At 35.4% G+C, this 72,089-nt stretch overlaps 4 long non-coding RNA genes across 9 annotated transcripts; 3 read left to right on the top strand and 1 right to left on the bottom strand.

Moving 5' to 3' along the window:
* Nucleotides 1-29,053: 29,053 nt before the first annotated feature.
* On the bottom strand, nucleotides 29,054-35,415 carry LOC135086257 (uncharacterized). Of its 4 annotated transcripts, XR_010260346.1 has the most exons (6): nucleotides 35,309-35,415; nucleotides 35,030-35,212; nucleotides 34,119-34,275; nucleotides 30,514-30,921; nucleotides 29,948-30,022; nucleotides 29,054-29,523 (listed from the first exon to the last, which is right to left on the bottom strand). It is a non-coding gene; the product is annotated as an uncharacterized LOC135086257 (long non-coding RNA). The 4 variants fall into 4 exon arrangements; XR_010260344.1 differs by having other exon boundaries at nucleotides 35,030-35,415; XR_010260345.1 differs by lacking the exon at nucleotides 35,030-35,212.
* Nucleotides 32,431-33,091, top strand: LOC135086332 (uncharacterized). The gene is made up of 3 exons (XR_010260410.1): nucleotides 32,431-32,546; nucleotides 32,631-32,941; nucleotides 33,043-33,091. It is a non-coding gene; the product is annotated as an uncharacterized LOC135086332 (long non-coding RNA).
* Nucleotides 35,416-35,887: 472 nt separating the features above from the next.
* LOC135086329 (uncharacterized) lies at nucleotides 35,888-37,491 on the top strand. 2 transcript variants are annotated; one of them, XR_010260407.1, is made up of 4 exons: nucleotides 35,888-36,196; nucleotides 36,517-36,753; nucleotides 36,882-37,093; nucleotides 37,182-37,491. It is a non-coding gene; the product is annotated as an uncharacterized LOC135086329 (long non-coding RNA). The 2 variants fall into 2 exon arrangements; XR_010260406.1 differs by having other exon boundaries at nucleotides 36,517-37,093.
* A 6,165-nt stretch (nucleotides 37,492-43,656) lies between these two features.
* On the top strand, nucleotides 43,657-48,779 carry LOC135086299 (uncharacterized). 2 transcript variants are annotated; one of them, XR_010260394.1, is made up of 4 exons: nucleotides 43,657-43,848; nucleotides 45,235-45,326; nucleotides 47,531-47,754; nucleotides 48,409-48,772. It is a non-coding gene; the product is annotated as an uncharacterized LOC135086299 (long non-coding RNA). The 2 variants fall into 2 exon arrangements; XR_010260393.1 differs by lacking the exons at nucleotides 43,657-43,848; nucleotides 45,235-45,326 and adding an exon at nucleotides 46,759-47,419 and having other exon boundaries at nucleotides 48,409-48,779.
* Nucleotides 48,780-72,089: the final 23,310 nt, after the last annotated feature.

Genomic DNA, 72,089 nt, shown 5'->3' with positions numbered 1-72,089 from the left:
CGTCAGATACCTCCTGTCGTAGTAAAAGCTAAAAGTAACTCTGACGTAATCAATTGTTCAGTCAAGTCCTCACCGATTTGGGAACAAATTAAAATTTTCAACTTGAGCACTTCCCAACGTAACAGAGACGACCCAGAGTATTCTGACTTTTTATTAAAACTGGGATCGAATCAATTGCCGGTTCAAACTGTAAAGGTAAATCGTTCAATTTTAAATTTAGTAGATTTAACTTCCCACCTTTCTTATGTTACAGATTTGAACGATTTAATAGATTTTGTTTTTTCACATGTTGTCATTATTGAACCGGACACGTGTGCTGGTCGAGCAATACTCACCACACACAATCAAAACGTTAGGGAAATTAATTCCATAGTATTAGATAGAGTAGAGTCGGAACCGTTACACTTTTATTCAATCGATAAAGTCCTTTCCGATAACGCGGACGATATATTTTTAGGCGCGGACGCGTTAAATAAACTGCAGCCAAAGGGTGTTCCAGAACATGATCTAACACTAAAAGTAGGATGCGTGTGCATGATAATCCGCAATCTTAGTTTTTCAGACCGACTGGTCAATGGCACAAAAGTTATCGTCGTGAAAACTACGCCGCGCATTATAACCGTTCGCAAGCCAGGCGAAACAAACGAATTTTTGATTCCGCGTATCTTGTTTAAAGCTCCAATCGAACCGGACAGCCCCATCGAAATGACGCGACGGCAATTCCCCTTAGCTCTGTGTTATGCCATGACTGTTCATAAGAGTCAGGGGCAGACTATAAATCGGGTAGGCGTAGACTTGCGGTCGGACGTGTTCAGTCATGGCCAATTGTACGTAGCGTTAGGTCGGGTCCAAGAAAAATCGGATATCAAAATTTTAGTTTCGCGCGATAAATTAGTCGACAATAAACTTTTGCTTAATAATGTAGTGTACCCGCAGCTTCTTTAGATTACTTTTTTTATATATTTTTTTTATTTTTACGCAGTTTCTCGGAAAGTGTAAATATAATTCACCTCATCAATCAATTGACAATTCTTTTGTGTAAATATATTTTAAAATCAATTAAAATCAAGCTGACACGCCTATACACGTGCATTATTTATTTATTTTTGCTTTTTTATACTCATTTCGCATGAATTCAAAATTTGGTGGTTTTTGTTTGGGCATGTTGGTTTTGTGTATATGAGTTATGCGTGTGTGGTGGTGTGAGTGGAGATAGTGAAGTATCGGGGGAATGGGCTATGTTAAATATCATCTCTACACTGTAGGGGTGGATCGGTATAGCGTCGTCACTTGGAGTATAAATCCATTTACATTGGTGTTTGATTTTAGAATAGGAGCTTTCTCGGTCAACCAAATTGAAGAAGAGATGTTATGATATCGCTGAAGGGCGAACTGAAGGATAGACGTGGACGACTGTTGGGGGGACACGCCAGCCTGTGGGCTGATGTTGCTGATGCTGTGGGAAACACCGGCGGACGTCTTGGGGAAGGTAACGACATCGAAGCGAAGAGTGTGGAGTTCGACAGCCGCATAGCTGCGGGCGTGAAGTTGAGGGGGAAGAGACCGGAGAGAAGATGCAGGGGTGACGAATCAAGGTAAGGTTAATAACCGCTTGATAATGTCCCACTTGTGCCAATTGAATGCCTCAGCGTCGACGGAATGTCAGGAAGTCTAGGTACAAGTACGAGTATGCCAATATAACAAACATATGCATGGTTCCGGAGGCAACGAGCAATGGGTGTGTTGATTTTTTGTTAGTTATATGCCGTTTTAAGCGTAACTGAACGGAATTGTTCTTACCAGCATATAATGGATATCGTATAATTGTCATTTTGTAAAAGTAAGCTTCAACCAAACCAACGCGTGCAAATCACCATCGCCGACGCGATCATAGGCGAATGACAGGTCGCACGACCAGTCATTGGCCTATGATCGCGCCGGCGATGGCAATCTGCACGCGTTGGTTTGGTTGAAGCTGAAATAATGTACAGGGGTAGCCTTTTTTTTCGCATTACTTGAATAAGCAATGCACGCTGCGTCGTAGGTTACACTGAAGAACATAGGTACTTTTATAGATATGTAAAGTGCTTTAAACGGTTATGTGGAGAGTAGGTTTTCGAGGGAGCACATATAATATTTGAACCCATGCAATGACCGTGACGTAATGAATATGTCCGTTTGTTTCTTGCTATCTAAACCGCGGTTTTCCGATTTTTTTTATATTGTATGTAAAAAAATACAGTTGGCTTTAGGGATAGTCAATGGGGCCACTCCCGCCGCAACTTGACCTATTTTTAATACTATGTTGCATAAATTAGTAATAAAACATAATGACAATAAAGTGATCCCCTCCATTGTCAAGATTATCTTCAGTCTGAATTGTTATTTTTATTAAATTAAAAAGAAAGATCTTGAATTTGTCATTCTCACTAAAATGTCTCTAAAATATGATCGAGTGAAGCGATGGCTGGCTCATCCGTCATGTCTGTAAACAGGCGCTGCCTTCGGGGACTGGTCAAACCAAGTTGTCCAGATTTTTACGCTTTTAATTTTGAATGGGGTGATGTTATAGCATTACTTTGCCACAGTTCCCATAGATAGTCAAAAATATTTTTGGTTACTTTAGTGTCAAAACAGTCACATTACTGGTAATAAAACATTACACGATTGGAAGGGATCCTCTTCAATCTTATTGTGTTTAAGTTTTTTCAGTCTGAATTATTACTATCATTAGAATATGAAAAAAGATATCTTGGATTTGTCATTCTCACTAAAATGTCTCTGGGGTGGTGGCGTGGTGAGGCGGGTCGTTACATTCTCTAAAATATGATCGAGTGAAGCGATGGCTGGCTCATCCGTCATGTCTGTGAACAGGCGCTGCCTTCGGGGACTGGTCAAACCAAGTTGTCCAGATTTTTACGCTTTTAATTTTGAATGGGGTGATGTTATAGTATTACTTTGCCACAGTTCCCATAGCATAGATAGTCAAAAATATTTTTGGTTACTTTAGTGTCAAAACAGTCACATTATTGGTAATAACACATTACACGATTGAAAGGGATCCTCTTCAATCTTATTGTGTTTGAGTTTTTTCAGTCTGAATTATTACTATCATTAGAATATGAAAAAAGATATCTTGGATTTGTCATTCTCACTAAAATGTCTCTGGGGTGGTGGCGTGGTGAGGCGGGTCGTTACATTCTCTAAAATATGATCGAGTGAAGCGATGGCTGGCTCATCCGTCATGTCTGTGAACAGGCGCTGCCTTCGGGGACTGGTCAAACCAAGTTGTCCAGATTTTTACGCTTTTAATTTTGGATGGGGTGATGTTATAGCATTACTTTGCCACAGTTCCCATAGATAGTCAAAAATATTTTTGGTTACTTTAGTGTCAAAACAGTCACATTATTGGTAATAACACATTACACGATTGAAAGGGATCCTCTTCAATCTTATTGTGTTTGAGTTTTTTCAGTCTGAATTATTACTATCATTAGAATATGAAAAAAGATATCTTGGATTTGTCATTCTCACTAAAATGTCTCTGGGGTGGTGGCGTGGTGAGGCGGGTCGTTACATTCTCTAAAATATGATCGAGTGAAGCGATGGCTGGCTCATCCGTCATGTCTGTGAACAGGCGCTGCCTTCGGGGACTGGTCAAACCAAGTTGTCCAGATTTTTACGCTTTTAATTTTGGATGGGGTGATGTTATAGCATTACTTTGCCACAGTTCCCATAGATAGTCAAAAATATTTTTGGTTACTTTAGTGTCAAAACAGTCACATTATTGGTAATAACACATTACACGATTGAAAGGGATCCTCTTCAATCTTATTGTGTTTGAGTTTTTTCAGTCTGAATTATTACTATCATTAGAATATGAAAAAAGATATCTTGGATTTGTCATTCTCACTAAAATGTCTCTGGGGTAGTGGCGTGGTGAGGCGGGTCGTTACATTCTCTAAAATATGATCGAGTGAAGCGATGGCTGGCTCATCCGTCATGTCTGTGAACAGGCGCTGCCTTCGGGGACTGGTCAAACCAAGTTGTCCAGATTTTTACGCTTTTAATTTTGAATGGGGTGATGTTATAGTATTACTTTGCCACAGTTCCCATAGCATAGATAGTCAAAAATATTTTTGGTTACTTTAGTGTCAAAACAGTCACATTATTGGTAATAACACATTACACGATTGAAAGGGATCCTCTTCAATCTTATTGTGTTTGAATTTTTTCAGTCTGAATTATTACTATCATTAGAATATGAAAAAAGATATCTTGTATTTGTCATTCTCACTAAAATGTCTCTGGGGTGGTGGCGTGGTGAGGCGGGTCGTTACATTCTCTAAAATATGATCGAGTGAAGCGATGGCTGGCTCATCCGTCATGTCTGTGAACAGGCGCTGCCTTCGGGGACTGGTCAAACCAAGTTGTCCAGATTTTTACGCTTTTAATTTTGAATGGGGTGATGTTATAGTATTACTTTGCCACAGTTCCCATAGCATAGATAGTCAAAAATATTTTTGGTTACTTTAGTGTCAAAACAGTCACATTATTGGTAATAAAACATTACACGATTGGAAAGGATCCTCTTCAATCTTATTGTGTTTAAGTTGTTTCAGTCTGAATTATTACTATCATTAGAATATGAAAAAAGATATCTTGGATTTGTCATTCTCACTAAAATGTCTCTGGGGTGGTGGCGTGGTGAGGCGGGTCGTTACATTCTCTAAAATATGATCGAGTGAAGCGATGGCTGGCTCATCCGTCATGTCTGTGAACAGGCGCTGCCTTCGGGGACTGGTCAAACCAAGTTGTCCAGATTTTTACGCTTTTAATTTTGAATGGGGTGATGTTATAGCATTACTTTGCCACAGTTCCCATAGCATAGATAGTCAAAAATATTTTTGGTTACTTTAGTGTCAAAACAGTCACATTATTGGTAATAAAACATTACACGATTGGAAAGGATCCTCTTCAATCTTATTGTGTTTAAGTTGTTTCAGTCTGAATTATTACTATCATTAGAATATGAAAAAAGATATCTTGGATTTGTCATTCTCACTAAAATGTCTCTGGGGTGGTGGCGTGGTGAGGCGGGTCGTTACATTCTCTAAAATATGATCGAGTGAAGCGATGGCTGGCTCATCCGTCATGTCTGTGAACAGGCGCTGCCTTCGGGGACTGGTCAAACCAAGTTGTCCAGATTTTTACGCTTTTAATTTTGAATGGGGTGATGTTATAGTATTACTTTGCCACAGTTCCCATAGCATAGATAGTCAAAAATATTTTTGGTTACTTTAGTGTCAAAACAGTCACATTATTGGTAATAACACATTACACGATTGAAAGGGATCCTCTTCAATCTTATTGTGTTTGAGTTTTTTCAGTCTGAATTATTACTATCATTAGAATATGAAAAAAGATATCTTGGATTTGTCATTCTCACTAAAATGTCTCTGGGGTGGTGGCGTGGTGAGGCGGGTCGTTACATTCTCTAAAATATGATCGAGTGAAGCGATGGCTGGCTCATCCGTCATGTCTGTGAACAGGCGCTGCCTTCGGGGACTGGTCAAACCAAGTTGTCCAGATTTTTACGCTTTTAATTTTGAATGGGGTGATGTTATAGTATTACTTTGCCACAGTTCCCATAGCATAGATAGTCAAAAATATTTTTGGTTACTTTAGTGTCAAAACAGTCACATTATTGGTAATAACACATTACACGATTGAAAGGGATCCTCTTCAATCTTATTGTGTTTGAATTTTTTCAGTCTGAATTATTACTATCATTAGAATATGAAAAAAGATATCTTGTATTTGTCATTCTCACTAAAATGTCTCTGGGGTGGTGGCGTGGTGAGGCGGGTCGTTACATTCTCTAAAATATGATCGAGTGAAGCGATGGCTGGCTCATCCGTCATGTCTGTGAACAGGCGCTGCCTTCGGGGACTGGTCAAACCAAGTTGTCCAGATTTTTACGCTTTTAATTTTGAATGGGGTGATGTTATAGTATTACTTTGCCACAGTTCCCATAGCATAGATAGTCAAAAATATTTTTGGTTACTTTAGTGTCAAAACAGTCACATTATTGGTAATAAAACATTACACGATTGGAAAGGATCCTCTTCAATCTTATTGTGTTTAAGTTGTTTCAGTCTGAATTATTACTATCATTAGAATATGAAAAAAGATATCTTGGATTTGTCATTCTCACTAAAATGTCTCTGGGGTGGTGGCGTGGTGAGGCGGGTCGTTACATTCTCTAAAATATGATCGAGTGAAGCGATGGCTGGCTCATCCGTCATGTCTGTGAACAGGCGCTGCCTTCGGGGACTGGTCAAACCAAGTTGTCCAGATTTTTACGCTTTTAATTTTGAATGGGGTGATGTTATAGCATTACTTTGCCACAGTTCCCATAGCATAGATAGTCAAAAATATTTTTGGTTACTTTAGTGTCAAAACAGTCACATTATTGGTAATAAAACATTACACGATTGGAAAGGATCCTCTTCAATCTTATTGTGTTTAAGTTGTTTCAGTCTGAATTATTACTATCATTAGAATATGAAAAAAGATATCTTGGATTTGTCATTCTCACTAAAATGTCTCTGGGGTGGTGGCGTGGTGAGGCGGGTCGTTACATTCTCTAAAATATGATCGAGTGAAGCGATGGCTGGCTCATCCGTCATGTCTGTGAACAGGCGCTGCCTTCGGGGACTGGTCAAACCAAGTTGTCCAGATTTTTACGCTTTTAATTTTGAATGGGGTGATGTTATAGTATTACTTTGCCACAGTTCCCATAGCATAGATAGTCAAAAATATTTTTGGTTACTTTAGTGTCAAAACAGTCACATTATTGGTAATAACACATTACACGATTGAAAGGGATCCTCTTCAATCTTATTGTGTTTGAGTTTTTTCAGTCTGAATTATTACTATCATTAGAATATGAAAAAAGATATCTTGGATTTGTCATTCTCACTAAAATGTCTCTGGGGTGGTGGCGTGGTGAGGCGGGTCGTTACATTCTCTAAAATATGATCGAGTGAAGCGATGGCTGGCTCATCCGTCATGTCTGTGAACAGGCGCTGCCTTCGGGGACTGGTCAAACCAAGTTGTCCAGATTTTTACGCTTTTAATTTTGGATGGGGTGATGTTATAGCATTACTTTGCCACAGTTCCCATAGATAGTCAAAAATATTTTTGGTTACTTTAGTGTCAAAACAGTCACATTATTGGTAATAACACATTACACGATTGAAAGGGATCCTCTTCAATCTTATTGTGTTTGAGTTTTTTCAGTCTGAATTATTACTATCATTAGAATATGAAAAAAGATATCTTGGATTTGTCATTCTCACTAAAATGTCTCTGGGGTGGTGGCGTGGTGAGGCGGGTCGTTACATTCTCTAAAATATGATCGAGTGAAGCGATGGCTGGCTCATCCGTCATGTCTGTGAACAGGCGCTGCCTTCGGGGACTGGTCAAACCAAGTTGTCCAGATTTTTACGCTTTTAATTTTGAATGGGGTGATGTTATAGTATTACTTTGCCACTGTTCCCATAGCATAGATAGTCAAAAATATTTTTGGTTACTTTAGTGTCAAAACGGTCACAGTATTGGTAATAAAACATTACACGATTGGAAGGGATCCTCTTCAATCTTATTGTGTTTAAGTTTTTTCAGTCTGAATTATTACTATCATTAGAATATGAAAAAAGATATCTTGGATTTGTCATTCTCACTAAAATGTCTCTGGGGTGGTGGCGTGGTGAGGCGGGTCGTTACATTCTCTAAAATATGATCGAGTGAAGCGATGGCTGGCTCATCCGTCATGTCTGTGAACAGGCGCTGCCTTCGGGGACTGGTCAAACCAAGTTGTCCAGATTTTTACGCTTTTAATTTTGGATGGGGTGATGTTATAGCATTACTTTGCCACAGTTCCCATAGATAGTCAAAAATATTTTTGGTTACTTTAGTGTCAAAACAGTCACATTATTGGTAATAACACATTACACGATTGAAAGGGATCCTCTTCAATCTTATTGTGTTTGAGTTTTTTCAGTCTGAATTATTACTATCATTAGAATATGAAAAAAGATATCTTGGATTTGTCATTCTCACTAAAATGTCTCTGGGGTAGTGGCGTGGTGAGGCGGGTCGTTACATTCTCTAAAATATGATCGAGTGAAGCGATGGCTGGCTCATCCGTCATGTCTGTGAACAGGCGCTGCCTTCGGGGACTGGTCAAACCAAGTTGTCCAGATTTTTACGCTTTTAATTTTGAATGGGGTGATGTTATAGTATTACTTTGCCACAGTTCCCATAGCATAGATAGTCAAAAATATTTTTGGTTACTTTAGTGTCAAAACAGTCACATTATTGGTAATAACACATTACACGATTGAAAGGGATCCTCTTCAATCTTATTGTGTTTGAATTTTTTCAGTCTGAATTATTACTATCATTAGAATATGAAAAAAGATATCTTGTATTTGTCATTCTCACTAAAATGTCTCTGGGGTGGTGGCGTGGTGAGGCGGGTCGTTACATTCTCTAAAATATGATCGAGTGAAGCGATGGCTGGCTCATCCGTCATGTCTGTGAACAGGCGCTGCCTTCGGGGACTGGTCAAACCAAGTTGTCCAGATTTTTACGCTTTTAATTTTGAATGGGGTGATGTTATAGTATTACTTTGCCACAGTTCCCATAGCATAGATAGTCAAAAATATTTTTGGTTACTTTAGTGTCAAAACAGTCACATTATTGGTAATAAAACATTACACGATTGGAAAGGATCCTCTTCAATCTTATTGTGTTTAAGTTGTTTCAGTCTGAATTATTACTATCATTAGAATATGAAAAAAGATATCTTGGATTTGTCATTCTCACTAAAATGTCTCTGGGGTGGTGGCGTGGTGAGGCGGGTCGTTACATTCTCTAAAATATGATCGAGTGAAGCGATGGCTGGCTCATCCGTCATGTCTGTGAACAGGCGCTGCCTTCGGGGACTGGTCAAACCAAGTTGTCCAGATTTTTACGCTTTTAATTTTGGATGGGGTGATGTTATAGCATTACTTTGCCACAGTTCCCATAGATAGTCAAAAATATTTTTGGTTACTTTAGTGTCAAAACAGTCACATTATTGGTAATAACACATTACACGATTGAAAGGGATCCTCTTCAATCTTATTGTGTTTGAGTTTTTTCAGTCTGAATTATTACTATCATTAGAATATGAAAAAAGATATCTTGGATTTGTCATTCTCACTAAAATGTCTCTGGGGTGGTGGCGTGGTGAGGCGGGTCGTTACATTCTCTAAAATATGATCGAGTGAAGCGATGGCTGGCTCATCCGTCATGTCTGTGAACAGGCGCTGCCTTCGGGGACTGGTCAAACCAAGTTGTCCAGATTTTTACGCTTTTAATTTTGAATGGGGTGATGTTATAGTATTACTTTGCCACAGTTCCCATAGCATAGATAGTCAAAAATATTTTTGGTTACTTTAGTGTCAAAACAGTCACATTATTGGCAATGAAACATTACACGATTGGAAGGGATCCTCTTCAATCTTATTGTGTTTAAGTTTTTTCAGTCTGAATTATTACTATCATTAGAATATGAAAAAAGATATCTTGGATTTGTCATTCTCACTAAAATGTCTCTGGGGTGGTGGCATGGTTAACTAATATTAGTAATTTACCAGTATAATTTAAGTTAATGCAGTGTAATAAATAGGTTAAGGTGCGGCGAGGCTGGCGCTCGGGCCCCTATGCCACCTTTTTTTTCAACCGACTTCAAAAAAAGGAGGAGGTTCTCAATTCGACTCGTATGTTTTTTTTTCTATGTTTGTTACGCGATAACTTCGCCAATTATGAACCGATTTGAACAAATCTTTTTTCGGCGTATAGGTAATACCTCAAGGGTGGTCCCATTTAAATTTAATATAAAAAAAAATTACCCCCAAGGGTGGAAAATTGGGGATGAACTTTTTTATACGCAATATCTCCGCCGATTTTAAACCAATTTGAACGATAATTTTTTTGTTGAATAGGTATTATCAAAAGGGTGGTTTCATGCAAATTTAAAGAAAATATTTCACCTCCAAGGGTGGAAAATTGGGGATGAACTTTTTTATACGCAATATCTCCGCCGATTATGAACCAATTTGAACGATTATTTTTTTGTTGAATAGGTATTATTTGTGTTCACGCATTTGAAGTCGGTTTTTTTTTTTAAAGTTATATTGATATTATTACATTTAGAAATAAACATTTCATAAACTTATTTGTTAACTTATTATTATCAAAAGGGTGGTTTCATGCAAATTTAAAGAAAATATTTCACCTCCAAGGGTGGAAAATTGGGGATGAACTTTTTTATACGCAATATCTCCGCCGATTATGAACCAATTTGAACGATTATTTTTTTGTTGAATAGGTATTATTTGTGTTCACGCATTTGAAGTCGGTTTTTTTTTTTAAAGTTATATTGATATTATTACATTTAGAAATAAACATTTCATAAACTTATTTGTTACGATTTAATAGTAATCGCGTCGGTATCCTTCCGTTTGGCCAAATTACTTTTCGCCAAATTTCGCTTCGCAAACAACTTATCGCCAATGTTTCATTTCCCAAATAAACTTTTAGCAACTGTTACTTTTCAACCGACTTCAAAAAAGGAGGAGGTTCTCAATTCGACCCGTATGTTTTTTTTCTATGTTTGTTACGCGATAACTCCGTCAATTATGAACCGATTTTAACAAATCTTTTTTCGGCGTATAGGTAATACCTCAAGGGTGGTCCCATTTAAATTTAATAATAGAAAAAACAACTCCTAAGGGTGGAAAATTGGGGATGAACTTTTTTATACGCAATATCTCCGCCGATTATAAATCAATTTGAACAATTATTTTTTTGTTGAATAGGTATTATCAAAAGGGTGGTTTCAGTTAGTTAGTTAGTTAGTTTTTTTTTGTGTTCACGCATTTGAAGTCGGTTTTTTTTTTTTTAAGTTATTATCGCACCACCTTTGCTGAAGGTTCTTTTACAGACATCTGGAAGGTAGGTAGACTATTGGTCCTCCCGAAGGGAAACGGTAAGCCTCTCTCTGACCCGAAGGCCTATAGGCCTATTACTCTTTTGCCAATCCTGGGTAAGATCCTGGAGCGCGTCATCATCTCCTGCGCTCCCTGCTTGCACCGACATATATCTGACGCTCAGCACGGTTTCACCCGTGGCCGGTCTACGGTCACGGCGCTCAAGTTCATTAACTCGATCACCGAGAACAGTACTGCGTCATACGTGCAGCTGATCTTCCTGGACATCTCCGGTGCTTTTGACAACGCGTGGTGGCCGATGATTTTGTTGAAGGCCAAACAGACCGGAGCTCCACCTAATATCTTCAGATCATTGGTTAGTTACTTTACAGACCGGCGTGTGGGCCTCTATGTATGGGCTCAAACGTCGTGGAAGCGCAGTACCATGGGATGTCCTTAGGGATCAATGTTGGGCCCGACACTTTGGAACCTCCTGCTCAACGACCTCCTGATGCTGCCGTGTCCTGAGTGGGTACACGTAATAGCGTACGCAGACGATGTGACGATCGCAATCGCTTGGTGTGACCCTCGACGAGGCTAGGTCCTATGTGCCGCATGCGAAATTGATTGATTTACAAGCTGCCAATGGTTTTGGCAAGACGTCATGGGGCGTGAGATACCCCGCCCTAAGTGTGCTGTACGCAGGCATTTATGTGGCCACGATGACATACGCTGCGGCCGTATGGTACCGATGCTCGTCGATTTTTGTAATGAGAAAGGTGGTTGGAGGGAATCGATTTTTGTAATGAGAAAGGTGGTTGGAGGGAATACTCAGCGACCGGCGCTCATTTTACTCACGAAGGCTTACAGGTCGTGCAGCACGGCAGCGTTACCTGTAAGTCTCTCGTGCAGGACGACTTGCGGAGGAGGGAATCCAACTGGCCCCCAGGGAGCGCCGGGAATTGAAGCGCACCATTAGAGAGGATGCCGTGGCCTTTTGGCAGGAGCGGTGGGATGCGATAATTCATTTGGTCATATTATCATTTGGCAAAATTTTACTTGTTCAAGTTTTTTTATGGCAAATTTTTGTATAGCAAATGTTTTTTGCCAAATATCCAAATAATTTGATTGATCAAATTAACACTTCATATACTTACCCACAAATCAAAGCATAAGGCACATGATCATAGTTTTCTTAAACAATAATTTTAATAATAAAATTGTATGTTTGCAAAAAGTAGGTATTGCAGAAAATAGTGGATTAGGTTAGGTTAGAACAGTGACCATTAACGCGCGAAGGCGAGCGCAGCGTGCCGCGGTAGCGGCCGCCGAGCGCCAGAATCACCTCTTGTTAATGAATATTTCGATAAAAAGAATGAAATAAGTTGTTTGCGATGTGATAATTTGGGAAACGTTTTTGGCCAAACATTAGTAATCCAATCACGTCATATTATTAGTTACTGCACGTTATGGCTGCAGAAGATTTAAACAAGATTTTTGGCGAGAAAATCAATTTTCGCAGGACATATCCGGTTAAATATCCGTGTTGTAGTTAAAGCTAGAACTAACTCTGACATTAAACTGTTAATAATTAAAATCCTAAACACTTCTTAACGTATTTTGTTGCATGGAGTATTCAGTTTTTTTATGAATACTGGGTTTTAATCAATATTTAACGAATACATAATAGTCCAAAACCAAATGATATAAAGATTTTTTAACAATTTTACAAGAAATTGTTTTTTTTTATAACTAAAAACATTTAAAACATAACGTTGCTTTTCTTGTTATACATTTAGGACATACTTTTTTAATTCGAATCGACACTATACGAATAGTTATAGCCTGACCAAGAACATAAAAACCCTGGCATAGAGGCGCGTCAATTGCATTTGATAGTGCAACACTGAGTACAGTCGTACCTGTGTTAAATTAATAGGCTAACTTTATGTATCAGGATTACGGGCTAATTTGATATTTTCATAAATTAACGAAAAAATATTATTATAGGTAACCTGGTTTAAATAAATTAAATGAAACCATCAATCGAACTATTATAGTAGGATTTATTTTATTATTCATCAATAATCAAATTCAGAACTTGAATATTCAACTGCAATGTCTGCTCATGAACGCTTCAAACTCGGTACTTCTTTCCCAATTCCATAAAATTCAACACTTAGAAAGTGACAAAAAACTTTAAAATAGGTAGTTGAAACAAACCACAGCTAATTTTCATAGTGGACTGTACTATACGATAAACATGTCAGTCAATTTGACAACCTTTGTTGGAAACATTATTCAATGAAAATATTGTCCGAACCTTTGGTATTTCTCTTCGACAAATACTTTAACACATTGTGAACCACTTTTCTTTCACGACTATAAAAAGATTTTAGCAATTTCATTTACAAAATCAATTGCGCACATTTAAAATAAAGTTTGTTTACACTTTGACAGCAATAGACTGACATGCAAGGTGACATGTCAATGAAGTTTTCAGTTACTGTTGCCATTAAAAGAAATTAGTACCATTAGTTTTCCGCAACATGGCGAGGGTTTTTATGTTCCTGGTCAGGCTTATAAAAGGAATTCATATTTTTAATCACATTTAAGTCATAAATGTTGCTACACAACAAATAATATTTTTTATTAATTAGTACCTGTCTTTGTTAATAATATTAAAATTTGCAATAACTTAATATAAAACCAAAAACTTTTTTCTCTTAATGTGTACATATTAACTATAAATTAATAATGAATATTGACTACCACCTACCTATAATGTTTTTATTGTAATTCAGTTTGTTATGTTTGTTAGCTTATTCACATATTACAGAATAGTACTTTTTAATAATTTCATTTATTTAAACAATAAGAATTTTGTTTTGGGTGCACTGTTTTTAATGTCCTACGTAGGTACATATTTTATGTTCGTCCATTTTAACCTAACAATGAAATTGTGATAAAAATGGGTCTCATTTTGAGAACTGCTGTCTGTTCCCTCGCTAAATATTATCCTAATTACCTCATGTCTTTGAAGTTAAAATTAATAATTTATCAGTTTCAACTACTCTGTTCAATATTTTCCTCCTTCTTCTCTCGTTGATGAGATAGATGTGCGACGGATCTCGAGCACTGTAGGTCGTAGGTGTTAAAACATCCTATCGCTTGTCTTGCTGAAGACAAGTGAGCATTGGATATCGACTACACCGTTTGTTTTTATTTGGGTTTTCACTTCTTTTGTACCGAATGTTTACTATATTTTCAGTTTAGAATTTTCTTATGGTATTGTTATTTTATTACCATTATTCTTTCACTTTCTTAATATTAAAGTTACTCCTTTTATTTACAAGTTTGTTGTTGCTATCATGCATGAGGTAATTTTATTGTTGAGAGGGTTTTCATAATGGACGTGACATTTTCTTTCTTTGCCAGGAATTGCTACTTGATCATTTTCATAAAATTAACAATAACTAAAAGTTGTTAAAATTTGAGTATTCTTGAAATAAATAAGTAACGTTATGTTTTAAGTGTAACTTGCTATTTTTTAGAATGTTTATTCTTGTTAATTAATATTTAAGTACTATTTAAAATTACAAATAAATAAATTTTGACTTTGTTTTTGTAACCGTTTATAACACTTTATATACCTTTAAAAGTACCTGTTTTTTAGTGAGACCTATGATGTATTTGCAATGTTTATTTAAGAAATGCGAAAAAAGGCTACAGTTACATTATTAATTTTACAAAATGACAATTATACGACGATCCTTATTATGCTGGTGAGAACAATTTCGTTCAGTTTCGCTTATGACGGCATTAACTAACTACATTTGAACACATCCATTGCTCATTGCTTTCTGAACCACGTGTTGTTTGTTATATTGACATACTCGTACTTGTACCTGGACACCCTGATATTCCGTCGACGCTGAGGTGTTTGATTGACACCCGGGACATTATCGACCGGTTATTTTCTCTGCCCTGATTCGTTAACCCTGCATCTTCCCTCCGCTCGACCTCTTCAACTTTATGCTCGTGCTGTGTTGGCTGTCGCCTTCACACTCTTCGCTTCGTTGGCGTCACCCTCTCTGAGGCGTCTGCCTGTGTCACCCACGTGGATCAGTGACGTCCCCTGCAGGCTGGGGGTGTCGTCCTAACAGTCTTCCCCTGTCAATCAGTTCGTTCAGTCAGCGGTATCATTCTCTCTTCCTTCGTTTGGTTGGCTGAGGAGGCTCCTGTTCCGAATCAGGCGCTAATGTCATGGTGATTCCAAAGTGATTACGTTATATTCCGATATACCACTCTTACAGTAATGGGGTGATATTTTTCATATTCCATTTCACTTTGCTTTCCCATCTTCTCTTACATTACTGCACACGTAAACACTCATCATATACAATATCGGCTTACCCGGGCAAATCTATCAAATTTTGGATTCATTTCAGTAGCTGCTTTGCAATTGCTTGCTGCTTTAAAATGCTTGCGCTGCTTTGGCTTAGAATTCATTCATATTCATATTATTTATTTGCTAACTAATTGTAGCTAGAAGATCGAATTCGCCCAGTAGGGCGATCTAACTACATGAAATGGTTTTTATTTAAAATAGAAAGACCCGTGTCTTTCTATGTGTCTAGGTATGTCTTGACGCGATATTTATGAATGAGTTACATTATGTACTCACTGCTTGACGTTTAGTTATAATGGGTGGGACGCGAATGATTAAAATCAGTTTTTAATGTTATACATTTCATGTAGGTAGATGGGGAGTAGAAGGGAGAGTGCATAACAAAACTAATCTTACTAACCATTGGCTTGCCTTTAATTAATTATAAGATCAAATTAATGTTATGGTACTATCCCATGTGCCAACCTCACCTGCTCGCGCCAACAGCCGGCTGTTGGCGGCAGCGGCGTGGCTCACCGCGAGAGTGAGACGCTCCGCTGCGGTGCTCCCTGCTGTCTTACTGACGAGGCTCTGGCTTTAACTAATATTTATGGCTGTCTTTTACTAACATTGTATGTCATGTTATAGAGCTTGCAGATGGACTAACCAGGCTGGCAGTGTGTGGCAGCTAACTTGTTTATAAATGTGGAAACATCTCATTCACACAAAACACAGATGAGCCGTGCAATGCTTTGATGAATTATACATCGATGTAAACTCTAACAATGCATAGCCAAATATAAATCTAATTTTAATATGTTTTATATTACAGATGACAAACGATTTATTAGTAATATCACTGTTTATATCTTATCTGGATAAGATACTCAATTAGACATCAAGATGACTGTCACTCGTACACTCAAAAGATACTAAGAGTAAGTATTAAAAATATTAATAAAATTATTATTTAATTTATAAAAAGACTAGCTTTTGCCCACGGCTTCACCGGCGTGAAATTTTGTTTGTCACAGATCGTCATAAATTATAGCCTATGTGTTATTCTGGGTTATAAACAATAATACTGTAAAGTTTCGTCAAAATCCGTTCAGTAGTTTTTGCGTGAAAAAGTAACAGACATCCAAATTTTCGCATTTATAATATGTATTAGTATTTTAATCTGTACTACATATTTTATATTAATTATTTCAGGTATAGAAGCCAAAAGAGAAACTTGAGTGATGCAAAAGTTAAAATTGCTACGATGGTGCTCACCACATCTACTCGCAAGTCAAGTTCCTCAAGATGAAGCATTAATAACGCAGCCCTGACAAAATAATGCAAATTTGAAGAATTCATAAGCATAAAAAGAACTAACTACTAATTAAGGTAAACGCAACTTCAATCTTCACATTTATATTTATATAAATTATACAATTATAATTGTCTTATTACATTTCACTGTTAATAATATTAATATGCCATCTATTTCAGGTATAGACTAGAAGAAATAAGAAAAATTAAAATGTAATATAATACTTAGCTACCTACGTTTCGCTACTTCATACTGAACTGAACCGGAGCCTGACAATGCACCACACGACCTTTTTCTGATTATGTAAGTAAAAAAATTTTACAACTCAATCGCAATAATCAATAATAAGTGTTGAGATACCATAAACATTAAGCTTGGACATATCTTTGGAGTACTCAGCCAGTGTTCTTTTTTCTTTTCACCAACTGTCGTTAGGTCATATAACCTCTTTACTGGCAGGTGTTCACGCGCGCCTACTACCTTTGTTTAAAGGCATTTTTTTTATAAAAAATACTTTTAACAAAATTTAAACAACAGGTAAAACGCCATGAATAGAATAGAATTGATCACATCTCACAAGGAAGGAGGAGTGATATCGCCAAGAAGAAATTACTGTCTCAATGCGTAAAATATTACTCTACGAAGCAAGAAGGCTAAGAATAAAGAAAGAAAAGAAAGCAAAACATAAACGCAAGACGCAAATAGTAGTTCACGACACGACAAGTAAGTGTACCTAACATTATTACGCTAAACGACCAAGAAATATGAGATAAGTAATAGGCTAGATGACAAAATTTCAATTATTTGTCCGTCAGACAGATAATTACAAAATATTAGACTCATAATTTTTATGTTCTTTTACGAGTATAATTAAATAATAACAGTGCTACATCGAGTTGAAATGGCGCTATAGATACGTCACGCTTGAGTAGAATTTTTACTCAAAAATGATGTCACGCGACATTTCAACTCAATTTAATACTGTAATTATTCGATTATAGAAGAAAAAAATATGAGTCTAATATTTTCTAATTATCTGTCTGACGGACTAAATATAATTTTGATTTCATTACCCAGTCATCATCCCTATTGTATATTATTGCAAATCCATTTCCGAGACATGTTCAATATTACTCTTATAAAATGAATTCTATGCATAATTTGAAATCTTATTTTAAACGCAAATGTCACACAATAAATGCCTGCCGCATTTTATTTTATTGGCTTTAGGTAGATGGCACTTTAACTAACAATTATTATATATGATAATACTACCACGCACCCCTCTCACCTCTATGTTGTTTTTTCATAGTCCTTTTTTGCGATTAAAAAATAAGATACTGAAATCATTAAAACGAAATAATTACAACTGTCTTTTTATTTCCAGGTTCATCAGTATCATTGAATTATCGACATTGGACTTGAAATCTCAGTTGCAGTTCCGGTATTGGATTGACGACAGCAGTCAAGTATCGATGAACACTGATTTGAAGATGCTTGACGTTCTACAGAGGAAGCAAGAAAATAATAATTAGAGATATTTACAGATTAAAACATAGTAGTTATGCACTTTTATTCAAATTAATATTGTTTACTGATCAGTAATAATAACATAACCCAAGACTTGTAGCAGCTTATGCTGAACCTCATCATGGCTCTTTTGTTTTTTTTTTCTTTATTTTTCATTTTCTAATATTAATTTAGTGAACATAAAATGCCAGCTACTCGGATATTTAGGTGACTTAGGACTGATTTTTTAATCGTTGAATATCTGCTAAAGAATAAACATTTTGACATATCTCATACTATTCTTCAGTTAAAAGTTATACGACGATTGAGAAATCAGCCCATAAGTTTTTTTTAAACTGAGGTGGAATTGTGTAAAGCAATCGTTATCATTTGACAGTTACGTACGTAACATAACGTACGATAATTCTGTCAAACGCTTTAACTGATTTTATCGTACGTTAAGAACTGTCAAATGATTACAATTGCTTTACACAATTCCATCTCTGATCCAGATTATTTTTTATATTTTCATTTGTATAGGAAAATGTAACATAATCATTTAGCCAATGTCAATTTGCATTCATATTATAAATATTGCACTTGAAATGATGATTATTATGATTACATAATATTTTGGAATTAAACATGTCTTAGCTAAGTAAAACTACTCGAATTTCACTATCATTGGAATTTACGAATTTCACTATCATTGGAATTTAATATTTTTCGCTTATATTAAAATCGTAGCTTAATCCAGTCATTCTAGATAACTTAGATTTTTAAATCCGACTGTCAGCACTGAAGCTACATGTAGCACTTCACTTATAAGCTTATGTCTTTTTATTTAATGTACTAAATGATAGATCAATTACGAAAGTAGATAGCTCCTTTACAAAGACATAGTAATATTACAGTCAAATGTATGCTTTCAAAAGTTGTAGAATAATTGTTTAATCATTATAAATATACTATTTGCAGCAATTTTTTGTTTTTTTCTTCATTAATTAATTAATAAACACGTAGATTGAGTTATAATCACACACAGGCTTAACTGTCTCGCACACAGATTTAAATATCTAACACACAGACTTGACTATCTCGCACACAGGCTTAATATCTTTGATATCTGTTTCCTAAACAGCTTTCATTTAGGTACATACATAAGATGATTAAATTTTAATAATATGACTAAACTAAACTGCACTCAAACTTTCATGTAACATAGCACTCCATTAACAACGGTAACTAGAGAATGCTTGGAAATAAAATCGATAGGTGGCGCATTGTAGTAATCAATGGTGATAGCTCTATGATGCGCCTCCTGTCGGTATTATTCCTAAAACATTCTGTAATTTCAGCACATTATCATGATAGACTACATTCGTTCTTAACGACAATAAAATTAATAAACAAGTACACTAGCTATTACTTTTATTATTATGAATGCATAAGATTTTACAATAGAGTTGATTATTATAAAATAATTTGTAATTTGTTAGGAGAATCTCATAGATACCTACTTCTGTAATATATAGCCAACAAATAACTAAGGTAGATAAGCTAATTGAATCAAGACATAATAATAATATGTACGACAACTGAAATCTTTCATAATTTATTGCCTTCTATGCATAATATTATTGCTTAAAACGAAATACATTTTAGTGCCAAATTCTAAACAAAAAGCCATATAACCGAAAATAAAGGCGAGGCCGAAGGCCGAGCGATAGTTTAAAGCCTGTGAGTCGCCATAGATTTATTTTTAATGCGTCAAAAAAGGACTAGAGCCCAGTGACAGACAGAAAGGCGAGGCCGAAGGCCGAGCGATGGTTCAAATCCCCACAGTACCCATAGATTTACTTGTGTTGCGTCAAAAAAGCACAAGAGCACAGTGACAGACAATAAACACCCGCTGTAATTTTTGCGAGGCCGAAGGCCGAGCTCCGAATGCGAGGCCGCAGGCCGAGCGCCGCGTAGGGCGAAGCCCGGAGCGGCCAGCATCGCAGATCTAGCTTTTGTAGCCCGCGTAGCGGGCGACCAAAGCTAGTCTATATTATATAAAGCTCGATTACCACTCACTGACTCACTCATCACTGATCAGGGGTATTTTTAGGGTATTTAGAGGGGAGAGGGGTAAAATTGTTAGTGTTTGTTTTAAACTAGATTTTTCGACTGCCAGCTTTACTAGATTTTTTGAACCAAAAAACAAAATGGCGGCACTTTTTGAAACTCCAACTTTTTTGTTTTTCATCCTGAATTTTTTCCTTTTTGGGAGTTTCTTAGGGTTGCCAAGGTGTGTTCAAAAATGTGAGAAAAAAATGGAAAAACAAAATGGCCGCGCCGCCATCTTGGATTGAAAACGCGATTTCAGGGGTGTTTTTGGGGAGGTGTCATTCAGAGATGCGCCATTTTTTTTGAAAAATTCTTTTGAGTTTTTTTGACGTATATAGTCTGCTTTCGAGCCTCATTGACAGATTATCAAAAAACAAGATGGCGGCTGGGCCGTCGGCCATTTTGTTGCGAGCATAAAAATTGTCAAAGTTTGACAGCAATTTTCCGGTAGATGGCGACACCGGAGTGGGGTACAATGTTCCGGGCGATTGTTGGTCTGTTATTCGAGTGTTGCCACGAATAGGAAAAAACTACCATTTTGGAAGAAAATTTTCCACCACGGCCCCGGATAGTAGAAAATGGAAATTTCCAAAAATTCCAAAAACTTGGTATGCAGTCTGGTGACATTTGGGGACCCGAATGACATTTCACCATTTTTATTTGAAAAGTCTGGCAACACTGAAAGTTATGGGGAAAATATTTTTTTGCGACATGGGTGTCTTTAAAGTTAGTGACGAAAAGAAGGAGTCGTGGCAGAAAAAAAATAAAAATGACGTTTGGTTGGATATACGACTCAGATTATGGGAAAAATCCGAAATGTCAAAAAATTAAGATGGCGGCGGCGTGGGCGGCCATTTTGTAAAAAGTTGAAAATTTCGAAATTTTGGAATCCATTTTTCGAGTAGTTGGCAACACTTTAGAAAGTCGAGTTGTATGAGGCGGTTGTGTGTCTTGTCGAGAGGTTTCGCTTGGGTGAAGAATTTTTTCCAGTGTTGCCACACTTTGGGAGATTTGGTCCAAAAATGTCGAAAGTAGAAATAACGACTTTCGGTCAAAAATTTGGACGACGCCTCCTGCAAAGGGGTCGTGCAAACGACATTTGACCATTTTCATCTCGATCACCTGGCAACACTGGGAGCTACGCGGAAAAGTATTTTTTTCGACATGGGTGTCTTTAAAGTTAAGGACGGACAGAAGGAGATATGGCAGAAAAAATCCAAAAATGGGGTTTGGTCGGTTATACGACCCAGATTATGGGAAAAATCCGAAATGTCAGAAAATCAAGATGGCGACCGAGTGAGTGGCCATTTTGTAAAAAGTTTCAGATTTTCGATTTTTCAAATGAATTTTTCGGGCAGTTGGTATGGGGCGATTACGTAGTTTGTCAAGAAGTATCGTTTGGGAAAACAAAAATTTCCAGTGTTGCCATACTTTGGAAGATTTGGTCAAAAAATGTAAAAAATGGAAATAACGACTTCCGGTCAGAAATTTGGATGACGCCTCCTGCAAATAGGTCAAACTAATGACATTTGACTATTTTTATCTCGATCACCTGGCAACACTGGGAGTTAGGGGAACTCAAAATTTTGGGACTTGGGTGGTTTTAAGGAATTGTTTCACGGGACTGGGTGAGGATAGAAAAAATGAAAAATAGGGTTCGGCGCGGAAAATCGTCCAGATTAAGGGAAAAATGCAAAATTTTGGAAATCCAAGATGGCCGCCAAGCAGTTACCCATTTTCCAAATGGAACTGAGTTTTCCATACAAATTGTATGCAGGGGGGCTTGGTTAACGTAGAAAAAGGCGAGGCCGAAGGCCGAGCGATAGTTTAAAGCCTGTGAGTCGCCATAGATTTATTTTTAATGCGTCAAAAAAGGACTAGAGCCCAGTGACAGACAAAAAGGCGAGGCCGAAGGCCGAGCGATGGTTCAAATCCCGACAGTCACCATAGATTTACTTGTGTTGCGTCAAAAAAGCAAAAGAGCCTTGCGACAAACGAGAACGCCCCCTGTAATTTTTGCGAGGCCGAAGGCCGAGCTCCGAATGCGAGGCCGCAGGCCGAGCGCCGCGTAGGGCGAAGCCCGGAGCGGCCAGCATCGCAGATCTAGCTTTTGTAGCCCGCGTAGCGGGCGACCAAAGCTAGTAATAATAATAATACTCGTATTGCAGTAGAAAAATTGGATGTTAGGGATGAAATTAGATCAGTTCTACATGCATAAACAGATCATTGTAATAAAAAAAAAACTTGTGTAGATGTTACGGTTAATGTGATAAATTGAAAATTATGAATAATCGCCGGTTATTATGAATAATTACCGACAGGCGAGGTAAAAGTGATAAATTAATCACATTTATCAGTGATTATTTCATAATGTAACCTTAGTACTAAGAAATATCATAAAAGAGAACAACATCTTGTGTACGTAGGGTTGCCAGGTCCAAAATTACAAAAGCCGGACTTTGTGCTTCATTTGGCCGGACATTTTACCCTAAAAACCGGACATGTGACGGGGGGGGGGTGCAATTAGTGTCAGCTCATCAGTGAGTACTATCATCATCGGTCACCAACATCCTAATGAGTGCGCTTCATTTATGATTCTGTGGCTCGACTTTCGCCTGGCGCGGCAACAAAATAAAAAGCCTAACAAAAGCCGGACAGGCCGGACAAGGCAATATTTGGCCGGACAAGTCCCTAAAAAGCCAAACATGTGGCTAAAGCCGGACGCCTGGCAACCCTATGTGTACGTGCTCTTGTACAGCCAAAATTTTTGAACGTTTTGATATCATATATTAATATAATTTGGCATAATGAGTTTGGAATGTTTTTTGCATAATATTACTTTTCCATGATGCTCATAACATACTGTTTTGATTTAAAGTGAAAAATAGGTTAAGGTGCGGCGGGGGTGGCCCTTGGGCCACCCCTAAGCCACCTATTTAGTTTTATACACACATAAATGATCTTACATTAATCACATTTACCAAATCATGAGGTAATTATTCATCTTCTTCTTCTTTTTTTCGTGTCGACAACAAACCTACACAGTGTCAGCCCAAAACTCCGCCACAAGAGTGGCGTTGTCAGCAGCACCACTCATCAAATCCTCCTAATCTTCTGTATAAATAAAAATGAATTGATGTTCGTTAGTCTGATTAAAACTCGAGAACGGCTGGGCCGATTGAGCTGATTTTGGTTTTAAAATGTTTGTCGTAGTCCAGGGTAGGTCTAAACGGTGAGCAAATACGCGCGTGATATTGTTTTTCTGTGACAGACAAAATTCCACGCGGGCGAAGCTGCGGGCGGAAAGCTAGTTATTCATAATAACCGGCGATTATTCATAATTTTCACATTTATCACATTAACCGTAACCAGGCCTGGCTCACTCCGCGCGGTACATCCGATAATTACCTACAGCGAAGCGCCCCGCCGGCGGGTATTATATCAGTCGAGTGTCACGCGCGCGCCCGTCAGGACGCTGGCGTGCGTTGTAGTATGATTATAATTCTATGATCGAAGTATTATTTAAAAATGGACATAAAGAGAAAGAAATATTGTGCGGCGTTCGGGTGTTTAAATTCGAAAAGAAATCTACCGTATTTTTTTTTTCGCTTCTCAAAGATGCTGAAAAGTATGTTGGCCATGTAGGTAATCAATAATTCTTAGGATAGTATAGGAACCTAACCTACCATGACTACTGCTCAGAATTCGTTCGTTCGTTTCAGCCAAATGACGTCCACTGCTGGACAAAAGCCTCTCCCAAGGTTTTCCATAATGAATGCATACTTACCTACAAACGTACCTCATTACAAATAAGTAGATTAATTATTTTTTCACTAGACAGCAACCCTAACAGCGTAAGAAGAGTTCAGAGGCACGCGATAGAAAGAGACAAAACTTGTAGGTGAATAAAATTGTAGGTACGTAGTGCTGTGCGAGCTGAATTCCACTGTATCGCGTCGTAGCAAGACTCGCATTTATTTAAATCGTCTTGCGGAGTAATCCTTCTGTACCTGTACTATTATTTATTCTGTGCCGTAACATAGACATCAGAAAACGTACCTTGATTCTTGTCTCTTGATTTTCCTCCGCCGTAGAACGTCTCAATTGTCAATGCGAAAACTTTCCATTCCCGATGGGGTAGATCCATTCTCCACTCGCTTTCTGTAAAAACAGGTCAAGCCTATTGACAAACCACCAACTTTTGGGTTTCGCGATTCCGAGCACGCGTTTACCACCTGGATGCTATAAATCAAGTCTCAAGGACACAAACTCTCCCTACCCAACAGGTAAGGGAGCGGGAACGCAAATCGATACCTTTTAAAAGTCCGTAGAGAATAGAGATGGGGCAGATAACTTTGTCTATGGTCAGTACGTTTATGGGCCTATTTGTTGGGATTATTTATTGTCATATTTTATGAAATTATGGTATGTTGTATGTCGTACTTGTAATTAGTCGCACGTTTAGAAACTATGCAAAATAATTGGGAGATTATTTTATGAGCTGCAGAGGGTTTTAGTGATTACTTAATTATATGGAACTCTGAACCCAAGAAAAACCGATATAATTGGCTTTATTTGTAGCTTTAAATACTACCATAACCACACTATAATCATACTGCTTATTATTTTAATGTATTGTCCTAACAATAAGGACACACATTGTATTACAATTTGATAACATACTTTCAACATCTCATTTTCCGTATGTTCCAAAAAATCATCATAAGTAATGAGATAATTAGATAATAATTAATGAAATAATCTTTGTTACCTGCTTGTTTTTATCTTCTGCGTTATGTTAAGATAAAGTAGTCTTGACTTCGAATCTTGTATTTATATTTCGCCAGACGCTGCCACGTTCCCGGGAGACCTCGATCAGGCAACTGTTGATTTTTAACGCAATGTGTAAACGTCTGGAGGTGGGACGCGCAAATCAATAAAAGCTAAGTGCGTAACATTAGGGGCGCCTGTCGAGTGATATGTCTCGAAAGGCTACATTTTTTGTCTATGTCACTAAATACTTTTGGACGTTGTTTATGGATCTGTTAGGTTCGTAATAATGAGGGTTATCGTTTTAGCGCTCACCAGTTAGCGCCACTGTAGAGTAAGGTCCTGTCACTTGCTAGTCGCGAAGACAGACAAAACTGGTGAGCGCTAAAGTGATAGGAGGACTATCGCATTTGCACTCATCAAGATGGCGCCACTGTAGAGTAAGGTCCTATCAATCGCCGGGGGTGCCAACTGTTGTATAAAAACGATAGCCCTCAAAACGATAGATACTCGCAAAGTATGATGAAGAATAGATAATTTTTGTTTCGATTTTAATTGAGTCGTAATAATGAAAGATGAAATTTTTTCAACGTTGATGCTATTGGGCCCAAGTCTGCTATTTTTAATTAAATGACATGCTATTGTTATTCAATTACGATTCCATTACGATTGAGACAAATTTGGTATTCTGCTAAATTTAAAAATGGTGTTGCCATTAAAATCCTTTCAAAATCTACCAAGGGACTAAATGAGTGACGGCCGAATACTGAAACACTACTCAAATCTATCACTCAGCTAAAGGGCTCCTACATTTAAGTATCCTTCAATTTTAAATGCCTATTCTCAAAAGCCACTTAAGAGATTTGAAGCCGTGATCAGCTAAGCAGCTGTTAAATGTTTACTTAATGGCAACATTTACCAAAAAAAGTATGTTTTCAATTACCAACACAAATGATGACTTTATGTTGCGTATCCATTACACGCAGCATCGTTTGGTTAAGTATTGTCTTTTATGCAAATATACTCTATCAACTCACATAGAAGAGTTTATTTTAATTTCCGTAATTTAAAGCCCGTTTTATTAAATGAAATGAATGCTTGTATTTTTATTTTATTTAAATATTTTATTTAAAAAGTGATACTTTTAGGGTTCTGTACCTCAAAAGGAAAAAACGGAACCCTTATAGGATCACTTTGTTGTCCGTCTGTCTGTCTGTCAAGACCCTTTATCTCAAGAACGCGTGGACGTATCAAGCTGAAATTCACATGAAATACTCAGGTCTATTGTCCCTTTAAGCTGTGAAAATATCAAACTTCTAAGCCAAGCCAATCAAAAGATACAGCTGATTATGTCGATATTTTCAACAAATTTTCGACACTCGCAAAGGAATCAAAACCTACAGGATACTTCCCGTAAACTCAGAATCTTGAAATTTGGCATGAAGCATTGTCATATAATGCAAATATAGGAAAAATTGCGAAAATCACATTTTTTTAGTTACCTATATGGGTCATTCCATAAAAATCTGTATATTTTCGACGTCATTTTGTCCGTAACTTTTTTAAGATGCTTTTGAATACTTTATTAGTGTAAATTAACGAATAATCTATTTAAATGTATATTACACCAAATTCTATTAATATTTTGCGGTTTCAATAAACAATAATTTGATTTTCTTTAGTTGAAAAAGAGTCTACAGTTTTTAGCGTCATTCCCTCGCCACGCACTGATTTTATAATTTTGCGCTTTAATATGTATTTTGAGTGAATGACATTTAGTTGAGTTTAAAGTACGATACGAAGTTATCCTCAGACCATACTGGCTTTGCGGTAGCCGTTTTTTGAATTAGTGCAAACGTGCCAGTTGTTACCGAAACATGTGTTAATCTAGTCACTTCGTCAGTCCCTAGTTGAGTAGCTTTATTGATTATAATAGGTAATTGTATATAATTTAATAGTATTTACGTGTAGTTTTTTGGCTATTTTCGGCACATGGTATTAAGCATCTTATAATATAAAGTTAATCTGCATTTGTGTTAAGTTTTACTCCAAATCGTCAGTCCCTAGAGCGTCAGGCCCTAGCTTTAAATGGCACTTGGGACTAAATTACTAGTTAGGGAATGATGTTTTTTATATAGTGATAATAACAAAACAACTACATTATGTGTATTAACTTATCTATAAATGTTAAGGTTGAAAGTTTTATACTTTATTAGAAGTCATATAGGAGTAATGTAGTATGAAAAAATTGAAAATTATAATTTCTCCTAAAATAAAGCATAAAGTGACTGGCCCTTTTAGACATAACATAATTAATTAATAAACAATAATTTACACTAATAAAGTATTCAAAAGCATCTTAAAAAAGTTACGGACAAAATGACGTCGAAAATATACAGATTTTTATGGAATGACCCATATAATATAATAAAATATTTTTAATATTTTAATAAAATGAAACTTACTACCTTATTTCTCACGAACGAATAAAGGTATGAAACTGAAATTTATACCAAATACCTAGGTCTATTGTCCCTTTAAGCAGTGAAAAAATCAAACTTCTAAGTTAACGCGATCAAAAGATACAGCAGTTTATACCGACACCTTTGACGAATTTCCGTCACACGCTAGGGAATCAAAACCTACAAGGTACTTCCCGTGAACTCAGAATCTTGAAATTCGGCACGAAGCAACGTTATATAGCACAGATAAAGGAAAAATTGCCAAAATGATAAAGAAGATTGGCAGAAACCTATGTAGTGTTGGTACCGTCTTTAGACGGAGTGTAGGACAATGAAAATATTACCAATTTCTTTGTCTTGATTTATACAACAAAAAATGTAATCATACCATATTTCTACAACTTCAGAATAAAAAGATAAATTCAATGTTATGATAATACGGAACAAGGTTAACAAAACGCTTTGAAGGTTAACAGAACGCTTGAACATGGAGAACAAAACGTTTTAAATGTCAATTGTCATTTTTTGACACGTTTAATCCATGAAGCTACAGATAAAAATGGAGGCCACACTCCGAATACCTACTTGAAGCACAAACTATGTATCACTATCTCGCTCTCTGTGGGCAGACTCTCTCTTTCTAAATAAACAAAAAATATAAATTTGCTCAAATTCAATGAAACTCAATGTAAAATCTTTATTTCTTGACATAGGTATCATTAAAAATGATAAGTGTAAATACTGGTAAAACGTTTTAGGAAGAAATTACTGTAAAAAATGTGAAAAATGTTTACAATGATCCAATGTCGGAAATCACGAAATAAACACTTTATCGCGTGGAATCTTATGTCACTAGTAACGCACGTGTAAAAGTGCTTTTTTAAAGCCTACTTACAGAAATAAATGAGTTTTACTGAGTTTTACTTCCAGGACACCACGTACTACCGCAACCACGCACTACAAAATTTTGCACCATTTCTTGTGATAAAACAATGATTATTTCCTGTAAACAATCTCAAACGAAATTAACTGCATAATAAACAAAATAGTAAACAACCGCCATGATGGGCCGGATTGGACCGATGTTGCCACATGGTACCGATTCCCCAGGAATTGGGATTGTAATTGTAAAAATTTGACTAAATCAGACTTTTTTATGACTATTCTAACCAATGCTATTACTAAAATCATAATTACTCAAAAAGACAAACCTATAAACTCTTCATCAATAAAAGAAATACTACAGCAAACAATCAGAAATAGCTCTACTTCACGTAATAATAATGGATCTTAACATAATGCAATGGAACGCCCAAAGCATTATTAGTAATAAACTTGTATTAACTCGTTTTCTATACGAACATCACATACATGTAGCAATAATTTCAGAAACATGGCTTACACCTGATAAACCCTTTAACATAAGGGGATATCAAATAGAGAGAAATGATATTGGTAACAAACACAATGGTGTAGTTATTTTAATACATAACAGTATACATTACAGAAATATAAATACATACTCTGATAGTTCATTACAAAACATTTGTGTCAGAATTTCTAAAAATAAAAAAGAAATTAGTATTGTTAGTTTCTATTGCCCACCAAACTGTACTCCATCTTTTAATAAACATAAATTTGAATCTTTAGTAAAATCTGTTCCTGCACCAATGATTTTTGCTGGTGATTTCAATGCTCATCATACATCATGGGGGTGCAATACCGTGAATTCAAGAGGTAGAGATATTCTGGAGGTTATTGATGACAATGGTCTTGTCTTACTAAATAGCGGTGAAGTAACAACAGTTGGTTCTTTGACTTGGCGTCCAAACGCCCTGGATTTGTCCTTGGTTTCACCATCATTGGCTCTTTCTTGTGATTGGTCTGTACATAATGATCCACTTGGCAGCTACCACCTTCCTGTAAATATTAAAGTTTTTGTAAATAATAATGTAAATAGTGGTCCTACAAATAATAATTCAAATATGCCCATCTTCCCTAACCTTAGGATGGTAGATTAGAAAGCGTATAAAGAAAATGTTGATATATTACTATCAAATTTTCAGGCTGAAAATTCTACTTCATTAGAAGCATATACTGGTTTTTGTGAAATTTTACATCTTGCAGTTAAAAATTCGCTTCCATCTTCTAATTCACCTGAAAATACTTTCATTGATATCTCTTTGAGGAAAAAGTCGGCAAAGACTCCTCCATTGCCTTGGTGGAACAAAAAATGCTCTGAGGCAGTTGTAAAATCGAAAACAGCCTACCTTAATTTCAAAAATAATCCTTCTGATGAAACATACATAGAATTTAAAAGACTGCAAGCACTTAAAAAACTTACCTTAAAAACAGTAAGATCTAATAGCTGGGTTGAATTATGCAATTCCTTTAACCGGTGCACTCCTATGTCAAGGATCTAGAAATATATGCGTAAATTTAACAAAACATATTCCAGCAACAATAGTGATAACACCTGGATTCAAGACTTTCTTCAGATATATACACCAGACTTTGTTAACACTAAATCTAGTTACTCTTTTGACAATCAAATCAATGCTGTTAATAGTTATTTAATAAAACCTTTTTCAATACAAGAGTTGATCTCAGCTATTTATTCTAGAAAGGATAGTGCCTTTGGTCTGGATGGTGTTGCATACATTATGTTAAAAAAATTGAGTGAAAATGGTTTACAAGTGTTTCTTAGAGTTATCAATAATTTGTGGCTAAATAATGATATTCCTGACTCATGGAAGTCCGATTGTCTGATACCTATATTAAAACCAGGTAAACCAGACTCAGACCCAAGTTCTTATCGTCCAATCGCTTTAACATCCTGCGTTGGTAAAGTTTTTGAGCAATTATTAAAACAAAGGATAGAATTTTATGTAGAACAAAACAGTATTTTACCTGCTAATCAATTTGGGTTCCGAAGGGGAACATCTTCACGTGAAAGTATATGCCAGCTACAGCTTGACATTCAGAATAGCTTTAATAATAGTAACTTTTTAATGTCTATATTTTTTGATGTTGCTGGAGCCTTTAATAGTGTCAATATTGATGTTCTTGGATCTGAATTACTTTCTATTGGAATTCATAACAAAATAGTTCATTGGGTTCACAAGTTATTGACTGAAAGAAAAGTATATGCTAAGTCTGATGGTAGATTATATGGTCCAAGATATGCTTCTGTTGGTGTTTGTCAAGGTGGAATTCTCTCTCCATTGATTTTTATCTTGTATATTCGTCGTTTAAACTTAATTTTAGGTACAGAAGTCAAAAGTCTTCATTTTGCTGATGACTTGGTTGTCTATATTTCTGGAAAAAATTTAACAAATATTACTAATATACTTAACAAATCTCTGCAAGGACTTTGTAAATATTTTTCTTATTTGAATCTTGATATAAATGCATCTAAATCTAAATTAGTTCTCTTTGGTAAAACTCATAACCACATTCCTTCAGTGAGCTATAACAATGTTCCCATTCCTGTTTCTCAAGAAGCTAGGTTTTTAGGTGTCACCTTTACATTATAACATGTCTTGGAAGAAATATGTAGACTTGATATATGCTAGGGCAAACAAAGCCTTCAATATTTTAAAATCATTGTGTAAAACATCTTGGGGTGCAGACCCCAAAATATTGTTACTTCTATACAAATCATTGATATCGTAGTCATTTTGAATATGGTTTTCTTTGTTTTGCTGGTGATACTAAGTTAGTAGAAACATTAGATAAAATACAAAATAAAAGTCTAAGGCTCATTACTGGAGCATTTAAAAGCACTCCCTGGTGTGGCCAAAAACAATATGGAGCCACCGTTAGTATGAAAGTAAATTATTCCCTTCACACCGCGGTTAGGAGTCGAAACTCCTGGAGTGGACTGTAGGTGTTGGTTTTGCGGTTTGTACTATTTTGCTTTGAATGACAATTGATCTCCATAAAATAATGAGAAATAAAAGTGAACGTGGGCCAGCAAAACACATGGGAAGGATGGAAATGTGAAAGGTAAAGACTCACGAGAGATATTTGTAGGCAAGATCCTTGGTATGATGAGCTGGGTTTTCCGGGCGCTGGCATCCAGGTGGTATCGTCTACGTGGACGTCTTCTTCGATGATGATGATCGAGTTAGGAGGTATTTCACACACTCAATGTACTGCACCATATGTGGTCCACGAAATACACTCGCGGGAGATCTCCAAAATGCGATTAACACAATATAAAACGATAAATAAATTCAGTCCAGAGCTGTGGGACTGAACGCGGCGCGGGAGCTCCTTCCCAAGTCACATTGCGAGCCAAACTAATGCACGGGGTGGAAACGCCATAGAGTTTGACAGCTCCATAGAGAGTGAATTTTTTTGACAGTTCCGAGAGGAAATGACTTTTTTTATAGTTGTCCTTTGTATGCGACAATGGTCTTTTGCGTGTCTGGAATCAAGTTAGTAAACATTTTCGAATTACAACTTCAACTTTTATTTATCAATTATTTTATTGAATCTATTTGCATTCTATAAATGAAATGATTATTTAAAAGTATATTAATTCAAAGTCGTAATTTTCACTTTAATCAATTTAGTTCCGTCTCAAGTCTATAACTGTGACATTACTAAAAAAAAAAAACGTCAAAAATTTTCATCGAAAAAACGTGTTTTTCTTTAAACAAATATCTAATTAAAGTCAATTATTTCTCAATCATTATTAATAAGAACTACATGTGCATGGATTGCCAGTTGGATTGATGTTTGTTTTAAGAAGAAATTTCTCTCAAGTAAGATATCCACCCACTCGAGAAAGGTTATTGCAAGTATTGAACCACACAAAGGATTAAATCTTCATTACAGTATCATTCATAACTCCATTTAAATCAATGGAAACTAAATATGGATCGTTTCATGGAGTAACAACATACTTTGGAGTTTGGACCCAAAATACAATACACGTAGGTACATTGCAGGCATAGATTGCAGGACACAGTGAATGATACGTGTTTTATACAGTGAATCTAAGTACCTATTTGTTTCAGGTTAATATCGAACTTATAAGGTGTTAAGCTGCAATTACAATAAAAGTGCTTGCCATGGAATCACCGGTGCTGATCATTATTGTCAACTGTTACTTAAAATCCAGATGAACCAACCTTTACTTCCTATTCAAATAAGTTTAGAAGAAACCCATGTAAGCAATAAAACCAGACCAAGAATGCTTGATTACAAACGATGAACTCATTTCATTTGCAAGTTATGCCATGACATAAATGCATTAAATTAGGAAGATTTGTATTAGATGAATTACCCAGATAACAATTAAAACAACTTCTGTTGATAAGAACATTTGGTAAGTACCTTTAAAATTTAAAACACCCTCAAAATGATTCTAACCCTATCCTCTGACGCTTTTCGACTAGGATCAAATAAAAGTTAATTATTTAATTACAGATTGGTGGAATCCAGATTCTGTGAATGTACATGTAATTGATTGACAAGGTAAATTAATTTTATTTAACAAAGTAGTGCAAATCTAGAAACAAAACAGACAGTAAGTAGGTATGGTAGATAAGACAGATCACTTGTTCATCTGCTGTACTCTTTATAATATTAGTGTAGAATGTAGATGATGTAGGAGATTACAGTCTTACGGTGACATGTGCATCTTTTTGCTCTAAATTTACAAATATTTCATATATTTTACAGGTGGTGAGAAACGTGTAGATCTGGCTTGCTGACAGTGGCTATTGGATTGGACAGAACCAAAGTGAGAGTGAACGTGTGAATTTATGGAGAACATTAAAAACTATTTTACTATAAGTCATAACGCAACTTATTTTGTATGAGTTACATACAAATGTCAAGCCGTGAGTACATTATGTAAAAACTAAAACAATGTACTGTAATCATTGATTTTCGTAAACAAAATATTTCATGTTATATTTCATCAATAAAGTTTCATTTGATACTTCAATAGTTTTATTTTTAACCGCAATACATGAAAAGGAACGGATCATAAAAAAGTATGACAGGTATATTTAATCTGTGGGCGGCAGACGCCATATTGTATTCAGCGCCACCTACTGGACAATCTAGCTCGGTACCAGTTTGTTTATCGTTTAACCAATACTAGGGCCGTTTCCTATCTGTCTTTAGACATACTCTCTAATCTGTGAACTAATGTTCATCTAGTCCACGCAGAGGGCGCAGACGTTGCGAATCTTTCGATGCTTTCTTCTCGCTCGCTCAAGGGCACCTTGTATGCGGGCAAGGGAGAGGGAAGATAAGAAATGCGGAAGGAGGAAGGATTTTAGTGTTTTGCTGGCGAAACACCGATATTCATGTGATTAGAAAAAAAAAACCTTAGATTAGGCGCGAAAGTTTAAAAATAGAAAAGATTATATTATGGCGGCACCACTCCCATTAATGTAATGCAAGTTGAGTGCAAACTTCCACCATTGAGTATAAGGTTTCTATATTTAAAAGAAAAATTCTTATTGAAATTATACAGTAAAAATAATAATCACCTGTTTTTAAATTTGAAACAGTCCCCTCCAACTTCAATTCGTAATCCTGTATACTTACTCCTGGGCATTACTCAATATGTAAATTTTCTTGAAACACTTCAAATTCATAGATCTTCTCTTCTCCCATGTTATCTGGGAGATTATAATAGCAAATTTCCTGCAATTAACACCATCATTGATCATGATTTATCCACAAAAGAAGATGTATACAAGAAATTTTCTGAGTTGACTGGTCATAGGTTTTTGTATACTGATGGTTCTAAAACTGAGTCTGCAGTGTCATTTGCTGTATTTGATAGACTATCAAATTCTGGTATTGGTTATAAAATTAATTCAAATACAAGTATATTTACAGCTGAGGCCTTAGCTATTTTAGCAGCTTTAAAACACATAAAGCAAAAAAATCAGGGATGTTGTGACTGGGTAATAGTTAGTGATAGCATGAGTGTACTTGTAAATCTCAAAAGTAATAAATTTAATGCTAATTCTAATTATATTATCGCTTTAATTAAAGAATCCTGGTTAGACTTGTTCACTGTTCAGAATATAAAGGTTACATTTATGTGGGTACCTTCACATGTTGGCGTGTTAGGAAACGAAAGAGCTGACTTTTTAGCTAGGTCTATAAATAACTAATTTTTCAGATACTATTCCGGACTCCTCCAATAGTCTTAATATTTCTATACCGCATTCTGATAGTCCTTCTATTGAAGGAAAGAAGTATACACATTTGGAAAAAGCATTGGGATCAAATAGTTGAAATTCAAAACAAAGGCTTATGGTATGCAACATATCAAGTTCCTATTGGAACCATGCCATGGTTTTGCAAATACTTCCCCACATATTATAACAGAAATTTTTTTACTACTATTTTGAGACTCCGTTTTGGCCATTGTCGGTTAAATTATCACCTTTTTCGCTTGAAAATGGTCAACAGTCCTCACTGTGAGTACTGTAACTCACAATTAGACCAATCCTTAGCACATATATTTTTTGACTGCTCGTGCTTTGGCATTCAGCGCCTTGTGCTTATGGACGAGCTGATTGAAGTTTATAACCCTGGTTCAGTCCCGTGCTCCATACAGGATCTCCTTCTAAATGTTTCAAGTTATATTCCTATGTTTAAATTCATCAGCAATACGGTTGGGCAAATCTAATTCTGTTAATTGTAAATATGTAAATGTATATACCTATTTAATCACTGTTCCTCTACAATCTTTGTTGTGTTTGTAAATATTGTAAATAGCTTTCTTTCTGCCAGTTAAACACGTGTTTTGACTTGACTTGCTTTGATGTGTTTTGAATTGACTGAACGGATTTTGAACTGACTGACGTTTTTAACGTCTACTTTGACTGACAACTGCTTGCTAAATTAATGGACTTGGAAATGAAATCCATGATCCTTTTTGGAAAACTATGGAAATTGGACATGAAGAAATATTTGAAACAAATGAACATTAACGAATTAACCTGGATATTACGAAATCAAAGTACTTAAGACATACAACATGGATCATAATAAGTTAAATGACTGTGGATATTCCCATATGATTGGGGGATTCTACCTGAAGAAGGAGGAAGAAGCATACGAAGCATACTATAAAAATGAAGCTACCCTGGAAATTAAAAAATCAAGAAGATTACTGATGACTAGGCAGCATGGTCTTTGACCTTAGCCTGTTCCAGAAGGAACGAATGGAACCAAAAAAAAAAAATACAACAACTGTCAAATCCTTTGTTTACATAATTTACATACATTCCATCGTTTGGTGGTTTTCCAACGTTTCGTCGTCTCGGTGTGATCAAATAAAGTGCTGTTTAAGGTATAACTACCTACTTGCAAAGTAAAGAACAGTCGAGTTGAGAGCACCCTATGCCTCCCCCTGTCTTTTCTTTAGTATTGTGATATTATCTTAGCGAAAGGATGCTTGTTTGTGTATTGTGATCTGTTTGTAACCATGTCTCTTCTACGCTGCATCAACTGCGATATTCGAGTGACTCGAATTAGGCGGCATCTACTCCTGGAAGAGAGTGAGGCTCTTACAGAAGTTATGAGACTGTGAACATATCCAAGAGAGGTAAGAGAAAGATTTCAAACTTCATTGTTTTAAAAGCAATAAAAACCGCTTTTCATCAGTTTTATCCTCAGTATGTTAGTATTCAAAAATATTATCACCAATGGTTTATTGAAATATCCATTGTCGATAGAATGTATTTAATCCAATTCCAATCATATCAAATGAGTTGACTGATCTTGGACTGAACATTTTATCAGCTAAAGATCTATTGACAAGTTATTTGGATATAATTCACTACTGGACTGATTTCAAAAATCCTTTCTCGAAGATTTTTAGGCTAGTTATTTATGTATATTATCACTTTTCCTTTTTTGTTTCAGATCACAAACACTGACTATTTGCCATGCCTCTTGGGAACTTAGAAATGCTCAAGTCACTGGAGCAAACATTGTTGAGAATCAAGAGAGGCTAATTGGTCTTCACAACATTTGTGTAGGATGCGGCCGCTCGATTTTCAGTCAGTTCTCGCACAATATTGAGAGAAACTCCTAAAAAATGAAGAAGGCCCAATAGTTGTCATTATATCACAGTGGTTTTTAGACTGTTATTGTTTCACTGTATGTTTTCCGAACAAAATAAAATAAATAAATAATTGTCTCTGTTCTGTGTGTCCGTACAATAAATATGTCTTTATATACGTTTTTTTTAGAATAACTAGGATTTGATCTATATTGTTATGTTTTAGATTACTCAAAGTGATCAAGCATGTACCGCATGTTGGTTACGCGCTCAGAGAACTCTCCGTCGTCAGCAATTGGTTGATGAGGCCAGAAACATAAATGAAGAATTAACAACATGTGTCAATTGCAACAAAGATTTGTTACATAGCAATGGCCACTTATTGAGAAACGAAGACGAAAATGTCATCAACATCATTAAAAGCTGGATCCTAATAATGTAAGTACTTTAAGAAAGAAGAAAAAGGTCACTTTTGTTGAAAAATAATGTGAACATTGTCACTATTAAATGAATTTGTTTTTTTTAGATCAACCTCATGGATAGTATTTGCCATGCTTGTTGGCAACTTGCAAATGAAGCAACACGGCAAGGTTCTGAGTCACCAGAGACTGCATCCCAACCGTTGCAGACAGATGACCCTCCTGACTCACATGAACTACAGGAAGATAATCATGAGGAGGCGTGCCATCATAGGATATTGTTGCAACTGTATTGTGGGTTTGAGGACAGTAGGGTCACGTCACAGTAGGGTGTTGCTCACATGTGATGAGTATCGTATGGTATTTAGCCTATGCTCGTCACTTAGACAATATATCACAACCTGCACAAGTGTCAGATGGAATTCTTGTAAGAATAAACATTGAATAAATCAGTATATTGATTTTAACTTTTGTTTTTATTTATTAAACTTCTTGATAGCATTATTATGTTGACTTGAATAAAAGTTCCCCATTAAAGCCTTGTCTATTGTACGATTGTTACCTGTCAAAAATGCTTGTTTTGTTTTTCAACATTTACCGTGCCATTAATGTAAATCCTAAGATTTACCAACGATATGGTGGTAAGAGTTCGAATCGCAAACCTTTTGGGACATTTACCATTAGGAATTGGTAGATCTTAGGTTTTACTGGAATATCTTAGGATTTACTGCAATTCGAGCTTTTACAGTAACATGTATAAATAATAATCTTTAGAAATATAAAGAATATCTCTTGTTTAGGCGAGCACTCGTGATGCGTATTATCTAATGAGCATCAATCCAACAGAAAGTAACTGCCTTTAAAATCATCCTGAATAAAAGATAAAACGATAAATTATTTTGATGACATTTTTTTTTATGAGAATGTCTCCAACTTCCTCATTGGCCCTAGAGCAATTCCAAGTATACCATCAATAAAAGCCTAATTAGAGTCATCAAACCTCTCAGTCATTCAATTAGAGCCATTAGAACTTCATAACTATGAGTTGTTTTCTATGTGTAAGCTGAGGACACGTGTCTCCAGCTGACACATCTGTATCTTCGTAAATATTTATGCTACGATAATGTATTATACCTCAAAAATTACAGTCGAATCCAAATAGTAGGCTTTCCACTTTTCAAGACTTTAGCTCAAATACTGTTAAAACCACGATCAAAAAACTATGTGCGAGCTGGAGTACCGTGTCTCCAGCTTACACATCTGTATCTTCGTAAATATTTAAGCTACATCAATGTTTTATATCTCATAAATTAAAGTCGAATAAAAAAACCCGACTTCAAATCTTTCAAAGCTTTATTTCGAACCGTTTTCGAACTACGAACCGATACGTATGTCGTCAGTTGCAGGTTCACTTGGGGTAACTGACAAAATACGGTTTTTGAGTTAAATATACAGTTTTTCTTAGTTTTTTCTGCTCTTTCGAATGGTATACGTAAAAAAATTCTAGCTTTAAAAAAATTACAATTACACGGACATTTTCAGGTATGAACTTTTCAGATTTCCTTCACAATTTTGGTGTAACTGACATTGTAATAATTTTACCAGGTTGAATTGGTGTATCTGTAATAATGTAAAAAAATTTCTACAAAACTTTGCAATTACACTGATTTGCTAAGGTTTATAACATGAAATAAAATACGAATTTAGAAAGTTTTAACGCATATTACATTATTATTATACCAGCAGTATCAGTTAAAGAAGTTAAAGTTAGCTCAATAAAAAAAAATTGAAATTGAGCAACTATCCAGCCAACTAGGCGTCACTGCGCATTGCTAACATTAACCTGTTGTTACTCTGTTACTTTTACTGTTGTAGTACTCATGACCTTAATTCAACATTGCTATAAAGAGGTGGGAAATTAAATCCATTTTGTTTCCAGTTTAAGTTGCCCCGTAGAGCTAAATACGGTATTGGTAAGTCAAAGCTTAAAAAAATATTGAAATTACTTAGTTTTACAGTAATACTTTAGTTATTTCAATATTTCTGTTTTAAAAAAATTAAATACACATATTTTCTTGATTTTCATGGCTTTTTTAACATTTTTTAATGAATAAAATAAAAGTTACTTCTAATAAAATTTAAAAAAAAATAAAGAAAACGACAAAATGTTATTTTTTTCATGAATTCTCTTATTTTTTAATACTTTTACATAAATTATACAGCAACTAAGTAAACAAAACCCAGCAAATACATCAAATTATTTTAATTTGGGCAGTACTTACACCAATTTGACCTATGTTTTTTCCAAAAGTATGGTGTAAAATTAGTGTAACTGTCAAAAGTACAAAAATACATTGGTGTAACTGCAATTTATTTCCTTAACTAAGACATATTAGATAATTCTTTTTATTTAATCTAAAACCGCGTAGAATTCTAAGCATTTCTGTAAAAACAGATCCAAAAAAGGTTAAATAGGAAAATAGTTATGTCCGATTTAAGACGAAAAAAAACTTTAAACGGCTCTACTGAAAAACTGTATTTTGTCAGTTACCCCAAGTGAACCTGCAACTGACGATGTGTAAGCTGGTGACACGTAACACACGGTGGATTATTAAAACCGTATAAGTTAGAGTTGCGTTTTAAAGATCAAATAATTCGTTATAATTAAAGTACACACGAGACATAATTTCAAATCTCTAGGCCTCTTAGTTTCAGAATTAAAAGCCAAAAACTATTTTCCCGCCAAATAATTCAAATAATATGGGTCGACTGCGACGTTGCCGTTCCGTGCGTCCACTAGAGCAGTCGAATTTGAACCTAAAAACTAGTACTGTTTGAATCATTTTTATTTGTAGTTTAAATCATTTAATTTCGATTATAAGAATTTTAGACTAGGAGCCGGCTGATTTGTGTATTGAGTACTTAATAACCTATATTTTATTAATAAGAAAAAGCTAGGTAAAACAAAATTATATTTTAATATACAAGTATAATAACGAACTTGTTTCCAAAGACTCAAATATTTGTGGCGTTTCTAAACGCAACCACTTTAATTTTTATTTAAATACCGTGAAGTCCCACGATTCTGCCACGTCAAGTGGCAAAATGGGCAACAACTATACAGGGTGGAAACGTTAAGTGATCTCACTCGATTATTTCTTAACTATACAAGATATTAAAAAACTGGTTACTGATCCTGAAAGTGCTTAATGAGCTCTTTCAAACGGTACCAATAATAAGTTACAGAATAAACTGGATCTATCTGAAAATTCAATGTTTCCAGCTTCCATACTAAATGTATGCCAGACACACAATATTAGAAGTGTAATTTTTTTAAACTATATAATATATAAAAATGAAACCCGTTTTCCGTTGTCACGACATAACATGAAAACGGCTTGACCGATTTGGCTGATTTTTTTTTGTAGTTTTCTAATACTCTGTACAAGGTTTTTACGGAAAAAAATATAAAGAAAATCTCTACGCTAAGGCGGTACGAAGTTCGCCGGGTCAGCTAGTTTAATAATAAATACTTAAAATAAACTCGTGAATTGTATTCTTATTTTAAATTATTAATGAAAAACATTGGTTTTAGGCTTTACTTGCTATAATATTGTCAAGAGATGAGTGTCATGACTGTGGTAGTACTAAATGTATGGAAGAAGGAAACATTGAATTTTTGGTTAGATCCAGTTTATTCTGTAACCTATTATTGATACCATTGGATAGAGCTTGTGAAGCACTTTTAGAATCAGTAATCAGTTTTACGAATTTACGATATCATATGTAGTTTTTAAAATAATGTGACTTTACCAAATGTATGGAAGCTGGAAACATTGAAGTTTCGGATAGATCCAGTTTATTCTGTAACCTATTATTAATACCGTTTGATAGAGCTCATGAAGCACTTTCAGGATCAATAACTAGTTTATTGATATCTTGTATAGTTTAGAAATAATCGAGTGAGATCACTTATCGTTTCCACCCTGTATTTTGCTCTATGGTTACAAACAGATTTTGCATGACATTGACAGATATGTCAAAATCCACCAATCACGCAGCATTTGGACCTCGCGTCTACGTATTGCCATCTGGCGGATTTTCCAATCGCGAAAGCCCTCATTGAATTCTTCTTCTTTTGTTGAAAAAAAAAAATTTACAATATTAATGTCGCAGGCAAATTGTATGATTCCGCATTTTACAAACGGCGTCGTCAGTTTACAAACGCTCGCTGTTCTATGAAATGCCGAAGGCAAATTGGCGACTCGTTCAATTGATAAAATTTCGACTATGATTGTTGCAATAGGGTGACCATCATAAAACACATGTTGGACAAATCAGATTTAATTTCAGAAATCAGGTAGGTATCTATTCAGGTAAGACAAACCTAAAATACTAGCTACTCCTAAAGTAATTAAAATATTTTCGTAATAAAAACAACACTAAACTAATTTAAACTATTGACGTACGTACTGTAGGTACCTATAGGTAGGTACATAAAACTAATACATAAAATTAGTTTCGATAGTCAGTCCTTTAATTCTTACATTTTAATTATACCTAGAAGAAGTCTAGAAGACAACACAATATTTTTTTAAACCAATAATATTCCGCAGCCCACCACCAGTCCGAGCACCAGATTCCATTGTCACCTTAGCGTTTTTTACGTGCCGGATAACCTCAAAAACTATTTCATTTTTCTATAGCTTTTTCACTGCTCCTATTTATGAATCGTAAAATATTTTTAATTCACTAAGTATAATCAATGTCTTTTTATGTGAAAAGTCCTTTGAATACGTAGAATTTTCACTGTTTTCTGTATCACAACACCACGACTCGACGCCATTTTTCTTGTTTTGATTAGCAGCGCCTCGCGTGGTAAGAAAAAGAACTAAATACTTCAATTTGCCGCGGCATTTTGTAAACAGCAATTGAATTGGCTATCAAATGTTTTGGCATATTATAAAGTGCCCAGGCAATTTACATTTTGCCTTCGGCATTTCATAGAGCAGAGCAGCGAGCACAGAATTGGCCGTAAGGATCTATATCCATAGCCGTAAAACTTGTATTAAAAAAAAGATGACAGTTGACTGCAATATTGAGAAACAGTCAGTGTTGCCAGAAGGTTACTTTTGTAACCTTTTAGCTGATTTTTGAACTGCTTTGGTTACTTTTAGGTTACACTAATGAAAAGGTTACTTTTAGGTGATTTTTCGGAATTTGTAGAATTAACTTTTACAGGTTATTCAGTAAAAAAATATTAATAGTGTCAATTTACAAATTATTTAAATTGAAACGTGACACTCAAAATGTTGATGATTTCCAATTAATTTTAACACTTTGTATGAATTTTGGCTGATTGGTAAGATAAGAGTCGAAGATGAAAGTTGTTAGTACGAATCAGCTTTATGAATCAATATAATAATAATATCAATCGCACGTGTGAGGGTTACTTTTTTTTTTCTATTTCTGGTAATTTCTGACAAGACCCTACTGGCAACACTGGAAACAGTTTTTTTTACAAAGTCAAACACATAGAGAAAAGTAATACATAGGAAATAGAGAACCCTCTCTGTCAAATTTTTGAGCCTACTAATTGACAGCCTGGTGTTAAATTCCCTGTACTTAACCTACGTACGTAACGCTCACATACATACATAGTACACGCACACATACATACATAAAGTCCACGCACACATACACACAGTTCACGCACACATAGGCCCTCATAACCTTCAAAGAATTATTGTTTTTATGATGTACAATGTAGAATTTTTTCAAATCCATTATTTTGAAAATATTTATCTTTATGGTGTACGTATTGTATTATTTTCAAAACAATGGATTTGGAAAAATTCTACATTGCACATGGAAATGCAAATAAGTAAACAAAAACTTTTGAATTTAATAATTTTACTTTATTTATGAACACACATAATATTATTATACACCAAAAGCGTCTTTTCGCAAAGTTTTCAACAACACTAAAAAAGCATTTGCACATTGAGAAAACTCAGATCACTTGTGAACATAACAGAAAGTTTCTTCGCGATTCACGAAGGAACGAACAAAACTCCGATGAACCAGAACAGCAGCAGGTACGAAGGAATGAACTTGAATTTGACTCGACGACTCTTCAATACTTTAATAGGGCCACAGAAAACTTAAATGATGGCTAAGAAAACAAGAATGCATTTAACACACAGATCACTATATATGTAGCTGATTTAACATAACAAAAACAACACCGGCCATTTTGGAGGAAAAACAAAGTTGCCATATGTTAAATAGTAATTTCTACTACTCTATTATGTAAATTATAACAAAAATGTCAATGTTCAGTTTTAAATTAAAACAAATTAATTTCATTTAAAAAAAGTTTTCACATTGTAATTAACAATATTCTCAAATATATTTAAATTAAGAAAAAAATGAAAATATGAAGGAAACAGGAGCAGCGACATCTAGAGCGTTTTAGGGTAGTTAAAAAGTATTTGAATTTATTCACCGATGTCGCTGTTTGGAAGCAAGTTTCACTTCGATGACCGTTGTATGGAAGTTTCCACACCCTGGTCAAACAAACACACAACACATTGGATTTATCGTATTTGTGACTTGTGATAATATGTTAGATGGATTCTAAACTACATAATAATAATCTTAAACAGCAGTTTTTTTTAATGTGTTTCAAACGAAGGACGAATTGTACAGACATTTTAATTAAAACTGACTTTAAATTGTCAATAAATTCCTTTGTCACACTGACGAGCTACGGTAAGTGGAATTAATTGAAAATTATTTTAATGTAGGTAGGTAGGTAATTATTTAATTTTTAGCGTTAAGATTTGCATCTCTTGATTACAACTAATTTGAAAATTATAAATAACTTGAAAAAATCGAACTGCCTAAGGCGGGAATTCCGGGATTACCGGGCCGGCGACTTCTCTTCCTTTATAATTTTCTCTATTTATAATATTTTTCTCTTATAATTTTCAAATTATTTTAATATGTAACTTTAGCAAGTACTGATAGTAGAATGTCAGTTAAAGGGGAACTTGTACAGATTTACATTCGATAGTTAATATTATTGAGAAATACTACTTATTTAGAAAGACTTTCAGCAGTCAGCACTACCATTGTAGGTAATTATTGTGTAACTCAAACTGTGAAAATTAAAAAAAAAAGCAAGCAATAATTGTATTACCATAATAATATTTCTTGTAAAAACAAATAATATTGACTTTTCTTAGGATTTTCTCTTGATCTTTTAGTTCATTCAGTATTAAGTTCGGTACTTTTAAGTACCTACCTACTGTGCTAGATATTACCAAAATCTATACTTATAATAAATCTGTAGAGAGGTCAATTCTGTACATGAAATATATTTTCAAAATAACTATCAGGGGGTGATTAGTGATCGATACTGATGCCAAAAATGCAATCAGTAAAATTTTTGTCTGTCTGTCTGTCTGTCTGTCTGTCTGTATGTTCCTTATATAGAAACAAAAACCACTTGACGGATTTTAACGAAACTTGGTACAATTATTCTTCATACTCCTGGGCAGGTTATAGGATACTTAAGAATTCCCACGGGAACGGGAATTAGCGGGAAAATCCTTTTGTACGAAAAATCTAAACCACTTAAGTTAGACGCTTGAAATTTGGCATGCAGGTACCTTAGTAAACTTAAAGCTTAGTTACAACAGGATATTGCAAAATTCCCATGGGAACGGGAGTTAGTGGGAAAAAACATTTGTATGAAAAAATCTAAACCGCGTAAGATAGACTCTTGAAATTTGGCATGCAGGTACCTTAGTAAACTTAAAGCTTAGTTGCAACAGGATATTGCAAAATTCCCACGGGAACGGGAGTTGGCGGGAAAAAACATTTGTATGAAAAAATCTAAACCGCGTAAGATAGACTCTTGAAATTTGGCATGCAGGTACCTTAGTAAACTTTATGCTTAGTTACAACAGGATATTGCAAAATTCTCACGGGAACGGGAGTTAGCGGGAAAAAACATTTGTATGAAAAAATCTGAACCGCGTAAGATAGATGAAGGGGGGGTAAAACGAGATCCACGCGCACGAAGTCGCGGGCGGCCGCTAGTATTGAATAAGGTAACAGAAGAAACACTTATTTTTAATTATGATTATACAGGTGACTCAAATAAGCTACTGACACCGGAGGTAGATTGACAACAATAAGGCTACAAATAATCATGTCCGTGGAAAAGTTGCGAGAGTTTTAAGGTATGACCAATTTCAATTATTAATATTCAAAGAAAACTGTCATATTATTTATGAATTCGACTGTACATAAATGTAACTCAGTACCACTAGTACGAAAAACTTTCGAGTTCAAGACGAGGACGAATTTTTGTACGTTTCGAGTTCGAACTCGAAACGTTCATTCTTGTTTTACTAAGGATATTTAACTTTCTAACTTCTTTCGTCGGCACGCAAGGTCAAGGAACTTGGCAAGCTTCTTTCGACGAGTCATAGAGTATTTTACAAGTTTTTTTTTATTTAACATGGAATGGTGTGTTCCGTCCGAAACATGCTGCGTTATTTTAAGATGTTGTTATAAAATTTAAAAAATAAGTTACAAAGATGAATAATGCTCATAACGCCTCATTAATTGTTTATACGTTTTCGTGTTATTGTTTGTTTAATATGTAAGTATTTAAAACCATTATTATTTATTACCAATCAATATTTATATTGTTGGGTAAACAAATTTCGGAACATCTTTCGTCTTGTTAATGTAGCTGGCAAGCAAAGCGGCGTTATGAATAAATTTAAGTTGCTATAGAAACAATGTTCTGTTGATTGTCACTTGTGTCATAGAAATAAAAAGAGCTATCCATTGTGTATTCCTCCTGTTGTAATAAATTAATTTCGTGCACAAATCTATCTTCTATTTTTCTACTGTAAAATCACACTCAGCCACACGCTCACACACGTCTGACAGTGACAAGACAAGGGATTTTTCTCGTTTTGACGTATTTTCTAACCTCTTAGAATGTTATTAGAAGTCGTAATAAAGCTATGTTTTAAAGTAAATAAAGACCATATTAACGATGTTAACATGATGAGACATCGGTAAGTAAATTAAATTAGCAAGTGAAAAGATTTTTTAGTTAAATCATGTAGTTAAATATGTATATTGTAATTCTATCATGTTTTAGATTTTATGGAATGGAGGAGAAGATTGAACAGCTAGAAACATGGACCTATAAAAAAAGGCGGACGGAACTCGCGCTACAACAAAACTGTGACGCAAAATTTTGGCGTTTGTCTATTGTGTGAGTGAATTTAGGGATGCCATGTTAGCCAAAATATTTTACCCATTTATTTTAAGAAAAACATAGATCGGCAGATGTTACTTGGAAATGTAGACAGAATTTGAAAAGGATGAAAGGTGAATGCGTTGAGGTAGGAGCGAAATTTTCAATGTTCAAATTTTCTTAACTACATTGATTGCAAGTCAGTGTCAGGGTATGTACATAATGTTGATCAAAAATGATTCACGCAGTTACAAATTACGAATCTTGTGTACATTAAAATCATAATCTTATGCATCATCAATATAATTATTATTATCTCTGATAGATTTTAACATACAACCTGACACTGACTTGCAATCAATGTAAGAAAATTATTTTGAATTTCGCAATTCCACATTTTTGGGAAGGATCAAATCTGCCTATGAAAATATATCCCATTAAAACACAATTATTATGATAAATTATTTTATTTCTATAGTATGCGTAATAAATAACTAAAAAGTCCTAAAATTATTATTAATTTCCCATATTTCGGGTAATTTTCCCACGTAAATAACTGAGAACACTGGTCTTTGACGTATTATTTTTTCGAGTGAATGACGTTTGATTTCAATTAATTTCAATATTTTAATGTCGGGAAATAAGTGATTGGATTATTATTTTACCTGTGAAATGTGATTCCTTAATTTTTGTTTGTCCGAACAGAACGGTTTTTACACAATTTCATCTCACAAGACATGTCGTATTCGTGTTGTTTTTTCGCCGCCTAAATGTGTCAACTGTGTGAAGTTTGCACTCGAAGTGGTGCGTCAGGGTGTGAATGTGTGCGTGCCGGCCTGTACGTACAGGCAAGCTGGTGTATCCTAATGTCACAGTATTTTGTTGATGAGAATCCGTCCGACTTTTTTTATAGGTCCATGGCTAGAAATTAACAAAAATCCTGCAAGAGCACCGAGATCTCGCTTTTGGCGAGTGGAAGTCCAAAGGCAAAGTGCAGCGGTTTGCAGTTCTTATACTATGTTGATTGTAATACTTAATTGAATCTTTATTATTAAAGTAGGTACCTATGCATTCTCTAGACAAACTGAAATGTTATGCCCTTTCATATTGATTGTTAGGATGGCAAGTTAAATTAGTATTTAGTTAACATTACTTTTTCTTTTACAGAGTGTTAGCGATACCTCTTGGGAGGCGTCCGACAGGACGCGGGGGGTGCTTTTGGGAGGCGCCCGAAGGGCGCGGGGGGCTGGTATAGGATATAATCCCGTGGACGGGCATTCGAACGTCAACTGTGATCTAGAGAGTCGAAGTGTCTAAGTGTTTTAAGAGAGTGGTGTCACCTGTGTTTTAAATAGTTCTAACATATCAGAAGTGAGTCCTGACGCCCATTGGTATGTACTTTTATTATATTAATTCTAGGAAATGAACGAAACAACTTATGTACTCGAGCCACCCAGTTTATTCTACTTGTGTTTCATTCAATCGATTGGAAGATATTGTTTTATGGCAATAAGTCCGCCTTTCATAGAACTTGAAGAATTAAGCAAATATTAAGTAAAGCTAAAATTCAATTTATTATTTTGAATGAGGATCAGTACTGTTGTAGAAAATTCAATAAAACTAGTATCTACGTTAATCTTTAAGACATAAGAAAGATATATCTTTTTGAATTATCCAAATCGGACCATTACTTACGAAGATATTAAGTAATAAACATAGGCCGTTTTTGCCGCTAAAAGACAACGTACGCAGGGCCGCGTGACGTCACTATATCCGAATCGAGCGCAGCCGGCGTACTATTGGGATGGAAAATATTTTTTTCCAGCTAAACTATCAGTTTTAGAAAAAAACTTTTAATAACATTTATTCATCAAAATAAAGTAACCTATCGACCAGTAATTTTTAAAAATAAAAATTGTGAAAAATAAGTATCGCTATGGAATTCGAAATTTCATATAACAGTGCGCGACTATGGAGTCTACCTAGGAAAAAATACAACCGCAGTGATAATTTAACCTGTGTTAATGTTAATTCATCTGTTTCAGATAAAAATAAATCAAAATAGGCGCAGAGACGCGCCTATCTGCAGAATGGCCGTATCGGCGCAAAAGAAAAAGTAGTTCTACCAACGCAAATACTACGCCACACTGCACGTGTTTCGACCGGTCCAAACGAGTTACGCACGATCACCCCACCCGAGTTACGTTATAAAAAGGCCGGTCGCCTCGAGCGGAGCGCATTCGCTCGCCAGCGCTCGAACCGACAACATCTGATTTTTTAAATAAGTTGATTATTTTTATATGGATTGTTGTTGATTGTAGTTTTAAAATACATTGTTGATTATTTATTGGTGTTGTAATAAACGGCTATTATGAGTAAAGAAGATGGTTTTAATGATCAGAGTTCCCTTCCTATTACATATATATGTCGCAGGCAAATTGTATGATTCCGCATTTTACAAACGGCGTCGTCAATTCACAAACGCTCGCTGTTCTATGAAATGCCGAAGGCAAAATGTAAATTGCCTTGGCACTTTATAATATGCCAAAACATTTGATAGTCAATTCAATCGCTGTTTACAAAATGCCGCGGCAAATTGAAGTATTTAGTTCCTTTTCTCACCACGCGAGGCGCTGCTAATCAAAACAAGAAAAATGGCGTCGGATAGTGGTGTTGTAATACAGAAAACAGTGCAAATTCTACGTATTCAAAGGACTTTTTACAAATAAAGACATTTATTATACTTAGTGAATTAAGAAAATTTTACGATTCACAAATAGGAGCAGTGAAAAAGCTATGGAAAAATAAAATAGTTTTTGAGGTTATCCGGCACGTAAAACACGCTAAGATGACAATGTAATCTGTTGCTCGGAGGACTGCTGCGGGATATATTGGTATAAAAAATATTATGTTATGTCTTCTAGACTTCTTCTTGGTATAATTAAAATGTAAGACTTATCTAAAGGACTGACTATCGAAACTTATTTAATGTCATATTTTTATGTACCTACCTATAGGTACGTCAATAGTTTAAATTTGTGTAGTGTTGTTTTTGTTACGAAAATATTTTAATTACTTTAGGAGTAGCAAGTATTTTAGGTTTGTCTTACTTGAATAGATACCTACCTGATTTCTGAAATTATGTCTGATTTGTCCAACATGTGTTTTATGATGGTCACCCTATTGCAACAATCATAGTCGAAATTTTATCAATTGAACGAGTTGCCAATTTGCCTTCGGCATTTCATAGAACAGCGAGCGTTTGTAAATTGACGACGCCGTTTGTAAAATGCGGAATCATACAATTTGCCTGCGACATAATATATAACATTTCATAATTAATTTCCACCCCTTTTTTATTCCCACATATATTACGTCCTTCCACGACTAGCAATTTTGATTTACGACGTTGATCGCTTGTTTATAATCGTTCCACATGATGGCTAATACATAATATTGGCTTTATCTCTGGCTATGCAAGATGACTATTTACAACCCTGCCTTTTATACGCCTTTGTACCTTTGATAATGTACCCTTGGTGATTGAATGATGCTAACCATTGAGGTAATTTATACAAATTATAGAACACTACACTAAACTTAGGTAGGTATGATCCATACATACATATTAAAGCACTGAAGCAACCTAAATTTAAATCTGAGCTTAAAAAATGGTTAAGAATTAATGTTTTTTATAGTCTAAATGAATATTTTGGTACCAAAAATAATTAAACTCTAACTTTATTACTGTATTTTAACTATTGCATGCCCGATATGGGTAACACTGTTGTAACTATTTTTTTTGCATTCTATTCTATTCTATTCTATACAATATCAGCGATTTAGTTGCTTGCCAGCTTTAGATGTGTTATTAAAGTAACAAAAGTTTTCTTTCTTTCTTGAAACAATGTGAAATGTATTTGTGCTGTGACTGTGACAAAATGCTGTGATGTGAAATAAGATGTTGCATACATAAACTCAAGGAATACGGCAAAGTGCCAAGGAATGACTTCCCATCGGATAATAATAAGATTCCTGGATGGCTCAAACTTGGAGTGAAAATGTGGCTGTGTTCCCCAGTCGATGGAACACATGATGTCGCGCCCCGCGCGCCCAATCAACTGCACGCGGGAAGATTCAATGTATACTACCAACAACACCACTCCTGAAGCGGAGCTCCGGGCTGACACTGTATAGGTTTGTTGTGGACACAACAAGAAGAAGAATAATTTGATGTCTTAAAATTCAATGTAATCACCATATTTGTCAGACGCTATAATATCTACATCTGACCAACGATAGGTACGGCGCTGTGTCAACTGCATAAACAATTTGGTTTGACTTTTCCAAAATGGAGTACGACTTTTGTGTACCGTCCTCTAGTTCACATTTGACACAGTAAACAGGTGTTCCGATTAGTTTTTTTTTTTTAGTGGGATCTAGGTAGATAAACGACATTTATTTTATATTTTTTTACTTTAGTTTGTCTGACAATACCGATTCTTAATTGTACTCAGAATCAAGCACAGATTGGTTGCAATGTCGAGAAATTGATGATTATGGGCACGCTGTACTTGTATACTACCTTAATGAGTGCCGTATGCACGATTCACTGGCTCACCGTCACACTGCTGACGTCTACCATATTACTTCTAATTTGACAGAGATCAGTTGACAACCTATCACTTGTGCGCGTGATACAGTAGGTACTGTAGGTTCCTACCTTGTAAATATTTTACGTCCATTTTTTTTTTTTATAATAGTTAATCTAGGCTACGTCAAATTTAATGGTTACCACATAAGTCCTCATCAATCATAATCATCACATCACAATTTCAAAAAGAAAACAGAGACCAACACCACCAACACAAACAGCTGTTTGTACTGTGTGAGATATTGTTTTCCTTTTTGACGGTTCATAGCTAGTCTCTAACAATTCACAACTGGCCTCGTTTTTAGGGTTCCGTACCTCAAAAGGAAAAAACGGAACCCTTATAGGATCACTTTGTTGTCCGTCCGTCCGTCTGTCAAGACCCTTTATCTCAAGAACGCGTGAACGTATCAAGCTGAAATTCACATGAAATACTCAGGTCTATTGTCCCTTTAAGCTGTGAAAATATCAAACTTCTAAGCCAAGCCAATCAAAAGATACAGCCGATTATGTCGATATTTTCAACAAATTTTCGACACTCGCAAAGGAATCAAAACCTACAGGATACTTCCCGTAAACTCAGAATCTTGAAATTTGGCATAAAGCATTGTCATATAATGCAAATATAGGAAAAATTGCGAAAATTACATTTTTTTAGTTATATAATATAATAAAAATATTTTAATAAAATGAAACTTACTACCTTATTTCTCACGAACGAATAAAGGTATCAAATTGAAATTTATACCAAATACCTAGATCTATTGTCCCTTTAAGAAGTAAAAAAATCAAACTTCTAAGTTAACGCGATCAAAAGATACAGCAGTTTATACCGACACCTTAGACGAATTTCCGTCACACGCTAGGGAATCAAAACCTACAAGGTACTTCCTGTGAACTCAGAATCTTGAAATTCGGCACGAAGCAACGTTATATAGTACAGATAAAGGAAAAATTGCGAAAATGATAAATTTGAAGTTATATAAAATTTAAAATATTATTTTTGCTTACATGACATAAAATATTTTTTTAATAATTATAAACTTACTACCTACCCTTTTTCACATGAACGCGTAGAGATATTAAAGTTGAAATTCATATCAAACACTTCTTAAATCGAATTGCCTCTAAACTGTGAGAAATTCTAAATCAACGCAAAAATTCAAAACGCTGAGGTAGGTACCTACCTATAATGCAAATATAGGAAAAATAAATAAATAGAAAATAATCATACCGCATATTTTTTTTTTATAAAACTCCGGACTTTGACGTAATTTTGGTTTAAGTGAAATGAATGGTGTCCATTGGCATAGCTACAGGTTTTACCTTAGAATACTTGTTTTATATTTGTAGATAGTTACCCTGCCTAAAAAAAAACCCTAGCTACGCCAAAGCTAGCGTTATTTGATAAGGATCAGATATAAACACAAAATAATCTTGCGTGCATACCAATGTTATTTATACCATTTTGCAAGGGGAAAGGGATTTGTGGTTAGCCCTGACTACTTAAGGACAGGAAAAAATCAAATGATACCGCGAGCTAACTACGAACAGCGCCATCTATTGACAACCGTGCGAACTACGTAGTGTCGTTGCTCGGTGATAGGTGTTGCTGATTGCAGCTCATTGTTACAATACTTTTTATTAAAATCGGATTTTATTCCGGAGGTTTTACAATTTCTTACTACTTTCGCAAATCATTACAAATGAAGAAAGGAATTTACGGTGTGGTACCCTCAATGTACAATTAGATTTCGAGCGATACCACTTTTGGGCATTCTCCTTTTAAGTAGTTACTTTCCCCATTGTAATGTTATGAATTTCATTTTGCAATAAAAATACCATAGTTATGACTCGATTGTCGTAATGAACGAACTTTGTAAACCTTGCAGGTTTGTACGGAACCCTCGGTGCGCGAGTCCGACTCGCACTTGGCCGGTTTTTTTTTTGTGATACAATACTTGTCTTATTTTTTTTTGACGGGAAATCATCTTAATATCATGAATGTTTAAAATATTATTTTGTCTCGGGTCATGTCAGTTCGTTGGAGTAGGTACTTTGTAATAAATTATGATAATTTTTTGTCTACTAACCTTAAATAGATATAAGTAGGTACTTACTAATATTTGATGTTTGTACAGATTTAGTTTTAAGACCTTTTTAAACGCTTAGTGTGCAAATAATTAAATGGATATGATGTAATTTCAAATTGCCAATGTGAGCGCTTTGGATTTATCTGTAAGCTCGAAATTAAGCGGAGTTCGAAATTAAGGTTCGACTTCCCTCCATTGCAAAGCGGATGACAGGTGACAAACAAAGGTTTAAAACCTTTAAGAAAAAGATTATGCACCACGGACAATAAATTAAATTAAGGGGGCCTATCTTATGAGCAATTAGCAACTACCTGCCAATAATATTTTTCACAAAATCGCTTAAAAGCACGGAAATTTTTCCTTGTCGCGACAAGATCGGTGTAATAAATTGCGGAAACAGATGTATGTTGTATTGAATTAAGCATTATATCACGTTCATGTTTCCAAAGATCACACTCCCACAAGATATGATGGGCAGACTGCTCATGACTGACATCATCAGTGGAACACTCGCAAAAAGGAGACGGAACTAGTTTGAATTCGTGAAGTTTATGTTTAAAGTTGCCATGTCCCGTGAGGAACTGCGACGAGCAATGGTCGATTTCTAACCATCGCCTAGTTAGACGTTCGCGTACATTCGGGAAGAATTTATATAAGTGACGTCCTTTGACTGACGTATCCCATCTTTTTTGCCATTCATTAAGTAAATCTTCTTCAACGACTTCTCGGGAATCAAATAATCGACTTATTTTAGAACGATCTCGGCTATTTAAGAAATCGGAGGTTATATTTTCCCTTGATGTGAAGTACATAGCCGCACGCTTCTGTACCTCTAAGTCGACCGGCAGTACACCAGCCAGGACTGGCAGAGCCTCCGTGCTCACAGTTCTGTAAGCTTTGCAAAGAAAAATCAATGCAAGGCGTTGACTTTGGAGTAGTTTCCGTCGAGCGGCTCCTATAGTAGCTCTGTCAGCCCAAACTGGTGCACCATAGCAAATGGAGCTTAAATAAGTGGCCGAATATATTACTCGGAGGATTTTAAACGTTAGACCCCACGTCGAGGTTGAAATGTGACTTAAGGCATAAAAGTTCTTTTTAGCTTTTTCACCGATCTGTTTAATGTGCTCGACAAAACTAAAGTTTTTCTCTAAAATTAGTCCGAGATAGCAAACAGATTCCCGTTTTTTAACAGTTATTTCATTGAATTTAATGCGAGGCAAAACCTTAAGATTACCTTTTAATAGAAGCTGATAAGTTTTGTGAGGGGCAAACTGCAAACGATTCCTGTCTCCCCATTGAGATATTAAATTCAAGCATGTATCCGCTAGATTTTCAAGCTTTGATCTAGTGTCAGCCTCTATTAAAAGGAGACCGTCATCAGCGTACCCGGTTAACGAACAGCCTTCGGGTAATGGTAATGCTAGAAAATCATCGAAACCCAAATTCCAAAGGTAGGGCCCTAGGACCGATCCTTGGGGACAGCCGCGCGTGAGCACCTTTGATTCAGCATGATGGCCGAGTTTTAATTTAGTTGTACCGTTACAAAAGTACGAGTGCAGTAGTGAATATATATTACTATAGCATCCACGAACTTTCAGTTTTAAGAGCAGGATCGGCCACCAGGCATTGTCGAAGGCACCTGAAATATCGAGGAATATTCCTACAACGTACTTTGCCACCGAGGACGTCACTTTTTGTCTAACAGATATTACTGCATCTGCAGTAGACTTCCCGGCGGTGAAGCCAAACTGCTGCTCGTGAAAAATTGGACCACCCGGTAGCAAACGCGGCACTACTAATCGCTCTAACAGTTTACCTAATGAGGGAAGTAATGTAATAGGTCGGTACGATTTAGGATCTTCGGGCGGTTTGTCACCTCCCTTTGGTATAATTTTAATAAATCCGCGACGCCATATACTCGGAAACACGCCCTCCGAGATACAACGAGTGAAAACATTAAGAATATCCGTTCCGGCTGTTTTACACGCTGCTTTAATCATTTTATTTGATATTTTATCTTCGCCCGATGCTTTGTTTAAGGGTAGGGAATACGATCATTGTAATAATATAAATTATTTAGTTCGATAAGGAATAATGATCAAAACGAGTCTCAGTGGCATTGCAAATTACAGTTTAAATAGGTACCCTTCAACTGGCAGGCAGACGTCATATTCTGTCTGCGTCAGTTTGGCTCAAATGATCTTAGATGATTTAGTTTTAACAAGACTAATTATCATAGAATAACAAGTGACTTTTGGTAAGTAACGAGTTTTTTAATCAACATAACATCTGTGACTCATGCGTAGGTACGCGCAACAAAATCAAAAACAATATTACTATGGGTTTGTAGGTTTGGTATTGTTTGTAAAATTAAATATTAATTGACTTGACGTTGATAATAATAATGATTTTGATAAATAATAATCGGCAAATAAACTGTGAATGTGGGTATTTCTCATCGCCACGGTTCTCATCGTCACCTTCGTGGCAAATTTTATTTCTAACTTATTTCAACTTTTTGTAAACAAAAATTGTAGCGCTTGATGTGAAGAATGTATTCTCAGTAAATCAGTCAAATAGTGAGTCTCGTTTGGAAGCTTTAACGTTTTGAATTTTTTGATGCCACGAAAGTGATTCTGTACTTCACAGCAATAATTTTTTCAAACTTTACTACACCTGTAAATGACTCTTAAGTGTTTATAAAATATACATGTTGTCTTATTTTCATAGGTAAATAGCAATAACATAATATAAAAGTATAGATAGATAGATAGATACCTACTTAAATACAAGATAAATTTTTACCGATAACGTCACCTACTAAGTTACAAGATTCTTCGCAATTGGTTTTAAGGGTGATACTAGTGGCATTCTGAAATGCTAAAGAAGCAAAAAAAGGATTATCAGTACCTCAATAAGTTGTACAACAAAAATACGAGGCCCTCTGGCCTTAAAAAAATATTTTTTTGTTAAGGGACTGATAATTATCAGTCCCTCAACAACTCAAACTTCAACCTCAACAACTCAAACTTCAACTTTTAACTCAAACTTCAGATTAAATTTATCTTACAAACAGATACACAGTCACATATACAGACATACATACAGTCATACAGACATACATACAGTCATACAGACAGACAGACAATAAAAATACGAGGCCCTTATTTTTTATTGATGTACTGAACTCTACTAACCACGTATAATTTATTAGTTATTAAAATATTGTAAAAAACATAAACACCAGTCACTATATTTTAAAATAAACCAAAGCAAGAAATCACTTTCGTGGCCTAAAATCACCTTCGTGTATAAAACATCACGAAGGTGATGGCACGAAAGTGACGAAAATTTTAGTTTTTTATGAATTATTCTTAAATTTGAATTTAACGGTTCAAGTCGAATACTACACAAATAAGTCTAACATGTTAAGTTTTCAATGGCCTAAGTTTCAATTAAATTGTTTAAATTTTAGAGGTAGAAAATATTTTTCAAATAAGCGACGGTATGTCTATGGATAATCACAAAAAGTTACGTATTTTCTTCGCGGAGCGACGATCGACCTATCTCACCTCCCCAATGGCCGGAGCGCGACTGACGTTAACCGAATAGAACGCTGTGATTAGTTGCTGGTGTTCGGTTTGACGGCAATCTTGTATTATTACTCAAAATTTTAGGTACCTAAAATCGTGTGACCAACGTATTTCGCTTTCTCAATTCAAACTAATTATAAGAAGATATTTTTTTGACTATTGTGTGGAAAGTATATTTAATTGCGATGATTTTAGTATATGATACACACAAATTGAATGAAAATTGTGAATGCAGTAACCAAATGTTTCATTGCAACCGAAGGTGTGACACGATGAGAACGCGAAAAATGACCCCGTTTTTTATCGTTTCATGTGATGTTTTCGTATTATTTTTGCTTCTATTACGATAAAATTAGTTTTGTACGTAGCTAAATAGATATTTTATCATCTGATTTCAAAGTTATTGTTCTAACTTATACCGTTTATGAACTATTATTGTGTGACCATCAAATTTGAGTGTAAATGAGAAGTACCCATGTACATTCTGTAAGTGTAATGATTGTACCTACCTCCCTTTTATTTTATTTAATTTATTGGTTATATAATCATTAAAATTATTAATTAGTCACTTTTATCCTGTCGCCATTGTGGTGTCTTAAATAAAACACTGGTATATGTTCACTGTGTAAGCTAGTGCAAGCACTGACGTCCGTCCTGTATGGCGGCCCGACTACGACTGACCCCCCACCGCGCCGTACTAGTCAGTGTTGCCATAGCGCACACTCTTTATTTGTGTAGTAGTACACCACAGTTATGTTCTTGGGTTTTTTTAAGGGAAAGGAGGCAAACGAGCAGACGAATCACCTGATGGTAAGCGATTACCCGCCGCCCATAGACACCCGCTCCTCGGCGAGTTACAGGTGCGTTGATTGTCTTTAAGGTATTAAGAGTCTCCTCTTGAAAGATTGTAGATCGTATTGGTCCGCAAATACTGCAAACGGCAGTTCATTCCTCGGTTTGGTGTCTGCAAATGGTGATTGTGGATTTTCTGTTTTAAATGGTAATTTTACAACTTAAATCTATCTACCGCTACCGTAAAAAAAAAAATGTCCTGAAGCAGTGGTAGGGTTTATACTGGGGAGTGTAAAACTATCAGAGTGCTTTATAAAAGCCTACTTGCAAAAATAAATAAGTAATATGAGTTTTATGCCCGTTTTCACCATCAATCCCAAATTTTTAAGTGACCCCTATAAAAACAAAATTCCTGTTATGTATTACCATAGGGGTCACTTACAAATTAGGGATTGATGGTGAAAACGGGCATTAGTCCTTTTGATAGCTCGTCTCTCCCTAAAAATGCAATTTCCGAAAATTATAATATTGTTACGCAAAAATATTGTAAAATTTTTATTTTGAATAAAGCTATAATTTTAAATACTACCATAAGTAATGTAATATTTCACAAGGTAAAAGTACGTTATCCGTTTTACGAATTTATTCAATTACGAATAGTTCGAGGAAAAACTACGTAAACCACACTTACACGTTGAATGCACGACTAAATCTGAAGGCCAATAAATAGTTATCAGCAATAATACCAAACAGCAAGTATTCCTTAACATGTCAACAATGCAATATTCATAATTACAACAACAAGTGTTAAAATTTGTTTCGCGGAATAAGTACGCAACGCTCTTTTTTAAGTTTTTCTCAAAACCTATTAAGTGTATTTTAAATATAAATACATAAACACATATTTTTAATAATGGTAATACATTTTTAAGACAGTTTTTTTACGCTCCTGAAAAGTTGGCATTTTTCACTTGCGTACTTATTCCAGGAAGGGTGCGATATGCCAAGATCCAGGTGATTGTTTTTTAAGTTTATTTTTAATGGTTTGCACAGTGCGTTCTGCCTGTCCATTAGAGGCAGGGTGATATGGTGCAACTAAAACATGTCTTATACCTACCATTTGATTTGCAGTAGTTTTAAAACTCCTCAGAAATGAATGATCTTCCATTGTCACTCATAACTGTGTCAGGTAGCCCTTGTTCTGTAAATATTTCTCGTAATGTTTTTATTAGTGTTCCACTACTCATATCAGGAACTATCTTCACTTCTGGCCACTTTGAAAATGCATCAATTAGAATGAAAAAAGTTTTCCCTTGAAAAGGTCCTGCGTAATCCATATGGAGCCTCGACCATAGCTTATCTGGTCTTATCCAACTGTGTGTAACTTTCTTAGGCATGTTTCTATTTTCTGCACAAGTATTGCAACGGTTTATCATCTGTTCTATATTTTTGTCGATAGCTGGCCACCAAAAATAGCTTCTAGCTAGAGCTTTTGTTATTACGATACCATCATGGTTCGCATGCAACTCCTCCAATACTTTTGCTCTCATCGTTTCAGGCAATACTACTCTATTACTCCACAGAATACAATTTTTAAAAGAAGACATTTCCTCTCATTTTTGCCAAAATACTTTGTATTCTGTCTCTACTTTACTTGGCCAACCATTTCGCATCCAATATAATATTTTGCTTAATTTTGGATCCTTTAGCGTCAATTTTGCCACTTCATCTGCAGAGAATTCTAACTCAAGTGGAGTTTCTTCGATAAATAGTACCCCTGAATATTCTTCTTCCACTTTGCCTTGGTCTGTAGAAGGCCAGCGGCTTAGAGCATCAGCATTTCCAAGTTTCTTGCCCTGAACATAGTCTATTTGATAATCATATGAATTTAATAATAGAGCCCATCTTAACATTCTTGGTGAAATAATATTTGGGATTGGTCGTTTTGGATCAAATAATCCTAGCAAAGGTTTATGATCGGTCCTTATCACAACCTTCCTGCCACTTATAAACTGATGAAATTTCTTTACCCAAATATTATCGCTGCTGCCTCCTTGTCTATTTGTGCATAATTTCTTTCATGAACATTCATATTTCTAGAAGCAAACATGATGGGTCTAACGGTGCCATCTTCCATTTCATGTTCCAATACAGCCCCTAGCCCATACTGAGATGCATCACATGTTAATAATAGTTTTTTCTTGAGGTTGTAGTGAACCAGCGTGTCTTCACTAGTTAACATTGTACGTAGCTTTTCAAAAGACCTTTGATGTCCGCTATTCCAATGCCATTTCATGTCACTCTGTAACAATTTGTATAGAGGTTCGGCTATAGTAGCTTTATGGGGTAGAAACCTATCGTAGAAGTTTAAGAGCCCCAAAAAAGCTTGCAGCTCTTTAACATTATGAGGTGCTTTGAAGTTTTCAATGGTCTGAATTTTATCTTTACATGGGTGTATTCCTGATTCATCGACCATATAACCCAAAAATTTTATATTTCTCGCCAGAAATTGACATTTCTTTTTATTAACTCTTAATCCAGCATGTTGTAATTTCTTCAAAACCATATTGAGTCTTTTATTGTGTTCCATGACATTAGTTCCCATCACCACTATATCGTCTAATAGTACGGCCACTCCAGGAATATCAGCTAGCAGGGAAAATGCCTGGACATGCTTTGACACCGAATGCAAGTCTTTTTACATTGAAAAGACCTTTAGGGGTATTAAGTGTCAATAGACAAGATGTAGGCTCATCTACTTGCACTTGTGTATACGCTTGTTCTAAGTCAATTTTACTGAAAACTACCCCCCCTTGAAGATGTGTAAATGCTCCATCTAGGGTAGGCAGTGGATATGTATCAGTGTCCGTCGCCATGTTAACTGTTGATCTGTAATCTCCACATAGCCGCACCCCCCCGTTTGATTTCAAAATGGGCACAATAGGGGTAGCCCAATCAGAATGGGGTACAGGTGCGAAAGGAAACACTGCATACATTAAGTACGATCAACTGGTAGTGAAAGAAGGGAATCTAACAAATGAAAAAAGGAAAAGAGACCAATTATTAACATCGCCAGATAACCAGAATCAAGCCAAAAAGATAATAGTAACCAACAGTTCAGTAATAAAGGAAAATAGAAAGAACGCATTTGATATGATGAGACCAAGGTCACACTCAATTACTAATGTTTCAAAAAACTCCAAGTAGCAACTAAACATTAGCAACCAGAGACAGAACGACCCCAATCCGGCTGGTCCCCGTGGGGTTGCACGACCACCACCCCCCCATAGAAATACATCCCTACATCAAAATAGAAATTACAATAAGATTTACGTTGCAACGTTAAACGTTAGAACTTTAATGTCTGATAACAGACTACAAGAATTAGAAGAAGCTATAACACATATAAAATGGGATGTCATAGGTCTTTGTGAAGTAAGAAGAATGGGAGAGGAGATAAGAGAATATGAGAAATACATTTTTTATTTTTATGGTATACAAAAAGGTATACATGGAATGGGATTTCTAGTAAAAAAATATTTAAAAGATAAAATAATTAGCTTCCAAGCAATATCAGATCGAATCGCCGTACTCAACATTCAATTAACAGATTCTAAACATCCATGGTCAATTATACAAGTACATGCACCCACAGAACAAGACACAAAATTAGCGAAAGATAAATTCTACAAAGACATGACAGAGTTGATACATAAGAAGAACATAATCATCATGGGAGACTTTAACGCCAAGGTGGGTAGAAAATCAAACAAAGATGAATTTGTCTTAGGAGAGTTCAGCAGCGGTGACAGAAATGACAACGGACAAAGACGAATAGATTTTTCCTTCGCTTACAATTTTAAAATAATTAATAGTTTCTTCAAAAAACGAAAATCGAGGAAGTGGACATGGTTAGCACCGAACGGCATAGATAGAAATGAAATTGACTATATACTTGCAAGAGAAAAACATACATTTAAAGACATTGAAGTACTTAATAAGTTAAATTTTAATACAGATCATAGAATGGTAAGAGGAGCTATACAAGAAAGAAACAACAAATCAAGAAAACATATTACACACTCAATCTTGAACAAGACAATAACATCACCGATACCACAAAATATATTGAAAAGTCTAGAAACAACATTGAATGAAATGAAAGATACTGAAACATTGCAAGAAAAGTATAATTTCCTGGAAAAAGAACTTATAAATATTAACAAATCAAGTACCAAAAAAGTTGAGAAAATCAAATCAGGAGAAGAAACATTAAAATTGATGGAAGAGAGAAAAGAAATGTTAGACAACCGAAAAGTTAACAAACAGAAAATTGCAAGCATTAGTAAGAAAATTCAAGAAACGATAAGAAATCACAAAAAAGAAGAAAGACTCAAAGTTTTGAAAGAACAAATAGAAAAAACAGGCGGTATTAAGAGAGGTCTGAAACAGTTGAAAGAATACACACAATGGATACCCAACATGAAAACTAAAAACAAGAAGAAAGAGGAAATTACGACAAAGAGACTATCAATAGCAAAAGTAGCGACAGATTTTTACAAGAACCTATACACAGACACAGATAAAACAACGCCAGAAGAATAAAAAAGGGAGCTTACGAAGAAGAAGAAATACCTTGTATACTAGAATCTGAGGTCAGAAAAGCTATACTATCACAAAAAAGTGGAAAAGCTTCTGGAGATGATAAAATATCGAATGAACTACTAAAACAGTCTCTACCAACGATATCCAAATATGTGACTCATCTTTTTAATGAAATAATAGCAACTGAACAAATACCCATTCAATGGACGAAATCAACCATCATTTTACTGCATAAAAAAGGTGACAAAAATGAAATAAATAATTATAGACCTATAAGTCTTATGTCCAATTTATACATATAAAGTATTCTCAAAAATAATACTCGGGCGAATATCGAAACACCTGGAAGAAAACCAACCGAGAGAACAAGCTGGATTTCGCGCAGATTATTCTACTATCGACCATATTCTTGTAGTGAAGCAAGTAATTGAAAAGCTTAACGAATATGGGCAACTGTATTATATGGCATTCGTCGATTACAATAAGGCTTTTGATTCGCTGAGTCATAATATGTCGGCGCGTGGGGCGCAATAAATTAAATAACTTAATGTTATAGTTCTCACAATACTTTCAATGTGTTAGCTAGTTTATTGCTATGGAATTTTAAGCAGCGCCAAAGCTCTTATGCCAGAGTTAAGTGCGCGCCTGGGAACGAAGGTGACATAAATCTCCATGTTGCCTGACGTAGTTGTGGACCCGTTCAAGTGCAGTATTGATGGTAATAGCTTTACAAAAACTTCAGGTACAGAGCCCTGGAACGTAGAGATTTTGGGACTCAGTGTTAGAGTCATTGCACATTCGGGTTTTGGACGTGGTGGTGACTGGGCGTGGTTCACAAATTCGTCAATCGCTCCCAATTTATTAAGTCTAGGCGTCTCTAGCTTTGTTAAAGTAATTCAGTAACTTTGATCTTTCTGTTAAATTTAACTGTGGACAATATTGATTAAATTACGAACCAGTCTTTACATTCTAGTCTAGTAAAGTTAGTCGTTTATAATCAGTGATTATAATTAGTGTTAGTATCCACTCGCACGTGTTCCCTATACGCCCACATAGGTAGATAGTATGAATTCAATGAGAGACCCTTCTGGTGCCGTCCGAGAGCCCGACGCTCCGACATCAGAAGTGGGATTCCGCGTCGCGAGTGCGAAATGGCGTGGACCCTCTGCACCTGCAGAGTGGTTTGTCGCGTGTCCAGGTGACGGCAGCTTCTGGTAAAGTACGATCATCAGGAGCTGAGTACATCACCGGGCCTGCACGGTGGTGGAGATTGGTCAGTCGTTCCATTTTTATTTTTGACTTTGAGGCTGATTGTTCTTTGAATAGAGAAAATGTTGTTAATACATTTTCTGGATGACACATAATGTATGTGGTCACTTGCATGTGGTAACGTTCAGTCTCAAGTCTGTTTTGATACTTATGTGATCGATTGTTGATTTGATACGTTGTTTTGTGATTTTCGTGTGATTTCTGAAAATAGGTACTATGTGGTGGTAACTTTAAATTATTTATTGATCGTAATTTTTCGTACATTGAGACAGTTCGTAAGATTTAGATTGTAACTCAATAATATGCTTTGACACGATACGTGGTTAGGCAATAATAAAATAATTATTACCACTTTTTGCTTGACTTTGCTCGAGTTGCACCGGCTGTTGTAAACTCGAAAGATGTTAAAAAAATAACGAATGGTTAATTTGTGTGAAGTAGGCACACCATCTGATCGTGCTAAAGTTAATGAAACAGATATACTATGAAAATTTAAATAAAATGTATACTGATTACTGTGTCAAAATTACATGAAGGATAAAATTGATTAATAAAAAAAAATCCTACTTTAGAATAGACAAGAATTCTAAGTAATAGTAAAATTGAAAGTTGATATTTTCATTAAACTGAATCTTTTTGGATCGGCCATAGATCATTTAATTTGACTTATTTAAAGAAATAATGATAATCCTACCAGTAATACTTGGTACTACCTCTACCACTGAAAGTTATAAACTATTAAAAGGATTACTTTTCCGCCTTCCAAATTTTTGGTTCTATTATTGTTGTGCAATTACCTGAATTGAAGGACCCAATCTAAAAGCGCTGGTGTGGTGGAGCGGTGAATGAATAAAATTTGTGTTTTATCATCATAAAACGTGTATCAAAAATTCGATAATCTCAAATAGAATGCTCTCCTAATGCTTAAAGGGTGAACAACCACCACTGTTGTTTTATTGCTAGTTTAAATAAAGAAATTGTTTATTCAGTTTAGTTCCATCTAGCTATACATTTGTTGTTTGCCACACTAATAATGAAAAGAAAGACGGATTTAACACTTTTGTGGACAGTAGCACAGACATTTTAGGTGTTAACCCAGATCTTCTATGATCTGTGGGTATTAATATTGATTTGCTGAAGTCACAGTGCACGTATAAATTCAGTACGCCTTACATTTGATTTTTCATACTGTTAGGTACAAGGAAAGGCATGTTTTAGTGTCAACGCAAAAGTAATCTAGAAAATATTTTTCGTAATGTATTTTAAGACTGCAACAAAATATGGGCATCGTATGAAATGTTTTGGTGTCACGGTAAACGTAATTACTAAACGGGTACTGTTTGACTGTATGTTGACTATTATGAATTTAATGAAAATCGCAATACAGTTTCCAATAAATGTCCTTTGAGAAGTTCACTTTCTGTATTTTTACAAATCTCTAGGAAATGTAAGTAACTACATTCCATTTTATAATAATAATCCTGACATAATGATGTCATACTTCTTTTGGAATCCATCGAACAAGGGATTTTTTTGTAAAGAGACCTTGTTTAAAACACTAAAGCTTTGAAACCAATATAATTAATAAAAAAAGGGATCGTGTAAAAAAAATCAAAAGTGAAGCACTTGAGCTTTGGGGTCTCATGTGGAGGAATTCAATCGTTAAGTACCTACCTACCTACTTAACCATAAACATTTTCGATATTTTTTGCTAGCTACGATTTTACACTTGTTTCTGACTGCAACTTTTTAACAGATACTCGCAATAAATTTGACTACACTTAATTTGATAATAATCAAGTTGCTGAATGTCTGGTATTATGCACCGAAAAGATACAATTTTAAAACATTTCTAGTGCTGTCAGATTGTTTCTAACTATGCCATATTTTCAAGTCTGTTGTAGTGTTCCAATCCAAACATTACATAAATAAACAATGACTATGGTATAAGAATTTCAATTCGTATTTAGGTAAAAATAAAAAGAGATTTGAGAAAACCAAGGACGCATTTCAAAATTAATGTTGGTGATTTTGTTTAATAAAAAAACATGATAACTGGATTCATGTAAGACCCAAGCTATCGTAACTATTTAGGGTCGTTAAATTGTAGTTGTTAAAACGAATTTGCATAGAAGCAATGTAAAAATGAAAATGCATGAGTATTCTCAAAATTATGAACATTGTTATTACACTCGGTTTATTCTTGATGATTGATTATAGTATGGTGTAGTTCAACAATATTATTGATTCAATTAAATTTTTATCAGTTGTCGCTCTCAGAAAACTGATAGGTTTTTATGAGCAGTACATAACTAAAGTTTGTGTGCAAGTACTAAACTTTCCGATTTCTTTCTTTTTAATTTTGATTTGATTTTATTTTAATTAAATTTTGGTTCTGATTGAATTTTAATTTTAATTAAATTTTACATTTTGATTAAATTTTAAATTTTGATTTTGATTAAATTTTGATTATTATTAAATTTTGATTTCATCTAAATTTTGAATTTTTATTCTGATAATGTTTTTTTTATTTTATTAGAGTATGTTTTATTTTGATTTTATGGACTGATCGTGTCTGAATTATTTTTAATGATAACATTCCACACGGTTAGTGACGCCTTATACAACCTATGTAAGTAATGTGTTATCTTTCTGTACGAGTACTTACATTATGCAATAAGATTATTTAATTTGTTTTGATTTGAGGTAATGACCGATGTGATTTTAAAATCATTAGTCAGTTGTTCATTGCTATCGAGTGATGCTGAAATGTTACGTCCCCACAGAACGAGAAATAGTCAGGTTTAGCCGTTGTCGGCGCTAATGAGATTGAAAGAGAGCTAATGAGTTTGAAAACGAATAGTGGCAATAATGATGATATTGTTGTAGTATCTTTTGTAGAAAATTATGGCTGGTTAACATGACTAAGAGTTCTCAGGGCCTTGTCTTGTTGTCGATCGTAGGTCATATTCCTAACCCAGTTTAGCTGGTCGGAGACTGCGCGGCGATGATGAGTAATGAGGTCATGGGTTGGGCAGTTGATTGAATTTGTTTCGATAGCTGCTGATCGGTCGTGAGTACCGATGGTGGGGCCATGAGAGTGCCTTTGTGATCGGCCATGAGAGTGCCGTTGTGTTCGGTCATCTATACTGATGGTGGGGCCATGAGAGTGCCTTTGTGATCGGCCATGAGAGTGCCGTTGTATTCGGTCATCTATACCGATGGTGAGGCCATGGGAGTGCCTTTGTGAATGGCCATGAGAGTGCCGTTGTGATCGGTCATCTATACCGATGGTGAGGCCATGGGAGTGCCTTTGTGTTCGGTCGTGAGTACCGATGGTGATTGGCCGTGAGTGCCATTGTGACTGGCCGTGAGTGCTGGTGGTATCGGATGGTGATTCCGATGGTCGGATGCGTTCCGATAGTGCGTGACAGTGTGTCGCGGGTATTAGTTACGTTAACCTTGGCCTTAGTTTTGGTTGAAACAAGTTTAAGATTCTAGTTGAAACTAGATTTGTTCTTGACAGAGTTGAAAATTTTGTAGTTTTGATTTGAATCTGTGGAGACCTGACATTTTACTGACATGTACCTTCCTACTCATAGTGGTATTGTAGGATAGCCGAACAGTACTTTAAGTTACATGAGTCATTAATTACATGACGACTTAAATGCTGATCCACACGAGGACGTGTGAGAGTCAGGATCGCCGTGTCGGCGCGCGGGGCGCAATAAATTAAATAACTTAATGTTATAGTTCTCACAACACTTTCAATGTGTTAGCTAGTTTATTGCTATGGAATTTTAAGCAGCGCCAAAGCTCTTATGCCAGAGTTAAGTGCGCGCCTGGGAACGAAGGTGACATAAATCTCCATGTTGCCTGACGTAGTTGTGGACCCGTTCAAGTGCAGTATTGATGGTAATAGCTTTACAAAAACTTCAGGTACAGAGCCCTGGAACGTAGAGATTTTGGGACTCAGTGTTAGAGTCATTGCACATTCGGGTTTTGGACGTGGTGGTGACTGGGCGTGGTTCACAAATTCGTCAATCGCTCCCAATTTATTAAGTCTAGGCGTCTCTAGCTTTGTTAAAGTAATTCAGTAACTTTGATCTTTCTGTTAAATTTAACTGTGGACAATATTGATTAAATTACGAACCAGTCTTTACATTCTAGTCTAGTAAAGTTAGTCGTTTATAATCAGTGATTATAATTAGTGTTAGTATCCACTCGCACGTGTTCCCTATACGCCCACATAGGTAGATAGTATGAATTCAATGAGAGACCCTTCTGGTGCCGTCCGAGAGCCCGACGCTCCGACATATATATATCTGGAAAACGCTAGAAAACCAAGGAGTAGAAGGAAAATACATTAATATCATAAAGGAAATTTATAAAAACACCACAGCAACAGTCCAACTTGAACAACAAGGCGAAGAATTTAGAGTTGTAAAAGGCGTTAGGCAAGGAGATCCACTTTCCCCAAAACTTTTCACAGCAGTATTAGAAAATATACAGTGTGTCCGGGCATGTAGTGATCAAACTTTAAGGGCGTAATCTATGGACAATTTTATCGATGAAAATACTTCAAATTTGGGGCCTAACCCATTTCTCGAAAAATTAAATCGATTTAATTTTTTAATTTTTAGTTTACACCTCTTCTTTAAAAAACAAGTGAAAGCGTGGGTAGCTTAACATTAATAGACAAATATTTTATATCATGCGATAGCCAATAAAATTATCTATTGGTAGAAGAAGAAAGCAGACACAAGTTTCATACATTTTATGGGAGTAAGAATGGATTTAATTAGAAAAATACATTACTTTTTTCACTTCTTTTTCAGTTATTTTCCAACACAAGAAAAACCAGGTCGTTAAGGTATGTTTTATTTGCATTGTATTATTAGTATTTGAGCTATTCTACAAAACGAATGTAAATTTATTAGTCTACGTCTATTAGTTTCGACGTAATTGTTGAACAAAAATACCCCTTCCCAGCGGTTTCCATAGCGCACGCGACATGCGAAAATGCACTGCCCGAAAGAATCACACAACCTATTCCGATTACTATGGAAACAGCTGGGAAGGGGTATCTTTGTTCAACAATTACGTCGAAACTAATAGACGTAGACTTATAAATTTACATTCGTTTTGTACAATAGCTCAAATACTAATAATACAATGCAAATAAAACATACCTTAACGACCTGGTTTTTCTTGTGTTGGAAAATAACTGAAAAAGAAGTGAAAAAAGTAATGTATTTTTTTAATTAAATCCATTCTTACTCCCATAAAATGTATGAAACTTGTGTCTGCTTTCTTCTTCTACCAATAGATAATTTTATTGGCTATCGCATGATATAAAATATTTGCCTATTAATGTTAAGCTACCCACGCTTTCACTTGTTTTTTAAAGAAGAGGTGTAAACTAAAAATTAAGAACTTAAATCGCTGTAATTTTTCGAGAAATGGGTCAAGCCCCAAATTTGAAGTATTTTTATCGATAAAATTGTCCATAGATTACGCTCTTAAAGTTTGATCACTACATGCCCGGACACACTGTATTCAGAAATGGCAATGCCAGATTTAGTATGGAAAGTGGCGTCTTTTTTTTTTCGCGCGGCCATCGACCAAACTTTGTTTTTTGATTACAAAATAGTGTAATAAACCATACTTAATATGGCATGTATACCTCTAAACTCAGTCTGAACTGAGTTACGAGCATTAGAAGTTTGATGATTTTCATACTAGATTTGCTTTTTGTGCGCAAGTTTTGTAAGAAATTGCAACAAAATATTGCGCTATTTTTTTATTGCGCTGATTCTGCTCCATATTGATGTCTGGAGCCTTTAATGGATGGTATTGTTTGTTTACACATACAATCTCACTATTTTGTTGCAATTTCTTACAAAACTTTGCGCGCAAAAAGCAAATCTAGTATGAAAATCATCAAACTTCTAATGCTTGTAACTCAGTTCAGACTGAGTTTAGAGGTATACATGTCGTAGTAAGTTTGGTTTATTACACTATTTTGTAATCAAAAAACAAAGTTTGGTCGATGGCCGCGCGAAAAAAAAAAGACGCCAATTTCCGGCATTGTCTTTTAAACTGGGGACATTTTGGAATAAATATTAACGGATTGAACCTAAATCATTTAAGATTTGCAGACGACATAGTAATTTTCGCTGAGAAACCAAGCATACTGCAAACTATGTTACAACAATTAGATGTCGAAAGCAGAAAAGCAGGTTTAACAATGAATCCATCGAAGACTAAAGTGATGACAAATGCCGTAAAAGAAAATATAGCAATAGGACAAGAAAGAATAGAATACGTGGATGAATATATATATTTAGGACAACTTATTTCAATAAAAGACCAATATTCTAAGGAAATAGATAGAAGAATATGCAACACTTGGAAACGATACTGGTCTCTAAAAGAAATAGTCAAAAATGAAACAATTCCCATGGCAATGAAAAGCAAATTATATAACACATGTATTCTACCATGTCTTACCTATGGATGTCAAACTTGGCCTGCGACTAACAAAAACAACCAAAAACTAATAGTTTGTCAACGCAACATGGAAAGAAGCATGCTTAACATAAAATTACGGGATCGATGGACAACTTCAAAAATAAGGAAAAGGACAAAGGTCAGTGACGTGTTGCAAAAAATAAGAAAACTTAAATGGAACTGGACTGGACATATAATGAGGACTAATAAAGAGAAATGGACTAAGGATGTTATAGAGTGGTATCCGAGGAACGGGAAAAGACAACGAGGTGGTCAAATCAAAAGATGGGAGGACGATTTACCAAAAGGATGGAGAAGGTCTGCCAAGGAAAGAGAGACGTGGAAACAATTGGGGGAGGCCTATGTCGACAGACAACCTGACCAAAGCGGTTGCTAATAAAATTAATTGTGCTACCTATGTTAAATTAGATTTAAGAATATTTATATTATTATCTTAAAAAATAGCATGTAAGTTAAAATGGTCAGTGAATAAAGGCTTTTATTATTATTATTATTACAGGTTCTAGCACTTCCTGTGCCACCAAGCGGTCTATTTCAGCACACACTCTCTCTTTTAGCGCAAATGGTATAGGTCTACACTTAAGAAATTTTGGGGTAGCCCCATCTTTAAGTATAATACTGACAATTGGTCTAGTATATTTACCTAGACCCTCTTCAAAAATATCCTTATATTTTTCCAATATGTGTTTAACATCTTGTGTATCTATTTTTATATTATTTATTCCCTCAAGTTGAATATTCAAATCACTAAACCAATTCCTACCTATTAAGCTGGGTCCTTGCCCCTTGGCTATAATGACAGGTAAATTTTTAACAATTCCTTTATAATTCGATGGGTGCCGGGAATAAAGCCACAATCGACAAAACGCAATTTTACAGGAGAAGAGATTTAGTGTCATTTTTCAATAATAACTAAACTACGAGGCGTATCCAAATGGTTTGTATATCAAACGATGCGTTATTTTTTCTAGAGTAACATATAATGTGCATAAGGTTATAGTGCTTAGAATATACCTTAAAAAAGGTAGAAATACATATTGCCGCTTCACACATTGAAAGTCGGTTCCGTAAGAGTCCATTGTGGTTTTATTCCGGTAAAAAGTGCGAAATTAGTCATACAGCAATAGTGTATTGCAGCGTTGTGCGCTGATCTGAAGGATGTATGGCGAATACAGTAATAGCGGTTTGCTTGAATTTAATGATCGACTTGGAAAATGTACTGGTGAATGCTGTGTACATAATATGTTCATATGGTCCGTATCGAAATGAGTACAAAGTTGAATATCTAGAGTGTTTCGTTAATATCTTTTTATAAAGTAGTGGAATTCATTAGTACATAATGATAATATTATAATATTACACGCTTTTACCAGCAGCTTTTTCGTACTTTAGAAGTTATCATTAATTTTGTAAATTTTTTTCAAATTCATGACCTAGTAGGCTTTAAAAAAACTTATCTTTTTTTCGAGTTGACTTATCTCAGATTTCTTTATTTTGACAATATCGCTATTAATTGCAGATGTTTGAAAAAAATATTCACCTTCCTATCTTTGATGCAAGATTCAAAATTTTTGCTAGAAACATAAAAAAACATGCTTTTAGCAGAACATTCTCAAAACTTCAACATTTAGTTGAAGTTTAAATAATAAAAAATAAGAACTTTCATGTCTAAAATAATTTTAAAAACTGCGCAGTTTTCTGGACATTCATAATAATACAAAAAAAAAACATGTACTTAATAGGCCACTATTTTTTGTAATCGCTCCACTAAAATGGTAAGTCGCTAAATGTTTTTGGCTTTCTTAAAGTGAATTAATATGGGCAATCTTCTAAGTTTACATTACGTAGAACAGATTTAGAGACAATAACTGAACAGAACATGTTTTTATTCTCAACAAGGAAGCTTTTGCCCTTCATCACACCTGGTGGAAACTGTGATCAGGCTCAAGGTAGAAGGAAACTTCAACTACAGAGGAACTATGGCTTCCTACCTCCAAATGCCGAAACATATTGTTACTAGCAGCCGCCCGCGACTTCGTACGCGTGGATCCCGTTTTACCCGTCTTCATCTATCTTACGCGGTTTAGATTTTTTCCTACAAATCGATGGGTGCCGGGAATAAAGCCACAATCGACAAAACACAATTTTACAGGAGAAGAGATTTAGTGTCAATTTTGAATAATTCTAAA

Source organism: Ostrinia nubilalis, chromosome W (assembly GCF_963855985.1).
Source record: "Ostrinia nubilalis chromosome W, ilOstNubi1.1, whole genome shotgun sequence".
NCBI lineage: Eukaryota > Metazoa > Arthropoda > Insecta > Lepidoptera > Crambidae > Ostrinia > Ostrinia nubilalis.
This window is presented reverse-complemented; position numbering and strand designations above follow the sequence as displayed.